This window comes from Emys orbicularis, chromosome 2 (assembly GCF_028017835.1).
Source record: "Emys orbicularis isolate rEmyOrb1 chromosome 2, rEmyOrb1.hap1, whole genome shotgun sequence".
NCBI classification, from domain to species: Eukaryota; Metazoa; Chordata; order Testudines; family Emydidae; genus Emys; species Emys orbicularis.
This window is the reverse complement of record NC_088684.1, coordinates 51,892,086-51,964,174: the sequence shown is the minus strand read 5'-3', so window position 1 is coordinate 51,964,174 and position 72,089 is coordinate 51,892,086. Positions and strand designations below refer to the sequence as shown.

The window sequence follows — 72,089 nt, the reverse complement described above, 5'->3', positions numbered from 1 at the left end:
GAGTATTCTCCATTAACTTGGGCATATCTTACAAGCAGGATTTTAGAAGCATAAGGTTCACTATAGCTGACCCCGCTCTGTGAAACCTCCGTTCTGAACAGTATTTCTTTTAAGAATTCTTTTTTTTTTTTTTAAACTGGGCTTTGACACTTTAATCTGAGTATTTTCAAAAAGGGAAATAATCTTTGTAAAAATAATTAAATGTTAAGTTTGTGCGGTTTGTGTAAATTAAAAAAATAAATATTGTGGTGTCTTAATTGCTCTATAGAAGTTTTTGCTTATCTTATGGTACCTAACCCGTCCTCCCTACACTTTTTAATTCTGTTACCTGGGCTGGGCAAACTTTTGGTGTTTAAGAGTTCCTCCCCTCCCCCCAAGTCTTGTGAACAATTTTGGGAGTGTCTGGGGGGACTCTCAAAACTAGTTTTGAATTCAAAAGTTTTTCCAAAAGCAATTCAGTTAAAATATATATTCTAGTTAAAGTGATGCATGGGCTACATTCCTGGAGATCTTCAGGGACCTTCTACACTGCAGAGAAAATTCTACTGAATTAGAATGAGTTCCTATAAAGACAGATTCTCCTTTCCTGGAGTTTTAAGGAAGACATGCAGAGGTGTTCTCTTGTTTAATTGGGATTTGTGCTCTTTTGGGTTTTTTTTTTATGACTTATAAAGAGAGTCTGAAAGAGATGGACAGATGCAGGTTTTCCCTCTTTCTGAGGTTGCTAGAGATTGTCTCCAAAATATGTATTATTTGCCTTTCAGATCTCACTTGTCAAATCCACAAAGATGACCCTTCTCCAAAATGTTCATTAGACATTGGAGTTAAATAGGGGTCAACACAAACGAGAGAGTTTTAAGCAATCCAATTTAGAATCACATGAGGATATCAAGTTGGGTAGTTTATGATGTGGTGCCTGAAAACACGCTTGGCTGCCTTGGAAGAATTAAAGATTATTCAAAAAATCTTAAATTTGTCATTTCTTGACTTTCTTCACTTTGCAACTCTAATGCTTTTTTTAACATAGCTGTGTTTAATTGCCTGGTGTGTAGGTGTATACTGTGCATATTTTTAATAAGATATTTTTCTCTCTCCTTTCCTCACTTCCCTCCCACCATCTCTCCTAAACAAAGCTCATACTTGCCAATATTTGAGTTGAGCTTTTGAACTCGTGTTACTTGAGTGGGTTCAAAATGAGACAAACCCAAGTCTGACCATTCCTATCTCTCACTGAGTATTGTAATTCTACTGCTGAGGGCAGAGCTTTCTTAAGAGTGGGTCTGCTCAGCTGGAATTTGCTCTCTGTGGCAATCTTCTTTCCCAGCCCTACCCACTTAATGAAATCCTGGATTTCCAGCTCACTCACAAAGCTGCAAGCAGCTGGGGAGCATGGTTAGTCTCTTTCACCAAGAACTTGAATCTCTCAAGCCTTAATACCATAGTGACAGGCACCAAGTAAATGCTTGTGGTAGGAATAATTTACATGGAACATACCTGCTATATGTGAAGAATGCATCAATTAACAACAGGGTTTAGGGCTGGGTAACAGAACAGCCAAGAAAAGTTGCTAGTTTCTAACACTCTTACTGATAGCTGCAACAATGAAAAACAGAAGGTGTCCTGATAACACTATGCTCACAGTCCCTAGGCACCCGGGGTAAAATTTGCAAAAGTGATTTAGGCACCAAAGAGAAAAATCAATGGGACTTAAACTAAGTCACTTTTGGAAATGGAACTTAAGCCCTCTTACAAATTTTATCCCTCCTTTTTAAAAGCCAGGAAATAGTTGGGAGGCTTTTTCTAAAGAGACCTTTAATATCATAAGCCTAATCTTATATGCACACCAAATATTTTCTTAAATCAATTTCAATCGCAGCATGTTGCAACTAACATACTTATATCATTTGTTCACTCAGGTAGTTGTGAGCTGGTGGGAATGAAATTGGTTTAATTTCAGAAGATAATTGGGAGGCTAAAGATTCCAGAGTAATTTTTTATTTGAAAAAACAAACAAACAAAAAACACAACACATCAACGGCCTTGAGAGCAACAAATTATCAGTGCTGCTAGTGCCTTTCCTTACATGAAATCAAAGAAAAACCTAGAATCTGCTCTTCTATCAGGGGGGAAGGCAGTATCATTTGGAAGCCTCATTAAGTCAAATGGGAGTCACCTGAATCCCTACACTCAGTACTATTTCCTGAAAAGATTAAATGGTACATATTTTAGATGGCCTCTAAATCTTCAGATGTATTACATGACTCCCTATGTTGTTGTCTGTGTTAAAACTAACCAAAGGAATATTTTGGCATGAGATCATTAGTTTAATTAATATGTAACTAATCTAGGTCAGCCAGGATTTACTGGATATGGAGTTGGGTTGTTTAAAATGACTGACATATTCTTTGAATTTGCAACATCTCAGTCATCATAAAGCTGCAAAGCAGGTTGGTCTTGTAAGCTGCACTGTATTTGGAGGGAAAGGAGTTTGTTAGCCGGTAGGTGGAGCTCTGTATTCAGCATAGGAATGGTAACCGACTGGGGGACTGAAATCTGTTTAGCAGGCTCCTGCTTTCAGATAGAATTTTATTTCAATCTCACTAATTGATCATCTGGCAAAGAAAAGGGCATTGCATGTAGGAATGTAAATTTTAAAGGGAAGAAAAAGGTTTTCTGGTTCAGAGCTCAAAAATGCCTATAGTTACTGACCTGTTTTGCCTCCATATCCCTGCTTGGTTTCCCATTCTGCACGTTTAACATGTGCAAACAGGAGACACAGCCATGCAAATGTTTGCTGGGGTGCCCTCCTGCAAGCATTTGAGACCTGGCCAAGATTTGGTGAGTTAAATCCTTGACTTTGAGGGTGAATTTTTTAAAAAGCGCCTGTATGACTTGAGAGCCTAGGCTGTGAAGTCACTTTGTGCCTTTGAAATGGTTACATTTAGCTTTCTTTCTCCCAGCCCCAACTTTAATTAGAGCTGGGCAAATGGTTTATTGAATTCCGTAGTGCTAATTTTAATTTGCTTGAAAGACTATTTTGTCACACCTCAGAATTCTTGCAGTATCCCTTTAAAAAAAAAATCCTCATCCAAATGTATTACAGTCCCAGAAATACCTTGTAAAGGATGTAAAATGTTCTCCATGAAGGACGAGAGTGGTCAGGCAGAAGCAGGCTTTAAGGGGACTATACTGTGCCTGGCATCTAATAGAACAGAACAGCCAAATGCAAAACAATACTTAACACTTCACATTCGCAAATCATTATGAGTGTTAATTGATCCTCATAGTCCACCCGGGAGAGAGGGAGGTAAGACCTGTATCCCCTTAGTACAGACACAGAAAGAAATGATCTGATTTACTGAAGGCTACAAATGGTGATGGTGGCAGAGCTTAAAACTTTGTTGAAACGTTTTTTTCTTTGAGCCTCTGCTCTATCTAGTAATCTGCACAGCTTCTCTCAGCCCTCTGTGCAGCCTTCTTAAACATTAGAGCCAAAACTAAATGCCAGCCATGGTTAAAGCTCTATGTAAGCTCGAAAACTTGTCTCTCACCAGCAGAAGTTGGTCCAATGAAAGATGTTACCACACCTACTTGATTTCTCTTGAGTCATGGGAACAACACTGCATACAGCCAGGGCAGGGTTAAGTCACAATGATCCAATGGTTCTTATTTTGTTTCAGATCACTGCTGCTAAAACAAAGTACGTGCGAGAAATTGTGTATGCGAGTGGAATAGATTAAATGGATTGATTGGGTTACTGCTGACCTACATGTGGGCTGCAGAATAAAGTAAAATAGCTTCAGAAGATAATAGCTGAGCATAGGTGGCAGTGATCATCTCTTACTTTTGAGGGTGAAACCTGATTTAAACATTGGGCTCCCAATAGTTTGAAAGCTTTGTCAGCAAAATAATCCTAATTTGCATTAGTTCAGGGTTCGTCTGACCTAGAAAAATCAGCCACGCATCTAGAAACTCCAGATGTGATGAGTCCTAGCAACATTAACTTGGTTGTGAGGCACGTCCTATATATTGTATAATACACTTTTAGTAACACCCTATTGTTTACATTTCACAAAAGAAACATTAATACAAAACATCACAGGGCAGAGCCTTGTTAATGGAGCTATATGGATGTATGTGATTTGAGGCTCTGGCCCACAGTATGTGCTCTGTGGCCTACTGTGAAGGCTGATTCCTCATGCTGGCACTTCGAGTGCAGAAGGTGGGGGCCCGCAAGGATTTTAAAAATTAATACTTGCCACTCCAGGCTTGTATTACACTCCCAAAGTTACAGCTTTTCTCTGACCTTGGTTTGGTAAATGCTGCCACCACCCAAATGCAAAAAAACCCCTTGAACCCAGGAAGGAGCACTTGGTAATTCCTCCCTGTGGGGTACCCTCAAGCCCTTTCACCCCCCATCCAGGGAAGAGCTGAGAAAGAAAACAAAGGAAATTAGCTGTTTTCACCAGCTAATTAAACAACATATGCATAAACCTTTTAGGGACACACAAATTCAATCTTGTTCTTAAAAAAAGGTTAAATTGATTAAAAACAAAAAGAAAGGAAATACATTTGGAATTTAGGCTTTTTGCTAGATCTTAAAAGAAACAATTACAAAAATTAAGCATCAAGATAGCTCTCAAGAGGTTCAGCTTAAAGGTTACAAGCAAAATAAAAGCATCTGGGGTTAGCACAGAGGAGTCCACTAGGCATAAGAAATAAATAGAAATAACCCTAATCATTTCTTTCTAAACATTTCTGATCTACTTACACATTTGGAGTTTCAGATAAGTAGGGTTGAGGTACCATTTGATGCTTTTTCATACCTGGTTTTAAAGCTGCTTACAGCATTGCTGCTCTGTGTCTCCGCTCTTTCCCGGACAGGGCCGGTGCTACCATTTAGGCAAACTAGGCGGTTGCCTAGGGTGCCAAGATTTGGGGGTGCCAAAAAGCGGTGGCCCCAATTTTTTTACAGCGTTCCTACGCCTCCTCCCTGAGCACGCGGTCGCCGCTCCACTTCTCTCGCCTCCCAGGCTTGCAGCGCCAATCAGCTGTTTGGCACCGCAAGCCTGGGAGGGGAGGAGAATTAGAGCGGGGGCGGCGTGCTCGGGGAGCAGGCAGAGCAGAGGTGAGCTGGGGTGGGGAGCTGCCGCAGGGCTCCTCACCCCAGCTCACCTCTGCTATGCCCCCTCCCCGAGCATGCCATCGCTGCTCCACTTCTTCCACCTCCCAGGCTTGCGGTGCCAATCAGCTGTTTGGCGCCACAAGCCTGGGGGCGGGGAGGAGAATTAGAGCGGGGGCGGTGGTGAGCTGAGGTGGGGAGCTGTTGCATGGCTCCCCGGGGGGGGGAGCTGCTACGGGGGGGGGTGTGCCTCAGGATGGGGGGGGGCGGGGAGCTGCCGCAGGGCTGGGGGGGGGCGCAAGGTGGAAGTTTTGCCTAGGGCGCGAAACTTCCTTGCACCGGCCCTGTTCCCAGAGCACCACAACACACAAATGGGGAAGTTTTCCTCCCATTTAAAAAAGTTCTAGCCTTCCCATTGGCTCTTTTGGTCAGGTGCCCACTCCTTTTCCTTTACCTGGGGAACTTTGTTAACCCTTTACAGGTAAAGCAAGCAGAGAACAGACACTGAGAGGGACTTTATAGCTAACTGGCTGACTGGGTGTCCCGCCTTCATTTATCACACCTACCAAACAGCACTAGGGCTTAGAGCCTCAAAGGTATTTAGGCTCCTAATTCCCATTGATTTCAATGGAAGTACAGAGTCTAAATACCTTTGAGGAGTTGGGCCTAGAAACCTTGGTTTGGAGTCTTTCCTGTGCCAAGATCTGCTTCCCCTCAACAATTCCCTGTGCCAGGTGGAGCAGTAGGTACAGAAGTCAACAGCTGAGAACTCCACAGTTCAGGGGAAATAATCTGTCCCCTTAACTTTTGGACTATCCTGACTCTTCTGTGATTGATTTCTCTGCAATGGGAGCCAGGGATGCTCATTTTAAAATCAGGCCACTGATTATGTGCTTAACTTCACACACCCGGGTTTGAAAACATCAGCCTCCGCAAAGACTTTGCTAAATAAAGGATTTAAATATTTCCAGGCTCTACACAGAGAATGTTTATGCCTGGCAGCATCTAGGGGAATTCTTTGCATGTACAGACTCTTTCAAGTGTAAAATCTAAAGTTAATTAGTAACCAACGACAAGCTCAAGTTTTCACTGCTTAATATTCCTTCATTGCACATGAGTTTGTTTATTGATTTGGTCACTCTTAACTGAACCCCAAGAGCTTCTTTTTGCCTGTTTATTTCTTATTAGAATTAGGATCCGATAAGCCAGATCAGACTTGTGGGAGGTGCAGGCCCCCGTAGAATATGGAGCAGCAGCAGCAAGTCCATTATTATGTCAACTTCTCAGTTATAACAGCATTTTGACTCCTTCCAAAATTTCTTTTCTTTTAAACTATATATGAGGAGAATTGGACAAGGCCAGGTCTAGACTGGGACAATAAGTGTATCCAAAACCATTGTGACGGGTTGGATCACAGAAACCCCCTTGGGAGCTGCCACCTAATGTGCAAAGACTACCCCTGCTTCTGTTTTCCCTGCCAGCTCAGGATTCCAGCACCCTGTCTTGCTGAGCCAGACACTCCAGTCTGCTCTAACAAAGACTCAGGGTCTGAATTACTAGTCCCAAAGCTGCAAGTTTACCCGAAACCAGCTCACAGGAGTGTGCTTGTCTTTAGCACTCAGATGCCCAACTCCCAATGGGGTCTAAACCCAGATAAATCCGTTTTACCCTGCATAAAGCTTATGCAGGGCAAACTCATAAATTGTTCGCCCTCTATAACACTGATAGAGAGATATGCACAGTTGTTTGCTCCCCCAGGTATTAATACATACTCTGAGTAAATTACTAAATAAAAAGTGATTTTATTAAATACAGACAGTAGGATTTAAGTGGTTCAAAGTAGTAACAGACAGAACAAAGTAAGTCACAAGCAAAATAAAATAAAATGCGCAAATCTATGCCTAATCAAACTAAATACAGATAATCTCACCCTCAGAGATGCTTCAGTAAGTTTTTCTCAGACTGGACACCTTCCAGGCCTGGGCACAATTCTTTCCCCTGGTACAGCTTTTGTTCCAGCTTAGGTGTTATCTAGGGGATTCTCCATGATGGCTCCTCTCCTTCTCTGTTCTCTTCCACCCCTTTATATATCTTTTGCATAAGGCGGGAACCCTTTGTCCCTCTGGGTTTTTACCCACCCCCACTGGAAAAGCACCAGGTTAAAGATGGATTCCAGTTCAGGTGACATGATCACATGTCACTGCAAGACTTCATTACTCACTTGCCAGCACACACATATATAGGGAGACTCACAGGTAAACAGCCATCTGCAGACAATGGGAGTCATCAAGATTCCAAACCATCATTAATGGCCCACACTTTACATAATTACAATAGGCCCTCAGAGTTACATTTTATATTTCTAGTTTTAGATACAAGAGTGGTGCATTTCTACAAATAGGATGATCACACTCAGTAGCTTATGAGCTTTATAATGATACCTTACAAGAGACCTTTTGCACAAAGCATATCCCATTTGCATTATAGTCACTTATTATCAAATTTTTTATAAAACTATCCCAGTTACATTATATTCACTTATGATCATGTTTTTATAAAACCATGTAGACTGCACAACGTCACAACCATGTTAATACGTTAGCTGCTTGTGCAGGGCCAGCTCTAACTTTTTTGCTGCCCCAAGCAAAAAAAAAAAAAAAAAAAGAGCGCCACCCCACCGAAACAAAACAACCCCCCCGAGTGCCGCCCCACTGAAACAAAAACAACCCCCCCGAGCGCTGCCCCGCCAAACCAAAAAAAAAAAAAAAAATACCCCCGAGTGCCGCCCCGCCAAAACAAAACAAAACAAACAAAAAACCTATGCACCGCCCTGCTACCCCAAGATTGGCCGCCCCTTACAAGGTGCCGCCCCAAGCACGTGCTTGGTCGGCTGGTGCCTGGAGCCGGCCCTGTGCTTGTGGCTAATCCTAAAAAGAACCTAGGTCACTGAGATGCTGCTTGTCTGTCTATATGCCCCCGCACCCCATCACTGTAGTATCTGAGGACTACACCATCTTTAATGTATTTATCCTCACACCATGTCCATGAGGTAGGGCACTGCTGTTATCCCCATTTTACAGATGAGGAACCAAAGCACTTAGGGTTTGTCTACAGAGGTATAAAACCCCCGTGGCTGGCCAGTCAGTTGACTCAGGCTCACGGGGCTCAGGCTTCTGGGCTGAAAAATTGCTTTGTATACGTTTGGGCTGGGGATGAGCAACAATGGAGGGTTCCAGAACTTGGGCTCCAGTTTGAGCCAGAATATCTACACAGCAATTTTTAGCCCACAGCCTAAGCCCCGTGAGCCTGAGTCAACAGACCCCAGCCAGGGCAGGGCAGGGAATCTTTCTCGGTATGTGCATGTAGAACACCTGACATAATAGGGCACCAGTGTTGGTTGGGCCCTCTAAGTACTCCTGTTACATAAATAGTAAGTAAACAAGAAGGAAAAGAAGAGAGCCCTTAAAATCATGAGTTGACTACCACAAAACCTGGCTGGGAGCTTCACTGAGTGTGTTTGGGATTACCTAGACATGAAGGCAGGGAAGGAGCACTAGGATGTTTGAGTCATGAAGCCCTGGAGGGAATTTGCCATAGCTCACCACTGTTTCTTAAACCATTTTTAAAAAGTTTTACATACAACAACAGTAATGCAATGTTAAAACATCAATACATGACCTGTTCCAATTACACACAAGCCAGATGAGCAATGCTTGACAACCTGTATAATTATAAATGGAAACGGAAATAATTAAAGGGTATTTGATCTATAGAGTCATTCTTAACATCACAGAAAAAATATCTGTGCCGCTCTTGTTAGTCTGTAGAACCATCACCAGATGGAGAGGAAAAGGCAAGGGCATTTTAGGTTTAATCTTCTTCTACAAGAGAGTAATAAAATCCAGAACAAACTAATAATTTATGAGCAAGAACATTTAGACATTTAAAATTCAGTCAAGATTTCCCAGGACAATTTTCCTGTACACAGACTACTGTCTCCTCACATCAGCGTGTCATCTAATTTTAACTGCTGTTCAGGCTACAGATTCAGCAGTAGCAGAGTGACATGCTGTGACATTGGGTGAATCACTTAATTTCCCTCTTCCTCAATTACCCCTTCCTTCAAGTGGAGAATAATATAATAAACGAATGTTTGTAAAGCACTTTGAGGTGCTTGGGTGGAAGGCACAATACCAGTGCAGGCTATTATTAACAAACATTTAGATTATGGTAGCACCCATAGCTCCTATGCGCGATGAGACCTCATAGTACTGGGTGCTGTACATAGATAAATCCTTACTCTGGAGAGCTTAAAATGGAAAAGTGACACAGAGAGTTAGGCATGGTGGTTAGTGCACCAACTTCCCCTCGTGCACACAAGGCCAAGTGTCAGCCAGGGATGAATGCACTCCCTGCTGCCCCCACAGACTTGTCGGCTGGAGCATAAGGGTACAATTTGGCCAGAAGTGTCCCTCACCCAGAGGAAGAAGGTGGTCCACGCACAGCTAATAGTGATGGGACTGGAAAAGACAGATTCAAATTTCCCTCTCAAGCAGAGTTTCTCTCATCACAGCACATCAATCTGGCTGGGCCTGAGTATCTTCCCCACTTCTCATGGCTCTCCTTGGGCTTGGCTTTTTGTCTGGCTCATTCTTCCCAAAGACCAGTCTGATTATTTCTACAAAGCCTCAAAGTGCACTAGAATCTTTGCAGTACAAATAACAATGGGACTATCTATTGCTCTGTTTGCCCGGTGTCTAGCCCAACAAATGGTGGGGAGGGGTTGAGGTCACAGATGAGAAAGGTTTAAAAAAGCAAGCATGCTATTACCTGGTCTGTCATGCAATACATACATGTAGCTGCAGGTTTGATATGAGTGCACCCATGCACACAAACAAAAGAGGGATGGGAGAAATGAGAATATTTTGTACTTGGAAGTGAGGTAGAAGAAACAGAAGCCTTGCTGTGGATGGGGATTTAATTACACACCTCCTATACACACTTTGCTGTGCATGAATTTTAATTTTAGGGCCAGCTGTTCTTTAGGACAAGCTAATTTTAAACCAAACCTGCCATTAGATCTCAGAGTGACAATGGGAGCAAAATTTCTTCCCCTTATGCCCTTTAATTCATACTCAATGGGCGCTATTTAGCAGTGCTACAATGCAGGCATACATTGTGATCAACTTGCTCCTCCTCCACAGCTGCCTGAGCCTCCCTTACCACCTTTAAATGACACTTCAAAACACTTCCTTTCAAAAGCCTTTTCTGCTTCAAGCACAGGCAGCCTGCGTAAAACCCCATCTTGTGGTGCTCCTTTGTTTGGTTTCGGAATCAAAGTATATGTTGACACTGTAGATATGACTGTAGTTGCAGTGTTTGTGCCAACTAGTGGAAAAAGTGCTGCTTTATAAATAATGTGTCTTGGGGTATCATTACATATTTCTCTGTATTAACTGTCTCACTTTGGCATTGGGACTCAGAGATGGTTGATTTTAGAAGAGTTTTGAATGTGTTTTAGGAACAGTAGGCAAAATTTAAAGAGACAAATTTTCTTCTCTCTAATTTATAACAAAATTGTCCAAGATTGTTACACCAGTCTTAAATCCAATTAGAAACTAGTTTGTAAGCCAACAAGAGGAACTTGCTGCTAGCAGTACACACTATTTCCCATCAGTGAGATGGTTTGATCAGCTGCAGACTCAAATGAGAAACTTTAAAAGATCACATCATTTCGAGTTTCTTCAGGGTGAGGATTTTGTTTATTAAACTAGAGCTGTACATAAGTACTGGCCTTTTTCAAAAATACCACAAAGCATTGCAGGTAAACTCATAGGACTGGATATCATGCTCATAGAGATAAAAAAGGTAGGTCAATTTTTGGCTTACAAATTCTAAAATATATTAAAAACCCTGGCTTGGGTTATTTTCCTTGAAACAGATACAAGAAAAAAGCCAAATATAGAGCTGTGCCCAGCAAAACAAGGCTGTGACAAAGCAGCACATAATAAAAACAAATGCCCAGAGAGTTAGGGTTTAGAGAGTTAGAGTTAAGGTTTTATAGACAAAGAAACTCCAGGATTTCAGGTATAGGTTTCTGAATGACAAACTATGACATACAGCAGAACCTAATCCCATTGGAATGTAAAAGGCTACATTTAATGGCTAAAGGAAATACCATGGGAAGAGTTTATCATGATTGGCAATCATTTGATCCATCCTCACAGTCTCAGAGGGAAATTGAAGCAGAGCTAGAGAGAGCAGGGGCGGGCAGACAGACAAAAACACTTTCTCCTTTGCTAGAAAGAACAAACATTTGAATCCTGCTAATTTAAAAGGAAAAAAGATAAAAAATCAAAACTGAAAAGAAAACCAGCCAAAAGCTTTGCTCACCTGGATAGAATGTTTCCAATTACTGTTCACCCAGAACAGTACTTGTTATAGGATGTTGTAGGATTTAATTGAACTTACCTGTCTCCATCTACTCTAGATGGTCACATTATTTGGGGTCCAAGACTAAGTAACAGAAATGTGGATGTAATGATACAGGCCAGGATAACTAAGAACTTCTTAAAGTCAAATCTCAAGCTTTATAGTAAAGTACATAACTATGAACATTATGTCCTAAAGCACTGTTCAGAAATCTCAAGGAAATAGCTCCAGGATGGTGCAGGTGAACTAATGATACACAAAGAGAAAAAGGATGAAGGGGCAGGGGAAATAATTCAAAGCAGGACTAGCATTAAAACCAAGGAAAAGCAAACACATTACCCCACATGGAGATTAATGACTACATGGGAGGGTTAGGTGATCTGGCCTTCACACTGGATGGAGCCTGACAATCCCTAAAAACAACAAAAACTCTGGTCCCAGTTGCAGAGATTTCAAGGTGCTGGACTTAATCAGGGATTTCCAGAACTTGCCATGCACTGGTAACTAGGGCTATTTGGAAAATGGTCATGGAGGCAAAAACCCAGGAAAACATTTATGAAGTTTTGAATTGAAAGCTTCATTTACTACCAGTTCTCCTAGATTGCTGGCCATACTGCTACTGGGTTCTGGGCTGAAGTTATGGACTAACTCCAATAAAGAGAAAGTAGAAGCCAAACTGGGAATGGAATTTATTGTTGCTCTAAGCAGTGCACTCATGTAGATTCTCAGAAATTGTCGTTTGAGAGAGCCTACCACCTGAAGTGGCTGCATCTTATTACCCCCTCAGCTCCATTCTATGACTTTGCCACCCAAATGGTGTGGAGTTCCAAACAGATGAGCCACAGGGAAGGTAGCAGGAGCTTGTAAGGAGGATCATGCTGCATGGCTCCACTCGCCTGTAAATTTCAGCCCCGGTTTCACTGTGCATTTGCTCCCCTCCCTTGAGCAGACCCCAAAGGAGTATTTTTGTTCATCGTAATTAATGGTTCATTGTCAAAGTAGGATAGGCACAAAGTGGAGTTGCAGAGGGATCCATTCTTGGTTCAGTACTGTTCAGTGTTTTCATTAATGCGCCTTCTAAAATAAATGAGAGTACACTAATCAAATTAGAGAGATGCAAAACTGGGAGGGATTGCAAATACTTTAGAGGATAGAAATAAAAATCCAACTTGTTATGGATAAAGGTGAGAAATAGTCTGAACTAAAAGCAAGACTCACTAAATAAGCATGAGGTGGTTGAGGTAGGAAAGAGTAGTCAGGCACTAATGCAGAAAGGAAGAATATTAGCTCTGGGAGCAATATGGGCTAGGCAATGTTAATAGAAAACAACCTGCAGGTTGGAGTAGATGATACACTGTATCAACTCTGGCAGAACAGAGACAAGGGCATTATTGGGTTGTAATCCATCTAATTAGTTGACTCTGCTCTGATTTCAATTTGCCTGCTGCATCCATTGTTGAGAGCACAAACAAAAACAATCCACACTTCAGTCCTTATGAATGGAACCACTGCCAGCTGGTTTTTGTTGTATTAGAATCAGAGAGCGTGTTTGAAATAAGGGTATTGAAGGGTATTTGAGCTTGCAAAGAACCTTACCAAAAAAAAAAGTGAATTTTAGAGAAACAAATAGGTATAAAAACTAGCTAATGGTGATGTTCAAGATGACATTGTGTTGCACAACTCGAAAAGGCATTACTTTTGTATTTCCATCAGTGGTGTAACTACATTGAAGTCCCCTACTGTATGCTATTTACATGAGGTGATACTAAGTATTTGCCACACAAAATTGCATTTTTTGTTTAGCCGGGTCTGACTATTACAGGGAAGCCTTAGTCAGTACATTTCAAATGCACTGTATGAATAATTGATTTAAAAACCCACTGTGTCAATCCACATAAGTATCTGAGAGGTACCAACTGGAAGTGTGCTCAAAGGAAATAGAGGCTGCACACAAGATACGGCAATTAAAGCCCAGTTTATAAGAACAGAGGCATATAGTGGAGCCTCAGAGTTACAAACACCTCGGGAATGGAGGTTGTTCATAACTCTGAACAAAACGTTATGGTTGTTCTTTCAAGTTACAACCGAACATTGGCTTAATACAGCTTTGAAACTTTACTAGGCAGAAGAAAAATGCCGCTTTTAACCATCTTAATTTAAATGAAACAAGCACAAACTGTTTCCTTGCCTTGTTAAATCTTTTTTTATAAACTTTCCCTTAATTTTTTTTTAGTAGTTTAAGTTTAACAGTACTGTACTGTAATTGCCTTTTTTTTTTTTTGGTCTCTGCTGCTGCTGAGTACTTCTGATTCCAGATGAGGTGTGTGTGGCTGACTGGTCAGTTCGTAACTCTAGTGTTCTACTGTACCTCAATCTTTACAGAGGGCAGGGCAAAACAAAATCTCCTCCCACAATTCTGGACCCTCCCATTTAACTGCTTTGTAAAATGTTTGTATTTAGGCTTATATTCATTAAATGAGTAAAGGCAGACAGAAAATTAACATAGGTGGAGAATTTTAAAATAGAGTTGTCTAAATGATCAGCGAAATTCTTTCAAGATTTTTTTTAAAACATTTGTAATCCTAAAACCAATACTATTTTAGTACATTTAGTTCAGACCTGTTTTTTAAAACATGTAAGTGATTGCTGGGATTTGATGACAAGTTATCAAAAAAAGATATGTAACTGTAAATTGTACCAGAAGTCAGTAATTGTATTGAATTCTCTGGATGCCTTAAAGGCTATCCCAGGAGGATATTCAAACTGTTAAATCACTTTTTATTTTACCTTCAGTAGAAGTACAGTACGTTTCCTGATATGTTGTGCAGCATTCCTACATTTTCATGCAGACATTAAATTTTGGTACAAAAATGACAGTTTAGACTAGAAGTTGAACAACTGTATGACATAAATGAGACACTGCAGATTTGTCTTTCAAACATATTTTTATACTTTTCTCTCACAAGGTACTGAAAATCTTTCTACCAACAGATAAAGAAAGTTGATGTGATGTCTGTAGTTTTATTTCCTCAGAAGGGTTCATACAGTTCTGCATAAAGATTATATGTACAGCCTGAAATACAAAGTTAGCTTTGAAAACTCCAGCACACAGACACTGCATATTAACAGCATTAAACAAAGGAGTGAGTGATACGGCTGGGGAGAGGGGCATTCTTCCCACTAGAAGAGCAGAAGAAAACAAGGCACTTTCAGTAAATATGTACAGAACCGAAACAAGCTGTATGAAAGATTTCATAAAGCTGACCCACAGTACTATAAGCAAACTTCTGTAGTAATGAACAAGTAAAATACAAAAAGGCACAACATAATCCTCTCCCTCCCTGCAACTCCCCTTTCTCAAAAGAAATTAGCCAATTGAACTTGGCACAAACGAGTCTTAATTATTATAAAGTGCATCACTTGGCTTAATACATTTTGAAAAATAGGTTATAGAATGTTTTGTAGCAATATTCCCATGTGTACAATATATTGAAACAAAAATACATTGCAACTAGATTCAACCTAATTATGAATGTGAAGAAAAAATATGGCTTTTTATTTTTACAAGTCATTCAGTCATCTACATATAATTTAGATTGGTTTTTTAAAAAAACCAAAGTATGTATGCATTAGCAAGAAGGTAAGAGGTAGTGTTCTGGATAAAAGGCAACATCAGTGATTTTATCATTAAGTGGGTGTGACACAAAGGTGTGGGATTTTAAAGATGCATTACTGAACTAAATCAATTATTGCAACATGCTATAATGTGATGAACATACACCATGTGTTGGGTTTCCATGGCTCACTCCTTTCAGCAACGACAACAAGTTTGTTTTATTAAAATGTCCAATGATCATCCCATTTCATAAATCCTTTTCTTTTGTCACTGCAAGTCTTATTTTATTGCATTAAAATTCCAGAGAAATGATTTTCATTTAGAACTTTAAAAACATGGTAACTCCTATAGTCTGATTAAACCCAAGTTGTGTTCATCTTTACGTCAATGAGCATTAATTTATGGCTATATAAGAATTTGGAAAAAAAAAAAAAAAACATCAAACAGATGAACACATTAAATATATCACATTTGTAGCAACATGCAATACGTAACACGTCACATGTGATTGATGACTACATATACGTAGCTTTAGTCACTACCCTAGCAAATCATCATGATCTTCTGTGTTCAGTACTTAAGAATCTAGGCATAGCTGAATTTAGCCCCAATTAGATTGTATAATATATTAAATATATAAAGGCTGGATAAAAACTGAATCAAAGCAGCAATGAGTATATTTCCTATGTGAATAATTTGTAAGGATTTGTTTATGTAAACAATAACTGTGTGCATTCTTGCTCTTTGCTGTAAATTCTTTACAGCTACTGCATGCTTTTACCTACAAATAGTCTGTCCCAAGCATTATGAAACTTTTGAAGGTAATGACAGCTGCTGTTAATTTATTCCTCTTCATCAGCAGTATATGCTACTTCAGCAACTTCAATTTCTGGTACAGAGTTTTCAGCCAATGAGCCACTCCAGCACGTCTCATGATTCTCTTTATCAGAGCTGCAACAACAGATCAATAAGTATGTCATACAGAAACCAGTTTGTTGCTCTGTATTAATTTCATGCCATCTGCAAAACATTTGCAAAATTAGGTAACTATTACTCACTGCAAGTCTACCTCCTCCTCTTCTCCAAGGTCCATATCAAACACGGTGTACAGCTGCTAATCTTGTGCAGTAAACCGTTTTGCGCAAAAAGATGAGTAGTATGTCTATGCAGTCATGTACTTAAAGTATTTTAAGTTAAAAAATAAAGTTGCATTTACCAGCTGTCATCTCCCAAGGCGCCCTGATCTGCTTCTATTGCAGAAGACTCCACCTCGCCACTGCACTCGCTTTCTTCTCCTGACATTCTGCGCGTTTTCCCATTTCCTAAAGACAAATCCCTACAGCAAATTCAAAAGAGACATTTATGTAGAATACAACCAATATATTTATGGCAAAACATTCAGTAGTGAATCAGCACTTGAAGAGCCACTAATGCTTCATTTTAAATGGGACATTTTGTTTAGAAACAACTATCATTCCCTCTACTTACCCCTCTTGTTTCTTTTATTATTAGAAAGTTCCATAGTTTACACAGGATCTTTGTTTTGGAGCAGCTCATCTGCTCCAGCTGCTTATTCCTCACCTGAAGCTAATCCTCCGTCCTTCAAATTGCAAAATGATTCTGATGCCCCAGAGGACTGTGACTTCAGGTAAGAGATTAGTAGCAAATGCAGATGAATGTTAGACAATATTTTTTAAAAAAAACCAGGAGTACTTGTGGCACCTTAGAGACTAACAAATTTATTAGAGCATAAGCTTTCGTGGGCTACAACCCACTTCTTCGGTTGTAGCCCACGAAAGCTTATGCTCTAATAAATTTGTTAGTCTCTAAGGTGCCACAAGTACTCCTGTTATTTTTGCGGATACAGACTAACACGGCTGCTACTCTGAAACCTGTCAATATTTTTTAAAGCTCTCCTTCATTTTTTAAGGCTCTCCAAGGCCAGAAGGGACCATTGTGATCATCTAGTCTGACCTCCCGTACAACACAGGTCATAGAAAATTGCCAATGATAGAAAATAAGTGGAATTGGTTGATATAACAAACACACAGATCTTTTCACAAGTTTGCTTAAGTAGGATAGTGTTTCATTAACAATGAAATATAAAAAGGTAACAGGTCTGTCCTGAAGCATGATGGGACAAAAGTTACTAGGTCAGTGGCAAGTTCCTGTACTACAGATCCTGGCTAAAAATGGATATTTTGCCATGAGACTATGGATTGTCCCCAGAGCATATTCCATCTGGGAAATATATCTGGCACTTAATTGTAACATGAATGAAGTACAAAGCTGTTTGTTTTTTTCAATACTATTCATTAATTCCTTCTCATTCTTGCCTCCATCTCTTCTCTCCAAATCAAATTTATTCTTTTCCTACCCATACAAACATCTCCTCCAATCCCTACCCTACCCTTTAAAAAAAAAAAAAAAAAGGTAAAGCTGTTTTCAAGGTAGAGTGTTATGAAAAGAAGAAACCGCAGTTGGATGGGAAACATTTAAAATTTGTTTGAAAACAATCTTAATACCGTCTATTTTAAGACTGGTTGAAATTTAAGCTATAAAAAGAATAATATTTATATCTTTGTTTATTGTGACTGGTGGCTTGTGAGTTTTCTTAATCTTTTTTGCAATAGCTGCAGTAACATTTCCTCAAACTATTTTCTTATTGTGTTAATGACTAAATTCAAGTCATGCATCCAACACCATATTCATTGTTTTAGTGAACTTGTATAGGCCATAGTACACATCCCTAGAGCTTTTAAAGCTTCTAACATGGCTGTGAGGACTCATTCCTTTCCAAATAAAAATTCCAGAATGATAGATTCAGCAGGTCCTGCAGAACTCTCAATATTCCAACATCATCTCCCCTGGGTCTGCTGCACACTTTAGCAGATATGCACAATAAAATTTTATTATGAAGCTCTGCCACTTTTTCTTTGATTTAAAGAGCTTTGAAACAGCACCACAAAATTGTCTATCTGCTGCAGCACACCAAGCACCTCAGAGCAACAAAGTTAAAACCATAAACACACATGAAATACAAGAGAGAAAACCACAAGAATAGATCAAGCAATCATTTTGCCATGTCAAAGGCTTTCAAATATAGGGGAACTTTATAACTTCTACAGCAAGCCAAATATACCACTGTTCTCACCTTCAGGAAGGCATTCCACACACCAAGAACTGCAGAGGCAAAGTTTAGACTGTACTTAACATTCTTACCTGTTCTCACTGATCTTAGAGGAGGTGGAACAGTACGATTGGCAAAATGATTTAAAAACCAAACACAGAACATTTCCTTAGCTAGCCCCTCAATGTATGAGAAAGCATTATTTAAAACACTGCCTTCTGCGCAGCCACTTGACTGATGTATCTGGATAGCTACTAATATCAGTCTGTGAAATTTTGAAAATACTGAAGCCACAACATACCTAATTCTTGTCTCTATAGTATCTATATGAAGTTGTTTTTCACTTAATAATTTCTTCAATGATTCCACTTCCCTTTGTTTTTCAATAAGTTCTTTTTGGAGACGGTAATTAGTTTCCTCCAAAGTTTCACAAAAAGCCTAAAAGAAAATGTCAAGGTTAGTTGCCTGTCACCACAGTGGACTGAGTTTACGGCTTTTCTTTTAAAAATATACAATAGTTACAGGGTTATAATTGCTTTTCTTTGTATTGATCCCCTGAACAGCTGTCTAATGAGCTTTAAAAGTTGTACTTTTGTCTTTAATAAAAAGATGCAACTTGGCTTTGAACCATTTATTACACCATACCACAACTGAAATACTTTTGCTATGTCACACCACTGACATTTATTTAACAAACTGCAAAATAAATGTACAGGATTGACAAAGTAGGTCCCCATTCTGCAAGGTAATCCTTGCATGTATACCCTACTGAATTTCGCAGTGAACTCGCTCCAGTTTTAATGTGTAAGGCTAAAGTAAACTGCTATATATCCATTTAGTGCAGGATATGGTATAAATCTTGGCATCTAGCCTACTGTTCTATTACTGTTAACAGTAAGTCTGCCACCAGTAATGAGCACTTCTGATTTAATAATGTATGTGTCTTCACTAAATAATGAAACCATCCAACTCAGAGGTGAACTTTTTGGTTTATATTACATGCAGTTAACCATTGATTCACTGGACTTATTAAATGTGAACATTTTGGACAGAGCTATGCCCTATTAAAGTCAAAGGTAATATGGTTCATATTAGTGAAGTTACCTGTATGCTACAGTTAAGATAGTGTCAGCACTTCTATTGTTTTTCAGAGGTCTAAAAGTCACCTGTAAAAATAGGTTTTGGAAAGATACTGTATTTTGCTTCAACAAATCCATCGCTGAATAACAATTAATGAAATTGGTGGTAATATTTACAATTATATAGATTTGAAACAAAACAATGTATCCCTAATTCAGAGACATTTCTATACATTAAAAGATATCTGATTTTATATTACTTCATGGTTTAAAAGTTAATTCATCTTATTGACTATGGTATAGTAAATTCACCTTAATTTACCTAGGCCATTAGAAACAAATTGTCAGTTTAGCATGAGTTTTGTTCATAGCAGGAATAGTCTTCCAGAAAACACACAGCACCCAATGAAACCTTCACAGCGAACATTTTCAGTGAACCCCTAACAATGACTCCAATTAATCAGGCGTTCCATTTCAGGAAGCCATTTATGTGGATTCTGTTGTATTTTGCAGAAGGTCAGAGTATTTAGGGTTTAGAGATTGGTCATTATATATGTACAAATAGTGTAAAACATTTATACAAATTCCTTACAAAAGTGTATGAACAGCTAGATTAATGCACCTAAATGTTTGTCACAAATAGTCCACAAAGAAAGAAATGTACAGACTGAATTAAGATTCCACAAAGCAGCTGTTAATTGTGCTAAATGGGTACTTATTTTTTACAAAAATAACCCTGGAATATGGATTTCCACTAAAGACAGCATACCTGCTGCCCAAAGAAATTATTGAAATCTGCATGGGACTAAACATTAGTAAGTGTACTATGCAAGTTCTTAGGCTGGCAGGGAGATGGATTAGCGCTAACAGAATCTAAGCTTGAGATACCGATCAGGAAAATGTGTGCATGATCATTATCGCTATGAACAGAATGCTTGTTTAATGAGCGTGAACTAGTCATTCAATTAGTTTGCATTATTAAAAATGGTTTGTTTTTACCTCAGAGTTTACAATGAAATGGTTAACACGAAAACTGATTTCACCATCTTCTAAATGAAAGTGTATACTATACAAAATGATACACTGAATCCTTGCAGACGTACACAATAATGTGCCCAGAGAGAGATGGTCAGAAGTTGGGATCCAAGTTTCTTCGGTGGTAAAAATGGGTCCAGCTGAAGGAGCTGCATCTACATTCTAGCTTCCACCAGCATTAATACGAGTTCAGTTGAACCAGTGAGATTCTTTTAAAATTCCCCAATGCAGACATAGCTTTGGACAGCCATGCCTCAATTTGTTTATGGCTTTATAGGTCTCAACCATCACTTCAGACTGCATCCAGAAACAAACTGACAGCATAAATTACAATGCATCAAGGTAATGTGCTCCCTGCAAAAAGCATTGCTGAAGTTTTCACTGAACCGAAATTCAAGCAAGGGAAGACTGCTGCCACAACAGACAGCTCAGTCTGAATCAGAGTTATTTTATCTGCAAAGTAACTCAATGTGAGAAACATGAGATTCTTTTACTAAATGTAAATGGCCTGGATTAACCATCTGTTCACCACCTGGAATATTCCTGCTGGTTGGGACTTTGCTGATGCTACTGTGAAGCCAGAAAACTAACTTGTACAACTATGACATACAATTTCAGTAACTTTATCCTGTAGTTGGTCATACTCTAAACTAGACCTTTGCCACTAACACTCTAGCTATCTTACCCACTTCACGTGTGCCAACAACTAGTATATTGTAGCAACCCCTGGGGACAAAGTACATTTAGGGATCATTTTTCAGAGTAGCAGCCGTGTTAGTCTGTATCCGCAAAAATAACAGGAGTACTTGTGGCACCTTAGAGACTAACAAATTTATTAGAGCATAAGCTTTCGTGGGCTACAACCCACTTCGAAGAAAGCTTCGAAGAAGTGGGTTGTAGCCCACGAAAGCTTATGCTCTAATAAATTTGTTAGTCTCTAAGGTGCCACAAGTACTCCTGTTATTTTTAGGGATCATTGTATCAATAGAAGAGGACAAAAGATTATTAACGGGCCCAGATCATTCAAAAATGGTTGGTCAGTTTTAGAATTAAGCATAAGCATTTACTACTTTCTGATTATGAATGAATGAAAGTCTACCTCAGCTAAACAGGAAAAATGCCATATGGGAAACAAATGTCTTAGTTGTAACATTCTGCTCTATTCCGCCAATATTTTACAATATTCTAAAAACAAACATGATTATTGTTCTATATTTACTATTTGTTCTTGTCACATGATGTTATATAGCACTTACCCTGCTCTCTTCTAGGCTATCAAATGGACCTGGTGGATCATCCAAACAAAGAAACTCTCTCACTGCAAGGCTTCACCAAAAAACAAAAAAATTATATATATTGAGCTGAGGTGTAAAAGAAACATGCAACAACATCTAAAGATGAATACAACTGAAGGGTTTCTGCAAGTGACTAATGATTTTGTTAAAGAAAGGAATCAATGCTTTCATATTATTCCCGCCAATATACGTAGGTGTTTATATACTCTTCTTTTTATGTGAGCCATGCTTGTGTGTTTAGCCAGTAACAGTACTTAGATACTATATGAATTTCTCATAAGCTTTTACATCCATGCGTAAGTTATGAATTAAAAATATATAGGGGAGTTTCTAGTTTAAAATGAGGATTTCTGAGCTTCTTGAGAGAAATTGATCATTTTGATGACAATTGACAAGCTACTTATCAGGCACCTTAAATATTTAACAGTAAAGTTCTCCTGGTTTTTTTATTTATTTATATATAATATTAAAAGGTGGACTAAAATCACTACAGTACTAATTAGTAAGGGCTAGAACCTACACATGGATCCCTCTAGGGATGCTCTTCTTCAGTTACATCAATGGGGCTCTGCACAGATACAGTGGTACACAAAGATGATCTATTTGCAGAATCTTAGTTTAAAATCCCAATCCATTAACCAATACACAGTAAAAAAAAATTACAGGTACCAAGTTTGGTGTTACGTGGATGAATTGCATGTAAGTGGGTTATGTTATGTCATTACTAAAACCTATATTTTATAGATGACATTTGTAACTAATACACATTCATCTTTAGAAGCCAGGCATTTCCTGTCAGAAAACAGAAGCTAGAAGTTGACAGCAATAGATAACAATGTCTGCATTCCTTTGTCTTAGTGTATGTAATTATTAATTTGAGTGCTTATTGCACTGCATAGCTTTTGTACATTTCTTGAAAAAAGAAAAATTTAAAAAATATTAATTAATATTAAATAAGTTAAATACTTTTTTTTACTTTTTTTTTTAAAAACATTTTCTCAAATCTCTCTCCTTCCTTGACTTGCCAAGATCTGACTTCTGGGGTTCTGGTTTACCCTGCTACAGATAGCATCATCTTTAAATTGGATTATAAACAATGTCAAGAATGCAGTTCCTTACACCCTTGAAGTGTCTAAAGCTAAAATTGGTGCAGTAGAAACACAAGTCTGGGCCCCTAATTTCATATTCCCCCCTTCACTCCCTACAGGTAACATGCAGGGAATGCCATTTTCCACTTCTCTCAACCACACCGAAATCTGAAACACAGGAACAGGTGTTCAGTGGAAGAGCACATATAAAACTTAATGGGAACAAGTTTTTTTCACCTACTTATCTAATTAACCAACTTTAATTAAGACTGGCAACCGAAAGAAATGCAGAAATACACTCTCCACCCTATGCTTAACCATTTATTTTGCCATTTTTTCTTCTTTCAGCTTTTCACTCTGCAGTCCACAAGTCTAGTGGAAAGAGACTACTATATTCCGTTTCATTGCTGGATTGTCAAGTATGTTCCTAAATGCTTTCTTCAACTCAGTTTTGAATGACTAATTGATGGTGCTTCCACTTTCCTGTTCAAGAGACCTCTCCCTCTTTGGAAATTATTTTTGCCAATATGTAGTTTAAATTCCCACTTGCCCCAATCGCCCCACTTTTTAAAATCACAGTAGGCAGCAGTACCCCTTATGCCACCGTAAACAATTCCGCTCTGGGAAATCAGTTGGCTGTTATCTAATCAGTTGGAGGTTGGAGACCATGTTAGAGACACAATATTGACTCTGAAGTTAAGACTGCATCCAGACTTCCATTACAGGCCTTAATTTTCAAGCCTCCATCCCACTCAAATTATGACCAGTGTAAACAATTTGTCTGTTTTTTCTGCAATTAAAATAGTTTTTCCTAAGAATTTTGAGTCTTAAATATTCATATAGTACTTGAAATCACTATGTAATCCTATCAATTGTGGCTGGATCTTATCCAACTGCTAATTTTAGATTCGTTCCAGCCATGACTGATTGGATTACAGAGTGATCTATTAATTTTCTAGAAAAAATAAAAATCAATCCAACACTTTTCACATGTAAAAATAGTTATTCAACCTCAGAAAGTTGGGCCATCTTGAAAAACAACCATATTAGAGCTATGTGTCAATTTGTTTAGTTGACTGTTTGAACAGCTGACCCTCTTTTTAACAAGGTTCTATAGTCCATCTTTATCTGGTTGAACCATTCTTTTTATAAGATGTGAGCTGTGTTTAATGAGATTGCATATGGCTAACACGGAAGAATTATTACATAAAAGCACTGCAGCTCACCATTGTCCTCTAATATCTTCACCCTTGATTTCACAAAGTTCAATCCAAATGTATTTTAAAGTATCTAGTTTCAACATTATTTTGGTAGTAATTCTATTACACTATAAAATGTGGGATTAGAATAATGTGACAAATGCTGTAAAGCTCTTATTGTGTGGAAAGAGGATAACCAAAAAGCATAATAATTACGTCTAAGTACTCAGTCTGCTAGATAAATACTTCTATTTACAATAGGTCATATCAATTCCTTGGTGTGTCAGTAGAGTAGCTTGTGGGAAGTCCTGTGATTTTCTACTGTAAATTTTTTGGCAAATTAGAGTCAAGTACAAAAATGTACATTATGCATTTTTGCATTAACAGAAATTAAGAAATTAAAATTTATGTCTATTTACTGTAACTCCCTTGGGAATGCATTTTAATTTGTATTACTATGGTGTTTAACTTTAATTTCACTGCCCCATCCCCACTCCAAACAGGAACTTTATGGAGAAAGGAGCGGGAAATGAGAGCCTCTTCCCCTTTCCTTTATCTCTACCCTTTCAGACCATAATGGGAAAGGGAGTTTCACCTCTCAGATTATGACACAATCATAGGACTGGAAGGAATCGTGAGAGCTCATCTAAGTCCACTCCCCTGCACTCATGGCACGACTAAGTATTATCCTAGACCAGGGGTTCTCAAACTCCATTGCACTGCAACCCCCTTCTGATAACAAAAATTACTACACAACCCCATGATGGGGGACTGAAGCCTGAGCCCGCCCGAGCCCCACCACCCTGGGCTGGGGGAGGGGGCAAAGCCCAACGGCTTTAGCCCCAGACAGGGGGCCTGTAACCTGAGCCCTTCTGCGCAGGGCTGAAGCCCTCCAGCTTCAGCCCCACGTAGTGGAGTTCAGGCTTCAGACCCGGGCCCCAGCAAGTCTAAGCCAGCCCTGGCAACCCCATTAAAATGGGGTTACGACCCACTTTGGGTCTTTACCCACAGTTTGAGAACCACTGATCTAGACCATCCCTGACAGGTGTTTGGAGATTTTTTAAGAGCAGGCTAGACAACGATGGAGAGTTTACAACCTCCCTAGGCAATTTATTCCAGTGCTTAATCACCCTGACAGTTAGGAAGTTTTTCCTAATGTCCAACCTAAACCAGTTGCTGCAATTTAAGCCCACTGTTCTCCTTAACCTCTGAGGATAGGACAAAAAGCAATTTTTCTCCCTCCTCCTTGTAACATCCTTTTATGCACTTGAAAACTGTTACATCCCCTCTCAGTCTTCTCTTCTCCAGACTAAACAAACTCAGTTTTTCAGTCTTCCCTCATAGGTGATGTTTTCTAGACCTTTAATAATTTTTGTTGCTCTTCTCTGGACTTTCTCCAATTTGTCCACATCTTTCCTGAAATGTGGCTTCTAGAACTGGACACAATACTCCAGCTGAGGCCTAATCAGCGTGGAGTAGAGCGGAAGAATTACTTCTTGTGTCTTGCTTATAAAACTCCTGCTAATACATCCCAGAACGAAGTTTGCTTTTTTAGCAATAGTGTTACACTGTTGACTCATATTTAGCTTGTGGTCCCACTATGACCCCCAGATCCCTTTCTGCAGCACTCCATCCTAGGCAGTCATTTCCCATTTTGTATGTGTGCAACTGATTATTCCATTTAGGAAGAAACACTTTTCATTTGTCCTTATTGAATTTCATCCTATTTACTTCAAACCATTTCTTCACTTTTCTCGGATCATTTTGAATTTTAATCCTATCCTCGAAACCACTTGCAACCCCTTTTAGCTTGGTATCATCCACAAACTTTATCAGTGTACGCTCTCTGACATTATCTAAATCATTGATGAAGATGTTGAACAGAACCAGACCCAGAACTGATCCCTGCGGGACCCCACTCAATATGCACCTTTCAGCATGACTGTGAACCACTGATGACTAGTCTGGGAATGGTTTTCCAACCAGTTATGCACCCACCTTATAGTAGCTCCATTTAGGTTGTATTTTCTTAGTTTGTTTATGAGAAGGCCATGCGAGACAGTATCAAAAGCCTTACTAAAGTCAAGATATACCAAATCTACTGCTTCCCCCCATCCACAAGGCTTGTTATGTCAAAGAAAGCCATTAGGTTGGTTTGACACTATTTGTTCTTGACAAATCCACACAGATTGTTTCTTATCACCTTATTATCTTCTAGGTCTCTGCAAACTGATTGCTTAATTATTTGCTCCATTATCTTACTGGGTACTGAAGTTAGGCTGACTAGTCTAATGCCCCGGGTTGTCCTTATTTCCCTTTTTATAGATAGGCACTATATTTGCCCTTTTCCAGTCCTCTGGAATCTCTCCTGTCTTCCATGACTTTTTGAAGATCACTGCTAATGACTCAGCTATCTCCTCAGTCAGCTCCTTGAGTATTCTAGGATGTATTTCATCAGGCCCTAGTGACTTGAAGACATCTAACTTATCTAAGTAATTTTTAAACTTGCTCTTTCACTATTTTAGCCTCTGATCCTACCTCATTTTCACTGGCATTCACTATGTTAGATGCCCAATCGCTACTAACCTTTTTGGTGAAAACAAACAAAAAAACCACCCCTGAAACAATATTTTAAAATATTAATATTATTAATAATTTAGTAAGTTTAGACTTAAGGCTTCTGCCATTTCCACATTTTCTGTTATTGTTCCCCTCCCCCACCCTCATTGAGTAACAGGCCTATCTGGTCCTTGGTCTTCCTCTTGCTTCTAATGTATTTGTAGAATGTTTTCATGTTACACTTTTTGTCTTTAGCTAGCTTATTCTCATACTGGGCCTTGGCCTTTCTAATTTTGTCCCTACATACCTGTAGTATTTGTTTATATTCATCCTTTGTAATTTGACCTACTTTCCATTTTTTGTAGGACTCTGAGTTTCAGATCACTGAAGATTTCCTGGTTAACCCAGGGTGGTCTCTTGCCATACTTCCTATCTTTCCTACACAGTTGGATAGTTTGCTCTTGTGCCCTTAATAATGTCTCTTTGAAAAACTGCCAACTCTCTTTAACTGTTTATCCCCTTAGACTTGCTTCCCATTGGATCTTACCTACCAACTCCCTCATCTACACTAAGAGTTTAGGTCCAATTTAGCAGCGTTACATTGATTTAACCCTGCACCCGTCCACACAACGAAGCCATTTTTGTCGACTTAAAGGGCTCTTAAAATCGATTTCTGTACTTCTCCCTGACGAGGGGATTAGCGTTGAAAATCGACCCTGCTGGGTCTAATTTGGAGTAGTGTGGACGCAATTTGACGGTATTGGCCTCCGGGAGCTATCCCAGAGTGCTCCATTGCGACTGCTCTGGACAGCACTCTCAACTCAGATGCACTGGCCAGGTAGACAGGAAAAACCCCGCGAACTTTTGAATTTCATTTCCTGTTTGGCCAGCGTGGCGAGCTGATCAGCACAGGTGACCATGCAGAGTTGATCAGCACAGGTGACCATGGAGTCCCAGAATCGCAAAAGAGCTCCACGGCATGGACCAAACGGGAGGTACTGGATCGGATCGCTGTATGGGGAGACGAATCCGTGCTATCAGAACTCCGTTCCAAAAGACGAAATGCCGGAATATTTGAAAAAATCTCCAAGGGCATGAAGGACAGAGGCTATAACAGGGACCCGCAGCAGTGCCACGTGAAACTTAAGGAGCTCAGGCAAGCCTACCAAAGAACCAGAGAGGCAAATGGCTGCTCCGGGTCAGAGCCCCAGACATGCCGCTTCTATGATGAGCTGCATGCCATTCTAGGGGGTGCCCCTACAACTACCCCACCCTGTGTGTGGACTCCATCAATGGAATCTCACACAACAGGGATGTGGATTTTGGGGATGAGGAGGATGATGAGCAGGAGGAGGTTGAAGATAGTGCACAGCAAGCAAGCAGAGAAACCATTTTCCCCGACAGCCAGGAACTGTTTTTCACCCTGGATCTAGTAACCTCCCAACCCACCCAAGGTGGGCTCCTGGACCTTGAAGGCGGAGAAGGGACCTCTGGTAAATGTACCTTTGTAAATATAATATATGGTTTAAAAGCAAGCGTGTTTAATGATTACTTTGCCCTGAAGATTTGGGATGCATTGGCGGCCAGTACAGCTACTGGAAAAGTCTGTTAACGAGTATGGGGATGGAGCGGAAATCCTCCAGGGACATCTCAATGAAGCTCTCCTGAATGTACTCCCAGAGTCACCTGGTTGAAATAGGGGAATTTTATTAAGGGGACATTCAGAGGTGGCCGTTCCTGCTGGGCTGTTTGCCTGTGGCTGAACAGAAATCATCCCCGCTGTTAGCCACGCGGTGAGGGGAGGGTGAAGCGATCATCCCAGAGAATTGGGTGTGTGCGTGTGGGGTTTTAGTTGGGTTTGTGCTGCACGTTAACCCGAAAACCGCAGCCCCTCCTTTTAAATGGCCAACCCATTTTAAATGGCCAACCCAATGGGTGCTTGGTATGGGAAATGAGGGCGCTGTTGTCTGAAACCATCCCCACATGTTATGAAGGTTAAAGAAGCCAAAAGACTGTGGCTTACCATGTCTGCCGGCAAGCCAAATTCTGTTGCCTGCCGGCCCTGCGTGTGAGATCTCTCACACCAAACTGGCAGGCCCTCAATGTAAGAGGCAAAATGCGACCTTGTAAAGAAAGCATACGTGCTATGTAATGTTAACAGCTTGGTTCACCGTGAAAGAGTCTACCCATTGTTCTCTAAAATGTGACTTTTTAAATACTACTCTCCCTTTTTTTCCCTCCCGCAGCTGCAAATGTTTTAATGCTCCCCGTATCATCTCCGTCCCAGAGGCTAGCGAAGATTAGAAGGCGAAAAAAACCGCACTCGCGATGAAATGTTCTCTGAGCTCATGCAGTCCTCCCACACTGAAAGAGCCCAGCAGAATGCCTGGAGGCAGACACTGTCAGAGTGCAGGAAAGCACAAAATGAACGTGAGGACAGGTGGCAGGAGCAAGAGGAGAAATGGCGGGATCAAGATGATCGGTGACGTCAGCGTGATGAGAGGAGGCAGGAAGCAATGCTTAGGCTACTGGAAGATCAAACTGATATTCTCCGGCGTATTGTTGAGGTGCAGGAAAGGCAGCAGGAGCACAGACCGCTGCTGCAGCCCTGTGTAACCAACCGCCCTCCTCCCCAAGTTTCATAGCCTCCTCACCCAGACGCCCAAGAACGCGGTGGGGGGGCCTCCGGCCACCCAACCACTCCACCCCAGAGGACTGCCCAAGCAACAGAAAGCTGGCATTCAATAAGTTTTGGAGTGCAGTGTGGCCTTGTCCTTCCCTCCTCCCCCACACCTCCCAGGCTACCTTGGCAGTTATCCCCCCATTTGTGTGACGAATTAATAAAGAATCCATGAATTTGAAACGACTTTATTGCCTCTGCAAGCGGAGATCAAAGGGGGGAGGGGAGGGCGGTTGGCTTACAGAGAAGTAGAGTGAACCAAGGGGGGGGCGGGTTTTCATCAAGGAGAAACAAACAGAACTTTCACACCATAGCCTGGCCAGTGATGAAACTGGTTTTCAAAGCTTCTCTGATGCGCAGCGTGCCCTGCTGTGCTCTTCTAACAGCTTGGTGTCTGGCTGCGCATAAATCAGCGGCCAGGCAATTTGCCTCAACCTCCCACCCTGCCATAAACGTCTCCCCCTTACTCTCACAGATATTGTGGAGCACACAGCAAGCAGTAATAACGATGGGAATACTAGTTTCGCTGAGGTCTAACCAAATCAGTAAACTGCGCCAGCGCACTTTTAAACGTCCAAATGCACATTCTACCACCATTCTGCACTTGCTCAGCCTATAGTTGAACAGCTCCTGACTACTGTCCAGGGTGCCTGTGTACGACTTCATGAGCCATGGCATTAAGGGGTAGGCTGGGTCCCCAAGGATAACTATAGGCATTTCAACATCCCCAACGGTTATTTTCTGGTCTGGAAAGTAAGTCCCTTGCTGCAGCCGTTCACACAGACCAGAGTACCCAAAGATGCGAGCGTCATGTACCTTTCCCGGCCATCCCAAGTTGATGTTGGTGAAACGTCTCTTGTGATCCACCAGTGCTTGCAGCACCATTGAAAAGTACCCCTTTCGGTTTATGTACTGGCTACCTTGGTGGTCCGGTCCCAAGATAGGGATATGCGTTCCGTCTATCGCCCCACCACAGTTAGGGAATCCCATTGCAGCAAAGCCATCCACTATGACCAGCACGTTTCCCAGAATCACTACCCTTGATAGCAGCAGCTCAGTGATCGCGTTGGCTACTTGGATCACAGCAGCTCCCACAGTAGATTTGCCCACTCGAAATTGATTCCCGACTGACCGGTAGCGGTCTGACGTTGCAAGCTTTCAGAGGGCTATCGCCACTCGCTTGTGAACTGTGAGGGCTGCTCTCATCTTGGTATTCTTGCGCTTCAGGGTGGGGGAAAGCAAGTCACAAAGTTCCATGAAAGTGCCCTTACGCATGCGAAAGCGTCGCAGCCACTGGGAAGCATCCCAGACCTGCAACACTATGCCCACCAGGCCCAGAATCACATTCCACGGCATGAACTTGCCCCATTAGCACCATGATGTCCAAATTGCCAGGGCCCGTGCTTTGAGAGAACTCTGTGTCCATGTCCTCATCACTCTCGTCACTACGCTGCCGTTGCCTCCTCGCCTGCTGTTGAAGTTTCCGGTGCTGTATATACTGCAGGATAATGCGGGTGGTGTTTACAGCTCATAACTGCCGCGGTGATCTGAGCGGGCTCCATGCTTGCCGTGGTATGTCGTCTGCGGGAAAAAAGGCGCAAAACTATTGTCTGCCGTTGCTCTCACGGAGGGAGGGGCGAGACACGACATGGCTTACAGGGTTGGCTTACAGGGAATTAAAATCAACAAAGGGGGTGGGTTTGCATCAAGGAGAAACACACACAAAACTGTCACACCGAAGACTGGCCAGTCATGAAACTGGTTTTCAAAGCCTCTGTGATGTGCAGCGCGCCTTGCTGTGCTCTTCTAATCTAATCGCAAACAGCCTAGTCAGCAAACAGCATCAGCGAGCTTTTAAACGTCCAAAGGCACATTCTACACTTGTTCAGATTATAGCTGAACTGCTCCTTACTACTGTCCAGGCTTCATGAGCCATGGGAGCAAGGGGTAGGCTGGGGTAGGTGCGACCACGCGGTGCTGCCGGCTGGGAGAGCAGCCTGAGGCAGAAGCCTCCAACTGGCATGATATTCCAGGCAGGACTGAATCTCCATTAGACGAAACTTTTTGTCTAGGCGCCCCCGACCAACCTCACCGAGGTCGGCCAGGAGCACCCATGTCTGCCCAGGCGCCCCTGACCGACATCACCGAGGTCAGCCAGGAGCAACCAGGAGACGGCGGCAGATGGTGCAGTACAACTGCTAACCGTCTTTGCTAACTTGCGAAGGCAAGGAGCTGCTGCTGTGTAGCAATGCAGTACCGCGTCTGTCAGCAGTGCCCAAGAGACGTATGGTGACGGTGAGCTGAGCGGGCTCCATGCTTGCCGTGGTATGTTGTCTGCACAGGTAACCCAGGAAAAAAGGCGAGAAATGATTTTTTGCTGTTGCTTTCACGGAGGGAGGGAGGGAGGGGGGCCTGACGACATGTACCCAGAACTACCTGCGACAATGTTTTTGCCCCATCAGGCATTGGGAGCTCAACCCAGAATTCCAGTGGGCGGCGGAGACTGCGGGAACTATGGGATAGCTACCCACAGTGCAATGCTCTGAAAGTCGACACTAGCCTCGGTACTGTTGACACACTTCGCCGACTTAATGAGCTTCGTGGACACACACAATCGACTGTATAAAATCGATTTCTAAAAAATCAACTTCTATAAAATCAATCTGAGTTTGCTAAAGTCTACCTTCTTGAAATCCATTATTTTTATTGTGCTGTTTTCCCTCCTACCATTCCTTAGAATCATGAACTCTACCATTTCATGATCACTTTCACCTAAGCTGCCTTCCACTTTCAAATTCTCAACCAGTTCCTCCCTATTTGTCAAAAATCAAATCTAGAACAGCCTCTCCCTTTGTAGCTTTCTTCACCTTCTTAATCCCTCTGGAAGGACCTCTGCTTCTCCTGCCAGCTGTTACAACATGATTCCCTCTCCCTCCAGTCCTATTACCTATCTGTAAGCAGGCAATACAACAGAAATAGGCAGCAGTGCCAAGTGAAAGACGGAGCTGCATTATGCCGTATCTAGTGGGCAGGGGAGGCAGAGGAAGCAAGCACATGTGTAAAGCTATTCTATAAATCTGAACAGCAGGAAACTGAGTGCCTCCCTTTAAGACTCCCCCTAGGGTAGGGTGGATGGACAAGAAAGATGCTGCTGCCTCTGAAGAACAAAGCACAGCTGAGTCCCCTACTTAGCAGGTTAGACTCCTTTCTCCCTATTACATGGATTTGCAGGAGTATGTTAAGTTTTGTAGGTGGAGAGCTCAACCTCCAATATGGGTCATCAGCAGGATGTAAGCCCATGACCTTAAAAGCCACAGCACAAATTTCTTCCATTTCAGTTATGGACAAACCTCTAGAAGACGACATGTCACATAGTTTTCCAGTAGTTACACATCTCTCAGACAATACTGGAATGTTAAGTACCGGATTCCTGGTGTTGGGAGTAGAGTCATACCTCATCATTTGGCATATTCCTTCTGAAAGTCAGCATGGCCAAGTGGATCTGTCATATTTGAGACTGAATTTCTATTCCTGCTCTGCCTGATGTGATCTTGTGCAATTTTTCAGGTATCTTACATGTAAAATGTGTGAATAATAATTACCACCCTTTGATAGGACATAAGATCTTGGTTAATATGGGTTGTGAAGTGTGCTGAAACATTAACAGCAGTTGGTCTCCTGGCTTGTGATACATTCCACTAGGCTACAGGATATCCTGTAATGGAACATGTCTATCTCTAAGATGCATGACAGACCTATTAAATATGAGAGTCATTGTGAGATGTGAGACCCTTGATAGATCTACAGATGCATGGCAGCAGAGTAAGGGCTTATCTACACTAGAAAGTTGTACCGCCGTAACTATACAGATACAGTTTTAGTAGTACAACACCCATAGTGTGGACTGTTATACCAATATACAGGCACTTTATATGGTGTAGCTATTCCTTTAGACCAGTAAAACTTCAGGCACACTAGAGCTTTCCCTGGTGTAATTATTCTGTTTTTGTTTTTTAAAGCCACACTCTTAATTAAAATAGTTACCTCAATAAAACTCTTAAGTGTAGAAAAGGCCTAAGAGACTCTTGCACAGCATAATAACCAGTGCTGCAGTTTTGTGGGACTCAACCAGTTAGAGGCAAGCAAAACTGTAAGGGCAATTCTAAAACACAAGAGATTCACAAAACACACACTGAATTTAAAGACAGATGTACAATTTGACCAAGTAACAGTTGTCAGAGCCATAACTAAATTTCCTGATTTTACTTCATATAAAAACACTTTTAGTAAAGGGTTTTGTATTCAATTTCTTCATGATGGTGGGGTTGAAAAAAAGAATGTGACTGTTTAATTGTGCACGCATACATTCTCAAACAAGTCTCAGAGCATTTTTATAAACATGCACATTCTAAACATAAGATCCAACAGTCAATTCAAATACCATGGATTCTGGACCAAAATGTATCCCAGAATGCACAGCATACTACAGAATGCACAAAATTGGATTGCAGACAAGCTATTTTATTCAGGTTCTTGTAATACAGCCATCATAGTGGCCAATTTAAGTACTTAAATGGTACCCACCGCCTTACAATCTGAATACCACTCAACTATTTAAAAATAGAAATAAGTCTTACTTCCCAGCTTGATGAATAGCTTGATTAGTTTAACACTCCCTCCTCATCAGGATCTATGTAGGAAGAACTTACTGAGGAAAAACTAAGCCAAAAAGGTTTTGCATTTAGTTCTGAAAGTGGTGAGGGCCATGAGCATTCTCTTCTGGGAGCAAGTTCCATAGCTAGATCCAGCTTCTGTGAAAGTGCTGTCTCCTAAACTAACAAGCCTTCTCCTATTGGTCAACAGTTCCATTTTTTTGGAGGAATGCAGCTATCATGCAAATAGTCACGTAGTTAGGACCAATCCCAAAAAAGATTTTGGAACAAGATGCCTTCCAGTCAAACACACAATAAATATTTTTGTACTCTCTGCAAAAAGACATTTATGGTAAGGAGACTTAAGCTTGGTCTACATTAGAAAATTATGTTGGCTTACCTACATTGGTTAGGGATATGAAAAATCCACACCCCTGAGTGGTGTAGGTAAGCCAACCTAACTCCCAGCGCTACGTCAATGGAAGAATTCTTCTGTCATCCTAGCTACCGCCTCTCAGAGAGGTGGATTACCTACACTAACAGGAGAAGCCCTCCCATTGGCACAGGTAGTGTCTACTACACTGAAGTGCTACAGCTTCGTGCTGCTGTAGCATTTCAAGTGTGGACAAGCCTTAAGGGCTAGTCTTCAAAGCTAAAAAAGCTGCCTTTTTCACCTCAGGGTAATTAACATGCCTTACCTATCCCAAGGTAAAAAACACTGTGAAGACAAAGCACTTCAGTTTTAGCATGAGGTAAACTTGCCATGGTTAACTGCTGGCAGGGGCATAGGGCTGTTTACCTCCTGGTAAAACTGAAGTGCCTGGTCTTCACTGCGTTTTTTATCTCAAGATAGCTAAGGCATATTAATTAACCTGAGATAAAAAGGCAGCTTTTTTAGCTATGAAGGGCTGAGGGGAAAAGCACACGATAACATTCATACAGTCTAAGGAAGCAACTTGGTGGTTCCTTTCTAAGTGCAAGCCCTGAGAGGGTGAAAGAGATGGACACCATTTCCCTCTCTTTTAGAGACTCCCCTTGTTTCAATGTAGGCTACTGTGCAGAGGCTCTCTAATCTGTACTTCTCCCTCCCAGCACCCACTTCAATCTCTTCTCCTTCCCCAATTACTCCCTCACGAAATCTTAAAATTTTATTTGTTAGTTACTTTTGCTTCACAAGAAGAGGGTATAATTATCCTCAATTCAAAAGTCTCGTATCAGTGGGACTCTAGAAAATTTTTATTGTATTATGAAAAACCAGAATATAGAAATACTCCTGTTGTTATACCACTGATAAAACTACCTTGCATAGTGATACTAAGTTACATAACTTTAAACATCTCAAATTTATGCACATTGTTGGAAGTGATTGTGGTGTGGTACTGTAGGCCCATAAAACTGTGAAAGCCTAACATCGTCTCATTCCAATATAAATTAAAAGCCATTTATTAATTCTGTATTCAGCACAGAGAAATAATCTCAGAGTAAACATGCCTTGTGATTTGTCTTGCATTTAATTTTTTTTAAATGTGCAGTTTTTAATTAACCATCTAAAATAGAATATACCACAATTTCCTCTTTATAGAGATTAAAAAGATGCAGTAAAATCTATATAATGGTTGACTGCAGAGCATAAGCCATCAAAATGCCAACAAAATTCCATACCTTACTGCTCAAATAGATGGGCTAGTTTGTTAGAGCCTAGCGAGGCCAACTCCAGGTGTTAGAGTACATGGGGGGAAAAAAACAGTCACATACCAGTTAGCAATGTCTTTATGAGCTACTAAATTCTGCAGGAATGCTTGTAGCCCCAACTGTCGATCTTCCAGGAAGTCAGGGTTATAATTATCCTTGAACCAGCGCTTTGGTGGAAGTGCCAATCGAAAGCCTGGAAACATATCTTTTAACTGAAATAGAAACCAAAGACAAATGAAGGAAGACTACAAATAGTGTACCTACTGAAATACTGAATTAGATAAGCCACTAATCAGCTTTTCCCTTAATAATCAGAAATTCCCTTCCATCACCATTAACTCAAGCAACATGAATATTTGGCATACATAAAGTGACTAATCCACACTATAGTGTAAGTTTCTAATCACAGCGTTGCCATTCATTGTTTGGCCCTTGGCAGTCAACTGACCTCTCGATTTTTCCATCTGAAAAATGGAAAGAGTTACCCACCTCACTTTTGTGTTTTGATGCTTTAATTTTGTATACCTTTATGAGTTATAAAGCACTGTGCAAATGCTAAAGTATTACAGCATCAAACATTTCATTGTAAAGCACTTTAGGATTCTTTGGGATGAAAGGTGCTATATAAATAAAATATATAAAAGCCATTACAAACCCAGAGGAATGCAAGTCATCCCTTTTTCGGGCCAGCCAATCAAAATCAATTTTGACACATACATACTTCTGGCACAGAGCATTAACATTTCAAGATACACAGATCCAGCAAAAATCCCAGTGCTAAATATTTTGTGGCATATTCACACAGCAATGAAATGTTTTTGAAGTGTCAGAAATAACTTTTACACTATTTTACCCAAATATAAAAATGAAATATGAAAGTGAACTGACTGTCCAAAATCAAACTTATTAAACCATGCATAATGGTCTTGAACTGAAAATAAATTTGAGCTATCACAAGGGGTCATTTGTTGCTAGGGTTGCCAACTTTCTGACTGCAGAAAACCGAACACCCTGGCCCCACTCTCTGCCCTGCCCTTTTTCTGAGGCTCCGCCCCCGCTCACTCCATCCCCCCTTCCTCAGTCACTTGCTCTCCCCCACCCTCACTCACTCGCTCTTCACTGGGCTGGGGGAGGGGGTTGGAATGCAGGAGGAGGTAAGGGCTCCAGGCTCTGGGGTGCAGGAGGAGGCTCCAGGCTGGCGCGTGGGGTGAGGGATTCGGAGTGTGGGAGGGGGGGCTCCAGGCTGGGGTAGGGGGTTGGTCTGTGGGAGGGTGGGAGGGCTCTGGGGTGGGGCCAGGGATGAGGTTTTTGGGGTTCAGAGTGCGGGAGAGGGATCAGGGTTGGAGCAGGGGGGTAGGGTGCACGCGGGAGGGTGTGGGGGCTCTGGGCAGTGCTTACTTCAGGTGGCTCCCAGAAGCAGATGGCATGTCCCTCTGGCTCCTAGGCGCAGGGGCGGCCAGGGGGCTCTGCACGCTGCTCCTGTCCGCAGGCGCCACCCTCGCAGCTCCCATTGGCTGTGGTTCCTGGCCAATGGGAGCTGTGGAGCGAGTGCTCGGGGCCATGCCTGTGCCACGGGCAGGGGTAGCTACGGAGCTCTCCTGGCTGCATCTGCGCCTAGGAACCGGAGGGGCATGCCAGCTGCTTCTGGGAGCCGCACAGCACTGGCCACTGCAGCCAACCAGACTTTCAGCGGCCCTGTTAGCCATGTTGACCAGAGCTGCCAGGGTCCCTTTTCAACCGGGCGTTCCGGTCGAAAACCAGATGTCTGGCAACCCTATTTGTTGCATGTGCTTTCCAAACAGAGATATAAGCATGAGGTGGGCCCAGAACAAAGGGACATTGGGTATGGTGGATATTATATACACACATTCAAAGTTGTGCAGATTCCTTTATCCAAACCCTGGTGCTCAATATGATTCACCTATGCACTATTGCAGATAGATCTGTCTCTGTGCTTACAGACATATCAATTACTCAGTGCAGTAAGCAGTTAAAAACTATTCCATGATAAAAGCAAAAAATATTGCCTAACAGTCTACTTCTATGATAAATATCACATGTATTTCAAATAGAAACCTTCATTTTTAACTTCAGGGAAATTACAACTATCTCATGAATCTCAGTATCAACCTAGGTCAGAGGTTTTATAAGTGTAATGTTATCTTTATCTTGCTAGAAAACTGAAGGCTACATACACCTGTGACTATCTCTGGTTTCTGCCATCATCCCAATCCACAGCCTAAGCTGATTTGTGTATTGCATCATGTCTTTTGAACCCTGTTGCATGTATAGCCTTTTAGCTCAGATATCCAAAGAGCACAGTACTAGTATTAATACATACTGAGTAAACAACTATAAATATGAGTGGACAGACTTCTTTTTCTCTCTGCTTCTTTTAAGTCTCGTATATCCTTAGAGTACCAATTTAGCTTGCTGTAAAGTACTTTAATCCTAAAACTTTGAGAGGATTCACATATTAAAATTATAAAGAAAAATTCCAAATTACGCCAAAAAAACTTTTGAAAGTACTCATTGGAAAGGTGTGAAATTCTGCAAGTGGAATGAGACAAAAAAAATCCACTACGATAGTTTTCCCTTTAAAACCAACAAAATATCTTTATTATGTTATGATGCTGACAAAAAACTAGGAACTTCAAAGTAAAGGCTTTATATTAATGGCCTTCACTCACACTCATCCAAACAAAACTCGCATGACAATATCATGTGACAGTTTAGTCTTAGTTTCCAACTTTGACAACCTATATCCTAACTAAGTAACATTTTTTTTGTAATGCATCCAAAAAATGCCTTCAGTCCCCCATCTACAAAACAAGATTAAGCTTCTCCACCAAAACAAATCAGTTTTGACCTGGAGAGAAAGAGTGTTGAGTTAAATCTCTATGCTTATCAATTCTTGGCCTTTGTCTTGACAGGACTAACAAAATGTTAATTGTTAGATGGATGACTAGGCTACTAGCAATTGAACTGAAACCACCAACACTACAGCCAAGGAAAGAGAAAATGTGAAGGGAGAGGGTATGATCAGGCTTTAGCTAGTGCCAAAGCAGTGCATAGAATGAGAAAGATGGAGTTGAGGCTCTGAAATTTGTCCAGGAAGACAAACTGATTCATGTACAGTGGTCTTCTAGTTTAAACATTCTATTGTATTTTGACACCTGTCGTTATACAGGTGGCCTAGAGGATAACCAATAACAGACACAAGGACTCCACGGCAACACTGTATATGTGCTATGTGCAAGTTGCTACTTAAGTTGCAAGACAATAACCAAGACATTGTTTATAACCGTTATTGCACCCATGCTTTTTTGGGTCCATGTGCCTAAATAATCTCTTGATTGGTTAGATCAGGAGAAGAAGAACAAAGAGAAAGAACTGAACAAAAATGTAACAAGGATGAAAAGACAAATTACAATGTGTTTAGAAATATAAAAATGAAACATCAATAAACATACTGAAGAAGCAATAGAAATGTCAAATAGTAAGACAAAATGTTAAGCAGATATTCTTGAGAATAAAGAGAAAATATAATTTCTCCTTGTAGACTCCCATTCTCCTAAATTTTCACGTATCCCACTATTTGTGTTCTATAAACACTGAACAAACTTGTCCAGCAGAAACACAAGAAGTTCACTGTAAAAGGATATTATTTCTATAAAGTTCAAAGTTAAGTTGCTGGCCTATACATGCTCTCTCCTGTACTAGCCTTTACTTTTATATCAGCTTCTTGTAATTAAAAAAAATCAATACTTATGGAATCTATTAACTCCCAAGTCTCTGAAGACAAATACAGAAGACTAGCATTTCCCATAAACATATGTAATACTTTTGGAGCTCATATAAATCAGGAGCATCAGATCTAACCGTCGATCAATACAATTCTACTGCATTAGGAGACACTATGAAGATGAGGAGGCTAGATAAATACTCTATCATTCTTGTAAGACAACTAGATAGTCTTACCCCACTTCTATCCAAGTGTTTAATTATTAAGAGTTAAATACCCTGCATTCAGGTACATACAGTGTATTATGAAGCATTAAAACAGTTTCACTTGAAAAATAAATTCCATGAATTTTCTAAAAGTGACAAATCCCAGTGTTTTCCAGTCATTAGTATGAACAAACTAATCCTTTATATGTGCAAAGAAATCAAAAGCAAAAGCAGATGTAGAAAAGTCAACATAAGATAAGCAAAGTTAGAAATAAAGGAAACAAAAGAAATAGATCACACAAAATCATTTGAGATCTTGCCAGTTTAAACTTGTTACTCACCTTGTCATTAAGCCTGGAGAAGTCAGTGTACCTTCTGAAAACCACCCAACTTTCCTCTGGACTTCTCTTTACCAGTATTTTGTAAACCTATTATATAAAAATCAATAGCATGGCTTCAGAAAAGGGTACAAACAGTGCATCCTCCTATTATAGTTCAATGATTGGAAGGCTGAAATAACCACTCTCCTGTTCGAGAAAGTGGAAGGATGATATAAATGAAAAAAGTTTAACCAAAAATATTAGCTAAAGGTATTCTACAGATTTAAATTTAGGGTTTTTTAAAGTTCTCTCATAACATTTAAATGGAAATTAACATGCCTTGACCATGAAGGGGAAACTAAGGAAAGGAAGACTGACTTGGAAAGGGAAGGGGAAAAAAAGGGAAATTCCTTTCTCTCTAAGAACAAAGAGTGACATCCTGGCTCCAATGAAGTCAGTGGTAAACTCTGATTGACTTCAATGGAGCCAGGATTTCCTCCAAAGTATTTTCCACCAAAGTTGAAACTTCTGTTACCAAAGATACATCAATAAAACATGCTATAACTAATTAGGTCTGTTGGAATTAGCCTGTATTCCAGCTTTACTTTTTACTGATCCATGAGACCAATCTCCCTCTTAAACATAACATTGATGCTACCAAGCAGGCTCTGGGGCAGTATTAATTTTGAACTCTGTATCATCTAAAAGATCCAGATCTGCACTGGATAATGGTTTGAAAACTTGGTTGCACATACTCACACATGTAGGTACTGCAGGACAACCCCCCTCCACTACCCCCACCTCCCCAAAAAGACAATCACTGTTTTGGCTTACATTTTTATTCAGCCTGGTAGTTTTTGTCCTCCCAAGTGACTGAACATGACAAACCAGCCAATAATGTACATACTAGTTCAGAGTGACCGAGCTGACAGTATCAAAATTATAGTAATTGATCACTTGACTCAGATGTGGTGTCATTACATCACAACAACCCCACTTGATCAGGACATGCAGGCAAATGAACAATAGGCACAAAGGATGGATTTTAAGCAGCATGCCACAACTTCAACACTAATGTGCCCCTTCCCCATCTCTCAAACACCAGGTATTTAAGTGGGTCCAGTTTGGTGTTCAGGACTTCCAACATACAACCAATAACTTGGGATAGACCCAGGTAGGCCCACCTTTGGGACTCAACGGACTTCTGAATGTCTCTACCTACTCCTGCATGGGAGGCAACAGTTATCAAGGGAGGACCTTAGTCTGAAGATTTCAGGTTTCCCATTTTTCCCCATAGCAAAAAGACCACCAGTGAAAACCTGGGTCTCACTTACCTTTGAAAGCTGGTCCCTTTTAGCCTTATCCACAATGGAAGAAAAGGCTTTTGAAAAGCCCAGGGAAGTCTAAATAGGAGAGTTGGGCTTCCATGAGAACCAGTTGACTAGCTCGTTCCCGCATCCCAACCCAATGGCAAGGCAACAGACCTCAGGGGTGGAAGCCCCTTTCCCACGCATGCATGAACCTTCATGTTCTTCCCATGCACTGTGTACTCCCCCTGCAGGCTACTCAAGATTGTCCCTTCCCTGCAGTCAACAGGGGAGTATTCTTCCACCTTTCATTTGGTTATGGGGGAGAGGAAAGAGGCAGGAAAAAACGTGACAGAGGTAGAGATAATGGTATAGAAAAATGCATGAATACCATGGAGCTAAAGAGGTGCTATAATATAGAAAATATTAAACACTGTCCAAAAGAAAATAAGTTGAGTATCACTGATCTACAATATACAGTAGCTAAGTACATGAAGATCTACAGTGAATCAAGAACTCATGAGTTTATTAGTAAAAACAATGTGAAGATACTTCCAGTACTCCAAGATTACAACCTTGATTTCCCAGTGCAAGGAAAAATAATGAAAAGCTTAGTTAATATTGGGGGTTTTTTTGCACAGTATAGGCTGATACAGCTCCTTGGTTAAATTGACAAGAAGCAAGAAATTTCTGGAATTTTAATTGTAAACAATTCTTCCCCCAGAGATATCCTATACATACTCTGCTTCTTCATACATTTTTCTTAACCATCTTTTCCCCCTTGTATAAGAAATTTTACAGTACTTCAAGTTTTTTATAGCAAATTCTTCATTTACTGGTAAATACAGTTTCCGCTATAGTCTCAGTAGCTAATAACTCTCAATTCTGGGAAATCTATGTGAATCATTCTCAGAGAGTTAGACTACTTTTTGCTCATTTGGTCCTTCATAAAGGTAAAATTGTAGACAGTTGTACTATGGTTTAAAAATAAATACACAGAATGATATGAAAAAGAAAATACAAAAACACATCTATGAACAGGTCTTTATGGATATGTCTACACAGTAAAGAGAAACCCGTGGCTAGACCATGCCAGCTGACTTGGGCTTGTGGGGCTTGGGCTGCGAGGCTGTTTCACTGCTGTGTAGACTTCCAAGCTTGGGCTGGAGCCCGAGCACCCTGGGACCCTCCCACCCTGCAGGGTCCTAAGGCTTGGGCTCAGCCCGAGCTCAGAAGTCTACACTGCAATGAAACAGACCAGCATCTTGTGAGCCCGAGTTGGCTGGCATAGGCCAGCTGTGAGTTTTTCTTTGCTGCACAGACATACCCTATGTTTATTATAGTCACTAATTAGCTTTAAAAAAAACCCCAACTTTCTTAGAGTATAGAACTCTATATGTTGAAGCATTGAGACTGATAGAAATCACTTCTCTGTGTAAGTTGCATTGTACAGTGGTTTAAAAATATAAGATCTTATCTTGTAATTCAGACTAATGATACAAGATCCATTTGTAAAACCAAGACACCGATACAAACTAATTGCTGATGTGATGAAACATAAGGATGGAGAACTGTAGGTTACGAAAGCTAAAATCACTCATCTGTATATACTATAACTGACAATTGGTTTGTGTTTTCAACATGTTCAGAGATTTACACTGCAGTTTATGAAAATGCTCTGCCACCAAGCAATTAAATAAGCATAAAAGAACAAGTCCACAGAGCCATTTAAAAAAGACTGTAGAGTTCTGCAGTCAGAGTTCTGCAAAAAGACAGACCGCTTACGTATATGCAGAAAATAATGACTCTGTCCACGTCTCGAATATTTTCTGGGTCAACATCTTCCAAGATTATCATCATTTAAATCTCCCTTCCCTCAAATCTTCCAAGACTTATGTCGGGTTTTCCAACTGATAATTGGTTTACAACTTTACTTGCATTGCTTTATGTGCTAGACACAAAAGATTTATATTTTTAAAATAATCATTTGGCTTAGCCACCTTACTACATGAAACCAAGTGTTTAACAGTAAAGTATTTCAATAAATTTATACTAAATTTTAGCAGCAAAGTGTTCCATAATAAAAATGAAGTTTAACTTTTCAAAGCAACTCTTGCAGGAGTCATTGAATTCCAAAAACTATAAAAAGAAGAAATTTAAGGCTATTTATATTTTAGGGAATACCATATATTAAAGTATTTGACCACTACTGCAAGGAAGTCTTCCTGGTAACTTTTCAAAAAACTTTTCAAAAAGCTATTTCTATTGAGCTTCCCCTTCCCTCTTCCTCCTCTGTGCCTTATTGGTTTTAAGAAGGTTTCACAGGTCTGATTGCTGATGTGACCTATCAATGATTGATTCAATTATTACTTAATGCTCATAGTTTATACAGGTATAACTCGGTTTTTACTTATTTATTGAAAATATGAAACACAGATGTTGAATAGTTCCCCACTATACATTTTCAAATGCAACAGTTATAGAAAAGAGAAGCAAGGCATTCAGCAAGAGCAACAAACCTGAAAAATTAAGTATCAGTGTAAATATAATACCTGGAGCACATATGATAGGATTCCCAAACTAAAAGATTTATTGTAGTCCAAAGCCAAGCCCCTCTTTTGTTAAGCTCTCCATGTTTGTATTTAAAAAAAAAAAAAAAAAAATTGGCCCCGATCCTGTAAATATTTATATTAATTAAATACGACCTTAAGTGTTACAGAATAGAGGCATTTATTTATATCTTACTTCGTCCTTTTGCATTTGATTTTATCTTTGTATTTTAAAAGAAGCTGAAGTGAACATGGTTGTTCTTATAACAACTTCACTGTTAGCATCTTTTCAGACCAAACTTACTTGTTAGCATAACAGCACCATTCATTCTGTCACCACAGTTTTGAAGCTCGTGTTTATTAGAAACCTAAAAACTAACTTATATGTGACATAATTTTGCTAATGTGTTTTTTGGAATGATAGCGAGGATAATGTTAAAAGTTGAGAAATGTATGAAGTCACTGAAATAAATGTTAACTTCCTTTAAAATACTATAAGTGAAAAAACTTCTTACAAAGAGATTCATAATTTTCATTTTTAAAAATATATTTGTAAGTGTCTGATGGCATTAACTTCCAGTCACTATTAACCTGGAAGAAACTGAAGCTGAATTAGAGATAGAGAAAAAAACTCCATTCACCAATTTCCAGCCCCATCTAATTTGCACCTACTTGCTTTGTGATTAATATTATTTTCCTGACCATTACTAGGAAATTGTACACATTATGTCACATTGGCCTCTTAACCACAAGTGATTTTTTTCACTTAGAAGTCACAATCTTTAGGAATGTGAAGTCTCAATGAAGTGCCTCAACAACATCCATTGAAGTAAATGTCTTCTTCATCTGTTTAGTTCTAAATGGGACGTCAAAGGAATTACAACTGGCAGCTATTCCACACATTCCGTAAATAATTTTCAGAACAGTTAAGTTGGTATTTTGACATGAGATGCCAGACATGATTGTTTGCAGCTTATTGTTCATGCATTCATACTGAAGTGTTTGGAACACAACAGATCTGTTTTAAAGAGGCTAACACTGGCAAAACAAAAAGCTACAAAACATGTAGTTTTGGCATTTTAGCAAATTCTTTAACAGCTATAAAGATAAAAAACATGTCAGTGTTTTAATGCTGGTTTTAAAGAGGATAAATTATCTTTCAGACATTAAAACATGAAGAATCTCTCCCATAGCTACTTATCCTGCACTTAGGACGGAAGAATCCCATGCACTGCTACAGACTAGGGACCAAATGGCTAGGCAGCAGTTCTGCAGAAAAGGACCTAAGGGTTACAGTGGACAAGAAGCTGGATATGAGTCAACAGTGTGCCCTTGTTGCCAAGGCGGCTAATTGCATTTTGGGTTGTATAAGTAGGGGCATTGCTAGCAGATCGAGTGACGTGATCATTCCCCTCTATTCCATATTGGTGAGGCCTCATCTGGAGTACTGTGTCCAGTTTTGGGCCCCACACTACAAGAAGGATGTGGAAAAATTGGAAAGAGTCCAGCAGAGGGCAACAAAAATGATTAGGGGGCTGGAGCACATGACTTATGAGGAGAGGCTGAGGGAACTGGGATTGTTTAGTCTGCAGAAGAGAAGAATGAGAGGGGATTTGATAGCTGCTTTCAACTACCTGAAAGGGGGTTCCAAAGAGGATGGCGCTCTGCTGTTCTCAGTGGTGGCAGATGACAGAACAAGGAGTAATGGTCTCAAGTTGCAGTGGGGGAGGTTTAGATTGGATATTAGGAAAGACTTTTTCACTAGGAGGGTGGTGAAGCACTGGAATGGGTTACTTAGGGAGGTGGTGGAATCTCTTTCCTTAGAGGTTTTTAAGGTCAGGCTTGACAAAGCCCTGGCTGGGATGATTTAGTTGGGGACTGGTCCTGCTTTGAGCAGGGGTTGGACTAGATGACCTCCTGAGGTCCCTTCCAACCCTGATAGCTATGATTCTATCACTTGCTTGGTATTTTTTTCCAAGGAATTTCTGACCTGAAAGGAGGAAAGATGGTCTTATGGTAATAGAGTAGCTGATACAGGACCTGAATAGGAATACAAAGAGGGTATTATAATTAATTTAAATCAACAAGGGTTTAATGAAAAATAGATCCTGTCCAACTAACTTGGGATCTTTTTTGATGAATTTACAAGTTTGGGTATATTTAGACTTCTGTAAGGTATCTGACTTGGTACCACACATTGTGAGTAAAAACTAGAATGATATAAAATCAACATGGCAAACATTCAATGTGTTAAAAACTGGCAGGTCTCAAAATATAATTGTACATGGGAAAGAATCAACGAGTGGGTGTGTTTCCAGGTCTGTCCCGCAAGGATAGGTTCTTGGCCCTACACTATTTAACATTTTTATCAATGACCTGGAAGAAAACAAAATCATCACTGATAAAGTTGGCAAATGACACCAAAAAATGGGGTAGTGGTAAATAATGAAAAGGACAGGTTACTGACTCAGAGCAATCTAGATTGCTTGGTAAACTGGGCACAAGCAAACATTATGCCTTTTAATAGATTAAATGTAAATATATACATCTACAGACAAAGAATGCAGGCCACATTTCCCTGGTTGGGGGACTATCCTGAGAAGCAGTGACTCTGAAAAATATTTGGGGGTCACAGTGGATAATCAGCAGAACATAAACTCCCAATTTATTTTTGTGGGCAGAGGAGCTAATGCAATCCTGGGATGTATAAATAGGGGAATCTCGAATAGGAGTAGAGAGGTTATTTTATATCTATATTTGGCACTGGTGTGACTGCTGCAGGAATACTGTGGCCAGTTCTGGTGACCACGATCAAAAAGGATGTTGATAAATTGGAAGAGAGTTCAGAAAGAGCCACGAGAATGATTAAAGAATCAGAATACATGCCTTACAGTGAGATTCAAAGAGCTTAGTCTATTTATCTTAATAAAGAGAAAGTTACGGTGTGATTTGATTGCAGTCTTAAGTATCTACCTAGGGAACAAATATTTCGTAACGGGCTCTTCAGTGTAGCAGAGAAAGGTATAAGATGATCCAATGGCTAGAAGTTGAAGCTAAACAAATTCAAACTGGAAAAAAAGGTGTAAAGTTTTAACAGTTAGTAATTTAATTAACCATTGGAATAATTTACCAAGGCTCGTGATGGATTCTCCATCCCTGACAATTTTTAAATCAATACTGGATGTTTTTCTAAAAGATATGCTCTAGGCATTATTTTTGGTGAGTTCAATGGGCCTGTGTTATACAGAAGGTCAGACTAGATCATCACAGTGGTTTGTTCTGACCTTGGAATCTATAAGGCAATGAACTGGGTTCCATTGCAGAGTGTCTGAGACTTTGGGAAAGAAAACCTACGTGCCTCAGTTTCCCCATCTGTACAATGGGGAAACTACTCTGACACCTCACAGCAGTATTTTGAAGCTAAATTAAAGTTTGTAACACACTCAGATCCTTGAATGGAAGGTTTAATTATTTAAATGAAAAGCATTATGAAATAGAATTCATGATCCCATTATCTTTACAGGAGGAACTGCTCTTCACTGAAACAAACTTACAGTGAATTTTGCCCTTTCTTCCATCACCTCATACCCCAGTATGGTAGGTGTAGAAGGTCGATCTTCCCAACTCCCAGAGTCTGTATTTTGCTCAATATCTTCCATAGGCTGAGTACAGTATTCAATAGATGTGTCCACACCTGTAAATTTAGTCCTAACAAGTGGGCTACTACATATAGATGACGTGGAGCCAATCTGTTCAGGCACACTCATCTTTTTAAAACTACCAATGGTAGAGTCCTCCAGCTGCCCTTTTGAAGAATTTGAATTTGTTGAGATGCTCCCAAAGGAAGAACTTCTTTGGTTTCTGTTTGTTGTAAAGTTGGAAGAGGAACTTCCTATAGGCATAGGAACAGGAACGTAGGGGGTTGCCATTCTTCATTAGAAAACTTCAGCAAATCTACACTTTGTGGTCCAAGAATTTAAGGTTCATTCTCTTCTTTTCAAGAATACAATATCTGGAAACAAAAAAAAACAAAACAAAAAAACACACACTTTGAAATGACTATCTTTCTTAATATTTCTACAATGAATATAATATTAAAATACTGTATTTGGAGGAGTCCACAGTTACATTAAGATAACAGTTAAAACACCGTTACATGGAATTTGCTATCATGTTAAGTGCCCCCTCAAAAGTTAATCTTTAATTTTTAAAAGGTGCATTGTCAGAGAGGTCCTCTACCTCTCAGAGCCATTAAAACCTGAATGGATAGTTAAGGTATGACTTGCATCCCATTACACAAACCCAAAGAAAAAGATTGTATTTAAATACTGTTGCATCATGGGTGATGCATAATTGAGGCTGGGGGAGGCGGCCAGGAAAGGGGAACAGTGGTGGATTTGGGACACTCGGAAAAATCTCCCCCGCCATTGCCCCGGGGCTGGAGGAACTCTCACTCCCTGCTGTGGCCCTGGGGCCCTGGCGGGGGCACAGAGCTTTTCCGGTTTCAGGGCTGCAGCAGGGTGGGGGAGGAGAAGGAGCGGGGGGCCTTGGAGGGAAGAGGTGGAGTGGGGGCAGAGCCACGGGGGAAGAGGCAGAACGGGGTTGGACCTTGAGCAGATGGAAGGGGCAGAATAGGGGAGAGGCTCAGGGCTTCAGCTAGGGTCAAGAGCTCTGCCGGTCCCGGCCAAGAACTTGACCCCGGCTGAGCTCAGGTCCCCCACCCACTCATGGCCCCGACCTAGCTCTCAGCACGGTGGGGCGGGGGCTGAGAGCAGCAAGTGGGACGTGGCCTTGGCCAGAAGAGGCAGGGCAGGGGACTAGCCTCTCCAAGGGGAAGCTTCCCCCGCCGCCAAGTGTTGCATCACTAGTGGAAAAATTACAACTTTTTGGTTACATGGATAGATACTTAAAACAAACGGCAACTTTTAAAAAATTTGTAATTACTAATATTTAGCATAAACAAATTGAAGCTTCCCTCCTGAAGTGTTATCATTATAAGTTTTTGTAAGGCTTAAGAAGCACACAACATAAACCAAATCCATAATAATAAATAATAATAATAATAATAATAATGATTTACATATCATGAATCAAAAGGAAACACACAGTAACCTACAGGTGTGGGTGGAATGGAAGATACATTTGTGTATATTTCATACGTACTAAAATATGGCACGTATCCTTGCAAAGGAAATTATGAGTTTGAAAAAATGCTTAAGTGTAGAGCATACAATATTACAGGCATTTATAGGGCGTTCATAACCATGTTATCTGGGCACATTTTACATGGTTTGAGCTGGAAGCATTAAGTATTGGAAGCATTTGCAGAACAAAAGGAGAGTTGAGCTTTTTATTTTTATAGCCTCTATAATAATGGGGGATTTCAACTATCCCCATATTGACTGGTACATGTCACCTCAGGATGGGATGCAGAGGTAAAGTTTCGTAACACCTTAAACGACTGCTTCTTGGAGCAGCTAGTCCTGGCACCGACAAGAGGAGAGGCAATTTTTGATTTAGTCCAAAGTGAAGCGCAGGATCTGGTCCAAGACGTGAATATAGCTGGACGGCTTGGTAATAGTGACCATAATATAATTAAATTTAACATCTCTGTGGCGGGGGAAACACCACAGAAGCCCAACACAGTAGCATTTAATTTCAGAATAGGGAACTACACAAAAATGAGGAAGTTAGTTAAACAGATATTAAAAGGTACATTGCCAAAAGTGAAATCCCTGCAAGCTGCATGGAAACTTTTTAAATACACCATAATAGAGACTCAACTTAAATGTATACCCCAAATTAAAAAACACAGTAAGAGAACCAAAAAAGTGTGAAAAAAACAACAAAGTAAAAGAAGCAGTGAGAGGCAAAAAGGCATTCTTTAAAAAGTGGAAGTTAAATCCTAGTGAGGAAAATAGAAAGGAGCATGAACTCTGGCAAGTGAAGTGTAAAATATAATTAGGAAGGCCAAAAAAGAATTTGAAGAACAGCTAGCCAAAGACTCAAAAAGTAATAGCAAAAAAAATTAAGTACATCAGAAGCAGGAAGCCTGCTAAACAACCCGTGGGGCCACTGGATGATCGAGATGCTAAAGGAGCACTCAAAAACGATATGGCCATTGTGGAAAAACTAAATGAATTCTTTGCATCAGTCTTCACGGCTGAGGATGCGAGGGAGATTTCCAAACTTGAGCCATTCTTCTTAGGTGACAAATCTGAGGAACTGTTCCAGATTGAGGTGTCATTAGAAGAGGTTTTGGAACAAATTGATAAATTAAACAGTAATAAGTCACCAGGACCAGATGGTATCACCCAAGAGTCCTGAAGAAACTCAAATGTGAAATTGCAGAACTACTAACTGTGGTGTGTAACCTATCATTTAAATCTGCTTCAGTACCAAATGATTGGAGGATAGCTAATGTGACGCCCATTTTTTAAAAGGGCTCCAGAGGTGATCCCGGCAATTACAAGTCTGTAAGTCTGACTTCAGTACCGGGCAAACTGGTTGAAACTATAGTAAAGAACAAAATTGTCAGACATATAGATGAACATAATTTGTTGGGGAAGAGTCAACATGGTTTTTGTAAAGGGAACTCATGCCTCACCAATCTACTAGAATTCTTTGAGGGGGTCAACAAGCATGTGGACAGGGGGATCCAGTGGATATAGTGTACTTAGATTTTCAGAAAGCCTCTGACAAGGTCCCTCACCAAAGGCTCTTAAGCAAAGTAAGCTGCCATGGGATAAGAGGGAAGGTCCTCTCATGGATTGATAACTGATTAAAAGATAGGAAACAAAGAGTACGAATAAATGGTCAGTTTTCAGAATGGAGAGAGAAAAATAGTGGTGTCCCACAGGGGTCTGTACTGGGACCAGTACTATTCAACATATTCATAAATGATCTGGAAAAAGGGGTAAACAGTGAGGTGGCAAAATTTGCAGATGATACAAAACTACTCAAGATAGTTAAGTCTATAGTTAAGATAGATAGTCAAAGCAGACAGCGAAAAGTTACAAAGGGATGTCACAAAACTAGGTGACTGGGCAACAAAATGGCAGATGAAATTCAATGTTGATAAATGCAAAATAATGCACATTGGAAAACATAATCCCAACTATACATATAAAATGATGGGGTCTAAATTAGTTGTTACCACTCAAGAGAGATCTTCGAGTCATTGTGGATAATTCTTTGAAAACATCCACTCAATGTGCAGCGGCAGTCAAAAAAGCGAACAGAATGTTGAGAATCATTAGGAAAGGGATAGGTAATACGGAAGAAAATATCATATTGCCTCTATATAAATCCGTGGTACACCCGCATCTTGAATACTGATTGCAGATGTGGTCGCCCCATCTCAAAATAGATATATTGGAATTGGAAAAGGTTCAGAAAAGGGCGACAAAAATGACCAGGAGTATGGAACAACTTCCGTATGAGGAGAGATTAATAAGATTGGGACTTTTCAGCTTGGAAAAGAAACGACTAAAGGGGGGATATGATAGAAGTCTATAAAATCATGACTGGTGTGGAGAAAATAAACAAGGAAGTGTAATTTACTCCTTCTCATAACATAAGAACTAGGGGTCACCAAATGAAATTAATAGGCAGCAGGTTTAAAACAAAGAATAGGAAGTATTTCTTCACACAACGCACAGTTAACCCGTGGAACTCTTTGCCAGAGGATGTTGTGAAGGCCAAGATTACAAGACGGTTCAAAGAAGAACTAGATACATTCATGGAGAACAGAGCCATCAATGGCTATTAGCCAAAATGGGCAGGGATGGTGTCCCTAGCCTCTGTTTGCCAGAAGCTGGGAATGGACGACAGGGAATGGATCACTTGATGATTACCTGTTCTGTTCATTCCCTCTGGGGCACCTGACATTGGCCACTGTCGGAAGACAGGATACTGGGCTAGATGGACCTTTGTTCTGACCCAGTACGGCCGTTCTTATGTTCTTAACTCCTTCAGGTGCCCTGACTTTAAAGACACATATAATGTGCAAGAACACACTACTTCATACTTGGAGATCATGTTACACAGTTTTAAATTCTCAACAACAAAAACCTTTTGATCTGTCATGATTTGCTAATGGCAGAGTTCAAAAATACAATAAAAAACTAGAATCTTTATATGGAAGCCAAATAATCAGCAAAAGAAAACAATGCAAATGTGACAGCCCAAAATCTCAACCGAACTTAAAGTAATCGCTCCTACACATTTACTTGGATTGACACAACACATGAAAAGGAAGAAGAAAAAACAGACAAAAAACTGTTTTGCTACTTGCTTAAAAGTATTTTGACAGATAAGAGGCTCACACTGATGCAGTGAGGATGACCGGTTAAGGATAATTTTAAATGAGCTACCCATCTAATGTATTAAAGTTTAATACTACTCTCATATTTCATTACAATAAAGCAGTGGAATCATTACACCCTAGCTACTTCACGGATGCATACAGCAAACATTCAGCACACACTAACGCTATAACAAAGTAAACAACTTTTCTCCATCTTATCCAGAGACCCCTGGATTTTCCCTGTTCTTCAGCAGAGATTTGTTCCTCTCCCAAACCTCTGTTTGGGATTGTTCAACCCCAACAGCAAAGCAAGAATTAAATAGAAAGAAAAGAGCAGTCACCTTTGAAGTTGCTGTCTGAAAGTGATTAACTGCTAAATAAACACCATCAAAGAACTGGATTCCAGAATCTCTGCATCATCACATGCTTCAAAACAAAGATGCCAATCTCTCCTGCCTCCATGTTTACAACACCTAACTCTTCTCTCCTTGAAGTGAACCATCTAAACTCAACACACCATAAAGAAATAATTTGTCTGTATTTAAACGTGTTGGATACTGCTAACAGTTTAAAAATCAGCATGTTTTTCCACTAAAGCCACACACAAAAAAGTTAAAAACCACAAAACTTAAAATCATATATTGTAAACAAAATTTTATTTAGAACTTTAGATTGAATTTTTTTTTTTAATTTACTTGTCACTATTTATGCTCTGTTTAATTTTAGTGCTTCTCTGTTTGGACAATAGAGTCAGTTTTGTTTTAGTCAATTTCACTTCTAGAGTTCTGGTTTCAAACACTTGATTTTTGTTAACATTTAGGAACATCTCTATTGGTCTTAGGTTCTATAAAAGCTTGTTTTTACAAAAATTAAATTTTGGGCTAAATTTAAATGGATACTGTCCATTTAGCCATTTATTAGTTTACTGAGATATTGCTCAGAGACTCAGTGAAGCTCAGGCCAGTTGTGCAAAGTGTTGTAAAAAACATACAGGAGCTTATTAATCAACAAGACAAAGGCGTCAGCAATAAAAAAGTGTGCTCACATAGGCTAGCTATGTCCATGTCTTAATGGTTCTGAATAATTTACGTTTTTAAAACTAAATAACAATCGCCACTAGCCCTTTATCCAGTCATCGGTTGACATCTGCTCATTAGTTTGTATTACTTAAAAACTGTTAGAACACATTCCAAAAATGTGGCAAATATCAAGCAAATGAACATTTGGCACTGTGATACAACCCCGATTTTATTACATCATCAGAGTGCAAACTGCTCTTTTTTAACATAACATTTTCCAAATCTATTAGATAAATAGGCATATCAGGTGCATCTAATTATACAGTACAAGAAGATACATGGAAAACTTCCTCTACCTCCCTTCCCTCTGGAACCTGGTAATTTGAACGTTTTCTTCTTACATAATTTATACCATATAGGCCAGTGCTTTTCAACCTTTTTTCATTTGCGGACTCCTAAACAATTTCAAAAGGAGATGCAGACTCCTTTGGAAACCTTGGGCATAGTCTGGGGACTCCTAGGGGTCCACGAACCACAGGTTGAAAACTGCTGATATAGGCAATTTGAGTATTTTATAATGCATATAACTTTTATGAATAAGAAACAGTATCTTGCATTTACAGTATCTGCACTATCTTCAGATTTAGGCCTTCATACCTGGTGTATGTTGTCAGAACCGTTTTTTCTAACCCATTGACTTAATGGCAAAACCTCAGTGGGAGCAGAATCAGGCTCCAGTGGCAGGCCCCTTGAACCAGACCGCAGGTTCTTTACGTACTATACAGGTCCACAAGCGATTCCTACTTTTAAGGCTTCCAAAAAACTTGAACACCCGCCCGCTACAAGGCAGGTCGATATACCAGCCCAGACGCAAAATACACTCACCCACCTGACGATGAAATATAGGATTTATTTTATTCCCGAATGAGTTTCATTCGCCCATCACTAACATGCAGCCACCTCTGGGGGGGGGGCGGGAGACCGGCCAGGCAGCGTGGGCAGAGCAGGGGCGCGCTTGCCGAGCCCCTGGGGCGAGCCCTGCCAGGCTCGGAGCACCCAGCAGAGAGGAGCCGCTGAGCACCGCGCGCCATGGCTGCGGCGGGGGCTCCCCTCACCCCAGCGCTCGAGGGCCCTACGTGGGCGGGGGGAGGACAGGGGCTGCCCGCGAGCAGGGTCTCAGTGACTAGCCGGCCCGGCAGGGGGTCACGGTACCCCGCACCTCCCCCCTCAGCGCGCGGGGGCTGCCCATGTTCCACCGCCCACGGGCCGCCAATACCCCGCCTCTCGGGGGGCTCGGCTCCCTCCCTGCGCACAGACTCCGCCCCCCACCCCACCCGCGTGCCCCAAGGGCCGCGGGGACCCCGACGCCTCCTCACCTGCTCCCCGTCGCGCTCCCTCGCTCAGCCACCGCCGCCGCCACACCAGCTGCCCCTCCCCCTCCTCGCGCAAAGGGAGGCGGGGCTAGGCCCAGGTTCGCGAGGGAAGGGGCGGGGTAACGGTCAGTACCTGTGGGGTTCGGCCCTACAGCGGGTACTGGGACGGGCGGGCCTAAGCCCGCCCCGCTAACTGTTGGCAGCGAGTTTAAAAAGCATTAAGACTACACGTCCCAGCAGGCAATGGGGCCACAAATAGACGGCCGCTCCCGGCAGACACCGCGGCAAAAACTACAGCGCATGCTGGGACCTGCAGGCTCTACTCACGGCATTGCGTGTTAGGTCACGTATGCCCCATGCGTCGCATTGTATGCTGGGATTTGTAGTCATATGGGTTGCTACTAGTGCTGCTTGCTATGCAGACTATATTGCTGATACTTGTGCTATCTTGAAGCAGAATCCGACGTCCAGTGTGTACCAGCACAGCCAGGTGTAGCAGCACTGAGGCAGTGCAGTCAATAGACAGTTTGCCCTTAGGGAAGGAAGTTTAACCTTTTAGAGCCCTGAGCCATGTCAAATGACTGGAGCTAAGAAATAAAAAAGGTTAAGCTCTCACCTGCTCTTCTGTGTGTCGCTTCTTTTCCACAGGGTGCTGGAGAAATAACCCCGACTCCAGTACACAGCTGTAGTTGCACATAGACAAGGGATTTGGGTTTGTAGGTTGGAGAAACTGAAAATAACTGAAAACTAACATTCTTTTAGTTTTTGAAAATCAAACGTTTTTCAGTTTTTAAAAACAAACAACTATTGGGGTTTCCTTTTGGGGGAAACCCTGCTCCCTGCCTTCCCTGAACAATCTCGATGAAAATATTAGTTTTTTGTTTAAAACCCTTTAAAATGTTTTTGTGGAAACTATTTACTATTTTCCAAGTATCATTAGTCCCATTTTACAGATGGATAAACTGAGGCACAAAGCAGTGAAATGACTTGTCCAAGGTCATGCAGCAAGCCAGTGGTGGAACCCAGCTCTCCTGAGACCCAGTCCATTGTTCTATCAACTAGGCCATACAACATCCTTTTCCAGTTTCCAAACAGCAATAGCTGAGAACCAGTGGCTAAAGCAGAGACAACCTGTGCCTGCTGATAGTGTTGGGGGAAGAGTGAGGGCAGCCAGCTTCAGCAGTGTTACTGAGCATGCTCAGTACAAACCAAGCAGCAAATCGGGGGAGCACATTACCCCACATGCTGCCTCCACCCCCATGCGTCATCTCTGGACTAAAGAAATTAAGGACCCTTTCTGGATGAACTAAAGTTGCGAACTTTCTGATTGCAGAAAACTGAACACCCTTGCCCTCGTCCCTGTCCCACCCCCTCCCCAAGGCTCCTGCCCCTCCCCGAGGCTCCTGCCCCACCCCTTCTCTGAGCCCCCTGTCGCTCATTCTCCCCCACCGTTGCTCACTCGCTCATTTTCACTGGGGCAGGGGTGCGGGAGGAAATGAGGGCTCTGGCTGGGGGTGCAGACTCTGGGAGGGGGGCCTGGGATGCGGGGTTTGGGGTGCAGGAGAGGACTCTGGGCTGGGGTGTGTGGTCAAGGGCCTTGGAGTGTGGGAGGGGGATCGGGGCTGGGGCAGGGGGTTGGATGCAGAAGGAGGTGAGGGCTCTGGCTGGGGGTGCGGGCTCTGGGGTGGGACCAGAAATGAGGGGTTCAGAGTGTAGGAGGGGGCTCTGGGTTGGGGCGGGGCTTGGGGTGTGGGGTGCAGGCTCTGGGAGGGAGTTTGGGTGCGGGAGGGGGTTCTGATCTGGGGCAGTAGGTTGGGGTGCGGGAGGGGGTTCAGGGTGCGGGCTCTGGGCAGCACTTACCCTGGGTGGCTCCCAGAAGCAGCCAGCATGTCTGGCTCCTGGGCAGAGGCACGGCAAGGTGGCTCCGGCGCTGCTCCCCTCACCCTGCAGGCACCACCCTATTGGCTGCAGTTCCCGACCAATGGGAGCTGTAGAGCCGGCGCTTGGGGCGGGGGCAGCACACAGAGCCTCCCTGCGCCTAGGGACTGGAGGGACATGCCGGCCGCTTCTGGGAGCCGCACAGAGCCAGAGTGGGCCAGGCTTTTAACGGTTAGTGGTGCTGACCAGAGCAGCCAGGGTCCTTTTTTGACCAGGCATTCCTATGAACTCCTAGTGCTTGCTGAACTTAGTGAGAAGTTTATAGAGGGAAGACCCCCGCACAGAACAAAAAGGATGAAAGAAAACACTTTTTAAAGCAAACAGAAAATGAAACAATGTATCAATCTGTCAACACATTCCACATCCCTGGTCAGCCATTTCCCATGTCTCTGACTCATGTTTAACTAAGAGTTCTGAGAGTTCTCCTTTTCTTTGGGCCCAGTGCTGGTAGATGGGTACGACTGGAAGGTGCAGTTAATAGATGAGTAACAATCTTAAAGAAATACAAGAATTCAAAATAAGCAGGGATTCAGGCCACTGCATTTACCCCATTTTTGTCAAAGATTAAATTTTCTTCTGGCACCATGTAATGAAAGTGTGACTCACAGTGTTGCTGGCAAGACACTGGTCTTTATTTCCTGGGCCATCATATAGGATATGTGTACAAAAAGTTATTTGCATGACAGGAGTCAGTATTTACTGGCTCCAGGGACCAGTGTTATAACGGGATAATGTTCTTCCATTAACATTATGGGTGTAGAAACTGTAGGATTTGATTTTCATTTTGGGTTAGTTTCTTAGATTAGGACATTAGGCTGTTTTGGAGCCAGTTCTGGGCTGTTCCATTTTATGGAAGTGTCTTCTTTCAGCAATTCCCCCTAACTTGGCAAGGCATACAGTGCCAAGTTATGAGTACAGTCTAATAAATTTTTAAAGGCATTTTTGAATGACTGCTACAGTGGTTAGTTTTCAGTTAAAAGTATTTCTTTTCAATCTGATATTCTTTCCACTTCATTTTTTGAATATTTCTTTTCTAGTCATACAGATTTAGATTGGATTATTACATTAGATTTTCTTATTTATTTTATGTTATACTACTAGATTTAAATAATGATTTACCTTTAAAAAAAAAAATTGCACCGCTGAACCAAATCTGCTAGAAGGTTATCAGAAATGTGCTTCACTTTATGTTTCATTGTTGTAGGTGATAAAATCCTCTAACAAATATTTAGTGGTACAGGTAAGCTCCTAAAGGAAAGAAAGTGGTGTTGTAGCCATGTTGGTCCCAGGATATTAGAGAGACAAGGTGGGCGAGGTGATATCTTTTATTGGACCAACTTCTGTTGGTGAGAGAGACAAGCTTTTGAGCTTACATAGAGGTCTTCCTTAGGTCTGGGAAACGGACTCAGAATGTGTATATACTTTTATTTAGCTCCCGCTGATGTAACTGCCCCACTACACCAATTTAAAAACACCACCTCCCTGAGTGGTGTAGAGTCAAGGCCAATGTAGTTAGGTCAATGCAGTGTCAGACACTGCATTATTTACATCAGCTATTACTGGCCTCTAGGAGCTGTCCCACAATGCCCCATAGTGACTGTTCTAGTTACCATTGTGAACTCTGCTGCCCAGGGACCAGGTGGACAGGAAGCTGGCCCTCCCCTTTAAAGACCTGCACATTTTTGAAATTCCTTTTCCTGGTTGCCTGGCTTGGGGACCACACCTAGCAGCTCTCCATAGTTGTGTGCAACTGGCCAGCTGACTATGATGGTGGCTACATGCTGCAGACACACTCCTGCCTGGAGTACACAGGAGGCATTGGATCTCCTGGGTCTGTAAGGAGAAGAGACTGTGCAGGCACAGCTCTGATCTACCCATAGAAATGTGGACATCTATGAGCAGATTGCTCAGGGCATGCGGGAGAAGGGCTACAACAGGGACCAGCAGCAGTGAAAGCCAAGGACCTGCAGCAAGCATATCAGAAGGCAAGGAGGCCAACAATCGATCTGGTGTAGAGCCACAGACCTGTTGCTTTTACAAAGAGCTGCATGCCATCCTCATCAGAGACCTCACTCCCCCGCCTCCCCAGTGCCCTATGAATACTTTGGAGGAGCCCAAGTCACAGGCCCCTGCCATTAACAGCAAAAAGGAGGAGGTGGATAAGCAAGAGGAGGAGGAGTATGGGGGACAGGCAATAAGGATCAAGCTGACAGTGAGCCAGGACCTCTTTTTGAATCCAGCGTAGTCCAGCCAGTCCTGACAGTCAAGCACGGGTGAGCCAGATGCAGGGGAAGGAACCTCTGGTAAGTATGCAGTTTGCATTGAAATCCTAAAGATGGAACCTGTGAAGTAGCAGGATACATTGTTGATTACCTTTTCTACCTCCTGTAAAAAAGAGTATATCGAACAACCAAGAGAGGTAGAGTTGCTATCTGCTTTTCGTTCCCCTCTAGAGTTGGGCAGAGGGAGCCAAGCGGAGCAGTTTATTCATGTGTACCAGAAATCCTGTGAATCCTCCATAGAGAGCTCAACGAAACTTTCATGGAGGTACTCTGCAATCCTCTGCTGAAGGTTTCTGGGGAGGGCTGCTTTATTTCTTCCACAGCTGTAGGACACTTTCTAATACCACTCAGTGATTACTTCAGCAAGTACCATTGCAATATACAAGCTAGCAGCATATGTGCCCGTGTGGCATTGGGACGCCAGCAGCAGCTATGCTCTCTCTGCTTCTGTTACCCTCAAGAGTGAAATATCACCTAATATGCAGTCCCATTGCCCTATACACATATACTCATGGTTGTGAACTATCCCCTCCTCATTTCCTCAAGCCCCCAGTCTCCCTGATGGCCATACTCACCATGGCTGGTGCTGTGACTGGTGTGCTGTATCAATCCCAATGAGACGTGAGAATGTTGTACTTACAACTTGTGGGGATCAAGGGGAGTAAGTTCAGTATATCTGTCATGAATACACTGACAAAAGGTACCTTTGTGTGTTGTATCTGCAGATGCTGCTATTGTGGCCTTCAGGGTCTCCCCCTTCACACCCGCAGAACGCCTGAGCCAGATAAAGAAGACAACGAATGTTATGCTTATAAGAAGCACACGTTTTTTTTTTTTGTTTTTTTTGTTTTTTTTTTTTTAGGGGAAAAGGCAATACGCCGTGTTTATTGAAGATACAACAATTAGCATATGCATTTAATTACATTACATATACACACTGTTTTATTAGTTGATGTTATAGTTACTAGTTTAGAGTTTGGATCAACCTAGTGGCTAGCAAGGTTGATCACTGGTAGGGAGGAGTCGGGTTCCATTGGTCGTGACACGATGCTTCGGGGAAGTCTTGGCAGGATGAACCCAAAGTTTTATGGCAAGGCACTTTGTTTATATAGTGATTTTTTTTTATTGGGACCAATGAGTTTTGCACTGTTATGCTGTAATTAATTGTTGTTTGACAAGTGTTTGTTTTTTTAAATTGTTTTTTATTATAGCAATTTTGTTTTTATTGATAGATGTTTGTTTTATTTTTAGAGTTCTTAATTTGCATTTTTTATATATTTTAATAGGGGCGTGTTGCAGCCTTTTGGTGCTTTTGCATTTTTTTTGTATATTTGTCTTAATGATGGCTTTTATATTTATTTTTTTATATATATTATTTACATACAAAACAAAATTAATTTACACAGAACATTTTGAACAGGAACATTAAATTGCAATGCAAAAGAAAAGCAATTATTGCATTTTTTAATTTATTTTAAAATGCTAAACCTAAAACAAATTGGTGACCCTTTAAGGTTTGTTATTGCTTTGAAATTAGCACAAACACAGATTTTGGCTGATGCATTTTTATCAAATGGCCCATTAGGCCATTCCTTTTCGCTATTCAAAAAGGGTAGCTGGCAGGATATGATTAAATTATACACCAATATATTTAATGTATGCTATATTATTTTATTATTTTTTATTTTAAATTATATAAAATACAAACATAAAATTTTATTACATATTTTTGACCCCTCAAGAACAATTCTTGAGTGGGTCATATTTTATATAATTATTTTATAGCAATATACTGAAAGACAATTTGAGCTTGTGGTTGTAATTTAGCAAACTTTTTTTTTTTGTTTAATAGCACATACAACACATTTTTAGCAAGCAAACACAGGACAATATTAACACAACTAGTAATGGGTGAAACATAATAGATATGCTTTTAGAGGTCGGGGACCAGTTTGTAAAAATGTTGTACCAATGATAGGCTGTTAGGTTTTTTTTAGATTTAGCAGTTTTTAGTATTTTATTATTGGCATGTAATTAACCGGTAAGTCTAACGTCAGTACTGGGCAAATTAGTTGAAACAATAGCAAAGAATAAAGTTGTCAGACAAATAGAAGAACATAAATTGTTGGGCAAAAGTCAACATGCTTTCTGTAAAGGGAAATCATGTCTTACTAATTTATTAGAGTTCTTTGAAGGGGTCAAACAAACATGTGGACAAGGGGGATCCAGTGGACAGAGTATACTTAGATTTCCAGAAAGCCTTTGACAAGGTCCCTCACCAAAGGCTCTTATGTAAATTAAGTTGTCATGGGATAAGAGGGAAGATCCTTTCATAGATTGAGAACTGGTTAAAAGACAGGGAACAAAGGGTAGGAATAAATGGTAAATTTTCAGAATGGAGAGGGGTAACTAGTGGTGTTCCCCAAGGGTCAGTCTTAGGACCAATCCTATTCAACTTATTCATAAATGATCTGGAGAAAGTGGTAAACAGTGAGGTGGCAAAGTTTGCAGACGATACTAAACTGCTCAAGATAGTTAAGACCAAAGCAGACTGTGAAGAACTTCAAAAAGATCTCACAAAACTAAGTGATTGGGCAACAAAATGGCAAATGAAATGTAATGTGGATAAATGTAAAGTAATGCACATTGGAAAAAAATAACCCCACCTTTATATACAATATGATGGGGGCTAATTTAGCTACAACTAATCAGGAAAGAGATCTTGGAGTCATGATGGATAGTTCTTTGAAGACGTCCATGCAGTGTGCAGCGGCAGTCAAAAAAGCAAACAGGATGTTAGGAATCATTAAAAAAGGGATAGAGAAGAGAATAAGACAGAGAATGTCTTATTGCCCTTATATAAATCCATGGTACACCCACATCTTGAATACTGCGTACAGATGTGGTCTCCTCATCTCAAAAAAGATATACTGGCATTAGAAAAGGTTCAGAGAAGGGCAACTAAAATGATTAGAGGTTTGGAACGAGTCCCATATGAGGAGAGATTAAAGAGGCTTGGAAAAGAGGAGACTAAGGGGGGATATGATAGAGGTATATAAAATCATGAGTGGTGTGGAGAAAGTGAATAAGGAAAAAAGTTATTTACTTGTTCCCATAATATAAGAACTAGCGGCCACCAAATGAAATTAATGGGCAGCAGGTTTAACACAAATAAAAGGAAGTTCTTCACACCACACAGTCAACGTGTGGAACTCCTTGCCTGAGGAGGTTGTGAAGGCTCAGACTATAACAGGGTTTAAAAGAGAACTAGATAAATTCATGGAGATTAAGGCCATTAATGGCTATTAGCCAGGATGGGTAAGGAATGGTGTCCCTAGCCTCTGTCTGTCAGAGGGTGGAGATGGATGGCAGGAGAGAGATCACTTGATCATTACTTGTTAGGTTCACTCCCTCTGGGACACCTGGCATTGGTCACTGTCAGCAGACAGGATACTGGGCTGGATGGACCTTTGGTCTGATCCAGTATGGCCATTCTTATGTTCTTATGAGATATTTCAATGACACGCTTTTTAAATATTTTTTTGTATTTGTTGTAAAAACTGAGTTACCTTTTTTACTTTGTTTTATATGTATGTTTTTAATTATGTGTTTTTGCTGTATGGTTTTGTGGTGACAGGAAGGGATAAGCACACCCATTTTTGAGGGCCTTATTTTGTATATTTAATATATATATTTTTTTAGCCTATTGACCCATAACCTGGGGTAGCCAAAAGGATTTTATGGTCAATTTTGGGAGTGGGCTTATTTTTTATATTTTTGTTTTTATAGATTGTTGGTGAGCAATTTTAATAATAATTTTACCTAATAACAAATCGGGCTTACCTATGCTGGAAACATATTGCAAATGTTTATATTTGTAGGTGTCAAACAAGGACTTTTTTTTATTGTTTTAAAAGATGCGTTAATACCCAAACATTTCCAGATATTATTTAAAAACAAAACCAATTCATTTTAAACTTACAAACCAGGAGTGTTGGTTTAGGTCCTGAACACTCCACATATATACACAATATATTTATACACATGTTTTTTTGCTTAACATTCCTTACACTGCTTTAATTTTTACACAGCTGTACATAGATTACATTTGTATACATTTGGGGGCAGTTAAGTTCCAATTGAAACCCCTTATGTTCTTTTAGCGAATTTGACTAAATTGTTTATAGTCAAAGGATTTAAATCAGATTGTTTTTTTGCCTGGATTATTTACAGACATTCCTTTGGGAAAAGGGCCCATTTTCCCTTCAGAATGGCTGCAAAGAAACCAAGAATTCTCTTTCTATAACACTTTTCCTTTTAACATTTTCACTACATTCAACTGCTTAATTCCCTCCAGCCTCTGCAGAGTTAACTTCTCACTCTTTCCTTAAATTACTTGCTTATTTCCCAAAATGACACCTTCATCAACTCAGATTTTACCATTCCAAGTATTGTTCCAGGGATCTGAATTCCCCATGCCTGTACTTACTTTTTTTTTTTTTTTTTTTGGCCACTATGCCCTCAGGGCTTCCAACCTGTTTCCAATTTTTTTTATTTGTTGCCTGCCTGCTTGTCTGAGGCTGAACCTGCTTTCCTCGCTGAACCATCCCTTTTTATGTACACAGGTTTTGTTCCATTACCAATTTAGCAAGGAGAGTGGGCTCCTCAACTAGCCCCCACCCCTCCTGGTCACTTTCCTTAAACATTTCTTTCAAAATTGTGAAATTACCACAATATCACTCACAAAAAAATACTACACTGCCCAAACTCCTATATCCTTCAGAGTTTGGTTTAATAGAGCAAGATCTGTTTAAAAGGAATAATTTCTTGAACAAAGTATCATCTTTGGATTGCTTCCTTTTAAACATTTTTACACAGGTGCTACCACTATTGGCTCACACACCTATATCCTTCAGAGTTGGGTCTTACATAGAAAATACCGCCTGAACATATTTCTTTATGAATTTTTTATTTTTATAACTCTTCCATGCCCACGCTCATGCGGGGACTTACAAAACACAAAAGTCTATACCCACTAAAAAGAACTCTGCCTGACAGAGCAGGAGGGGGAAATGCTAAGCCCCCTACCTTTTGGGCTAAATCCTGCTACGACCAAGGGTATATTCCCCTATGCAATTTCCCCCCGACAGATGGGTAGGAGCGAGGACTCTAACCCTCCCCCTTATGGCCCAGCACCTCTACGACCGGGGGTGTATATACCTAGACAGTTTGTATATATCTTATCTGTATAGTTTTCCCCGACAGATGGGTCGGAGCGAGGACTCTAATCCTCCCCCTATTGCCCAGCACTTCTACGACCGGGGGTGTGCACACCTGAATGATCGATCACTTTATACTGTGATGGGGCAAGGCCAGATGGCTACAGTAAAGTAGTGAGGAACAGGTATGTTAGCCCCAGGCTAAACAAATCCCTGGTACCATGGTAACCAAATGGCAGTTGCTCCAGGTTAATCAAGACACCTGGGGTCAATTAAGATCCTTCTAGAAGGCAGTGGAGATAGCTAGATTGATTGGGACACCTGAAGCCAATCAAGGACTGGCTGGAACTAGTTAAAAGCCTCCCAGTTAGTCAGTGAGGTGTGGGTGTCAGGAGCTATGCTGTTGGAGGAATGAAGCAGTACAAATCTATATCAGGTGCAAGGAAGGAGGCCCTGAGGTAATTGTGAAGAAGATATTGAGTGGGGGCTGCTATGGGGAAGTGGCCCAGGGAATTGTACATGTCCTATTTCCAAAAAGTCAGCTTCTATAGCTGCTAATTTTAGGATCCCTGGGCTGGAGCCCGGAGTAGAGGGTGGGCCCGGGCTCCCCTCTCCCCACCCTGATTAATCACTGATACTGGGAGATAACAGAGACTGTGCGAGGGAGGGTTGCTTCTCCTCACCTCCCATGCTGGTTTACGATGAAAATGGCTCAGTAGACTGTGATCCTTGCCTCTAGAGAGAGAAGAGCTATGCAGAGGGTCACAGTGAGCCTCTGAGGCTAGCAAAATCCATCAGGAAACGCAGGACCCACAGAGTCAAGGACAGAACTTCATCACAATACGTATGGTATACCTTATAGCAATATCTAGCAGTATTTTCAAGAATCACAGTGCATGTCTTCCCCCTTTCGCAATTCTCCACCAAAAATGTTATGCTTATAAGAAGCACACGGGATTTTATATATTTTTTTATTTACATACAAAACAATTAATTTACACAAAACATTTTAAACAAAAACATTAAATTACAATGCAAAAAACCCCCAATTATTGCCTTTTCCCCTAAAAAAAAATCCTGTGTGCTTCTTATAAGCATAACACAAAGAGGACTCGGGATGACATATTTCAGGAGATGCTGCAAGCCAAAAGGAGAGGGAGATGCAGCAGGACATAATGGGGCTTCTCAGGCAGCAAAGAGAGATGCTGAGGACTCTGGTAGACCTGCAGGTCCAAGAATCCTGTGCTTGCTTCCTTCTGCAGCCCTGCCATGGGTTGCAACACTCACCACTGGACTGGTGCCTCCTCCTGGTTGCTATGGGGATTAGCTCAAGGATGACGCCCTCCTGTCCACAGTTTGCACCCATCACTCTGTCTCTGCTTCTCATGGCAGTCTCTCCAGGAGCTGATCTGTCCTCTTCATGACTCGGTCCTCTGGCTGTGTCACCATCTGTGTTTCCCCCTTCTGGGGGTCAGTACCTCGCAGTCCATTTGTCCAGCCACTTCCCTCAGTGGTGAATGGGGAGGGGACCCAGACCAGTCCACTACTCCAGGTCCTGACCCAGGGACCTTGTAGTTGGCAGACACATGCTGCGTCCCTTGCAACTGTTCAGTACATTTACCTGGGTCACTTCTCCGTGGCCCCAGCTCCTTCTTCACCCTTACTTCAGGGCTTCTGTTACTCATTCCCCGCAGCCAACTAGGAGCTCCCTCTTGCTGGTCCGTGCCAGCAACAGCCCTGTCCATGGTGCTAGCACCTCTTTTACCTGCTAGGAACACAGTCCTTACTCCTGGAGCCTCAGGCTATGACTGCCTGATTCTAGCCCTGTATCTCCTTTTATATGAGCCCTGCTGAGTCCAGATTGGTTGCTCCCTACAACCCCTCTCTGATTGGTTGCGGCCTGCGCAGCTGCTCTAAGCCACTCAGAGGACTTACCTGCACTGCTCCCTCCTGGGATTAACCCCTTCCATGCCGGTGTGGGGTAGATATTCCATCACAAGCCCATAGACAACTCAATGTCAGGACCTCCCCATAACACTCCACATGCCATCAGGGGCCGCTGCACTACCCCTAACACTCCACACTATGGGACATTAATGACAATCACAGCTGCATGTACACTGATCTGTGAAAGACATAGTTGGTGTATGTGTAACTGAAATGGAAATAACTGTTCTTTCCCCTTCATAAGTTGTGTTCCCTTTATTTATTAAGTTCCTAAAGTTCTAAGCTTTTTTTATTTGGTTCATGTTACAGAATAAAATTCTATTTTTTGGAACGTAATTCATCTTTATTAGTTCACAACATATGCTGGCTGGTACTGAGCAGGTCTGACACCCACCAATTTCCTATTACTTATTTAGTCACAGAACCCATCACATCATTCTCAGACAATATTAGTAGGTGCATTGGTAATGTTATATTCCTACACACACAGCACTCACTGCAAGATTCATACTGTGCTGCAAAAGAACAAGGCCAGGTAGAGCACACTACAGAAACACACAGACTTTGGCTCACTATTAAAATGGTCTTTCAAAGCCTCCCTGAGCTATATAGCTCAGCATTGAGATTTTCTTATAGCCCTTCTAACTGGCTGTACAAATTCAGCAGACAGCCGCTCCACCTCCGTCCTCTAACCCCGAGGAAACTTTTCCCCCTTTGCTTCACAGATACGATGCAGTACACAACAGGCAGCTATAATATTTTTTTCACTGAGGTCCAATCTTGTAAGTCAGGGATAGTCAATTATTTTTTGTCAAGGTCCAAATTTATTGGTCAAGGCATAGTCCAGGTCCAGACTCCAGAGAAAATAATTTAAAAAATAATGATAATAATAATAAGTAAATAAAAAGATTTCGGGGTCCATTCAAAAGTGTCTGGCGGTCCAGATTTGGCCTGCGGTCCATCTATTGACTACCCCTGTTGTAAGTAGACAATGACAGCGACCCTTCAAATGGCCAAAGGCTCATTCAACTGTCATTCTGCACCTGCTGAGCCTGTAGGTGAAGCACTCCTTGGTGCTGTCAAGGTGGCCGGTGACAGCTTCATGAGCCATGGGAGCAAGGGGTATGCTGGGTCTCCCAGGATCACTATTCCCAGTGGTAATTCACCGGTTGGGAAAAAAAGTCCCTGTTTGCAGTTTTCCGAACAGTCCTGTGCTCTTAACGATGCACGTGTCATGCACCTTCCCTGACCAGCTCACACTGATGTTGGTAAAGCATCCCCGGTGATCCACCAATGCTTGCATTACCATAGAAAAGTAGTCCTTTCTGTTGACGTACTCTGGCAAGGTGGTCTGGCGCTAAAATAGGGATATGTGTGCCATCTATCACTCCTCCCCACCCTAGTTTGGGAACTTCATTGCTGCAAAACCATCCACTATGTCCTGCACATTGCCCAGAATCACAGTCCTGTGTAGCATGGCCCTGCATACTTGTTTGACAACAGCCCCTGTGGTGGATTTCCAGACTCCAAATTGATTCCTGACTGACTGGTAGCAATCTGGCATTGCAAGTTTCCACAGTGCAATAGCCACTCACCTCTCCACTCTCAGTGTGGCTCCCATTTTGGTGTCCTTGCACTGTAGGGCTCGGGTGAGTTCTGCACACAGATCCAGGAATGTGGCCTTGCACATCTGAAGGTTCTGCATCTACTGCTTGTCATCCCAAACCTGCACGACAGTGTGATCCCACCAGTCAGTGCTTGTTTCTCAGGCCCAGAACCGGTGCTCCAGCTGTCTCCAGCTGCTCCACAAATGCCTCCAAGAACCTTGAATTGTTTCTTTCTATGTCCCACAGCAATCTAGCCTCCAAGGAATTGTCATGTTCCCTGCGGCTCCTCTTGCAGCTCTATTTGAAAACACATGACAGTTTTCAACTCTTGAGACATTTGATGGTGCATATCTAAATGAAGTCATTTTTCAGCCTAGTATTTTGCATAACGTTAATCCTAGAGGCCTAATATGACATCGCTTTTTGTCTAGTCATCTATAAAGCAGCACTTTAAACATTTTTAGTGTACCAAAGAACTCTGATTTAGGTCAGAGTTTGTGAACAGCAATAATAAGGAAGATATGCTCGAGGGGCCTGATCCAAAGTCCACTGAAATCAGTTGAGGCCTTTCCATAAACTCGAATAGGCATTAAAACAGCCTCAGGAGCTTGATTATGCATTCCTTTTACATTAAAAAATTCCACAGGAGTCAGTGGTATTTTTGGTTGCTAAGGAATGCAGGATCAGGGCTGATGTCATAGGGCTCTCTCCTGCACCCCAATAAAGTCAATGGGAGTTTTGCCTTTGACTCCCCTAGATTTAGAATCAGGCCTAAAGTGCAGGGCCTTGGAGAATCAGGCCCCGCTTGTGTTCCTGTTCTGGTTTTCACTTACAGTGAGTGTTCTCTGTAAAGCAGATTCAGCCTGCAAACCAATCACTGTAGTCTTTGAAACTGTTTTGTTTCGAGCTGTTTATGAAAAACAGAAGGAACACAATGTGTTTCAATGGGAGACTAGACTGAGCCATCTTGTGGCAATAGAATGCATTTCAGTTACTGAATGAATTATGAATGACAAAACCAATTATGAAACTTACAAGTGATTGTTTGGAAGATATTTGTCCACTCTTGAATGTTTTGTTGTGCACTTGGGTACCAGATCCCACCCATGTTAGGCCTCATCCCATCAGAAATGTTGGAGACTACAAAAAATGGTATCTTTATGTAACCCTTCTGCCAGTTGGAGTCGGCAGCAACAAGGTCTGGGTTCAATATCTAGGGGGTCCTTTTCAACAGTACAACACAGAACCATCTCAAACCTCCACCCAATAACCTGGGACAAATGCACACCACTCCTTGAGCACCTCTAAGAGGTAATACTTTCCCTTTGGCAAGCACAGAGTCTGAGTGTAGAAAATAAACTTTTAATAAAGGGGAAAAGTAACCTGGCATTAACTTGGGAAAATGCCACACGCAGGATTCATAAACAAAACCATGAGCAAAACCCACACCCCAAAGCATGTTGAGCTGTGCCCTTTTCCCTCAGGTTCTTAAGTCCGAAGACCAGAAGTTCCTTTAACATGCACCTGCCTTCTCTCTCCACTGCACCCCACTCACAGTTGTTGTCCTCGGTCAGTGAAGACCCAGAGTTCAGAGGTGCGTCTGTGTGAGTTCCCCTCCCACTCTGGTTACGGTGGGGGGGGGAAGGCATCTTGCTTATTCTGTTGTCCAGGCGCTCGCTCTGGCATCAGCTGCTCTGCCCTCCGGCTGCTAGCCACTCCACTAGCCACCCTCCCACCACTCCACTCCCTCTGGGATGTCATGAGGTCCCACCACTTAACACAGCGCTCAGTGATTTCAGCTCAGTGATTTCAGTTGTTCGTGAGGGATCCTCATTGCCAAGGGCGCTGGAGCCTTCCCAAAAGTGGAAGGGGGTGGGTGGTCCTGCCCTGCCCCTCGAGGCCCCACTCCTCCTCTCCTCTTCCCCTGGAAGCCCCACCCCTGGCCAAATTGGAAGCCAGAGTGGAGCTGTGGAGCCTGCCCCCCCCGACCCAGCATGAGGATGAGGCAAAAGCAGCCCCCTGCCCATGTCCCTGCCCCCTGATCCCATCGCCCAGGGCAGGTGGAGGAACCCAGGATCCCCACAGCTGCCTGCATGGCTCTCCCTGACCTGGCTGTTTGGAGCCGCAGCCTGGCCATGATAAGAGCCATGTGGGAAGCTGTGGGGAACCGCGGTGGACCCTCCACCAGCTTGCAGTGCGGGGGGCCCATCAAGAGCAGCCCCCTGCCCATGTCCCTGCTCCCCGGGCACCATGCCCAGGGCAGGTGGAGGGTCCATGGCTCCCCACAGCTGCCCATGCAGCGCTTATCATGGCTGGGCTGCAGCTCTGAGACACTCCCCCAGCAGGAGCTGGGTCAGGAAGAGCCACGCAGGCAGCTGCAGGGAGTCAGCATGAAGTCGTGGACCCTCCATCTCCACCTGCCCACAGGCAGGTGAAGGGTTCGCATGGCTCCCATAACTTTCCCGGGCTCCCCGTCCGGGCTCCATGCTGGCCTGGCTGAGAGGTGGAGTCTTGGGGGTGGGGGGAGAGGAGGGGAAGGGGGCAGGGTCCACCCCAGCGAAAAGTGGATGGGCCAGGCCCGTACATTTTCAAAAAGTGGGAGGGCCCTGGCACCCGGCCCCTCTAGTTCTAGCACCACTGCTCACTGCTAGTGCAGACTAGGCAGTCTTTTGCATCAGAGACACTGTCCCAAAGCACATCTAATGCTTAGACCTGGTTATTAGTGATTTCAGCTCTATTGGCCTGCAACAAAAGACTCTCAGTTGAGTCTTAATCAAAGTTGTTATTACACACTGGAGCGAGGAAGGGTCAAATGATGTCTAGGATGCTTAGGCAGGGCCAACGCCACCAGATACAAGTACCTGTCTTCACCCTCTCTCAACTCCACTGGGCTTTGGCACCCCTGTCCCCTGCCTAGTGAGTGCAGTTTAGTTGAGCGTGAACCCCTCAATCAGGGCATGCAAGCACAGTTCTGACCCCCTTGATTCACACAACAAAGATAACAACTCTTTATTACCCCTGCCCCAATAATAAAGTGACTTGTGATCCAACAGCAGCCAAAAGTGATCATTTGGGCAAAGCAGCCCCATCATGCTTAGTACCCAGGCAGGGTGAGTGTGTCCATGCAAATAAGGTTGGCCCCTGAAGTCCTCTTCCTCAGCTCAACACTAGATGTCAGGGGAGAGCTCATTCAGACCCTGCTTACATCTACCATGGGCATGTTCAAAAGTAGATTGGACAGTGTCACGTTTTGTGGAGTGGTTCATGACCATGAGTGTCAACCTCAGGGCAGACTGTCAAGAAGCCAGTAAGGAGCCCAAACTGGTCGTGTGTTCTATAATTAGATTTCACCAACCCAGTAACAAATATGAACTCCTAAAGCACTATAACAGTCTTACCACAGAGTCACAGACATTCCAGTCTATCTTGCCACCCAGACAAACTGGACTTAGTGATAGTTGGTTGCTATACACCAAAGATCACAAAATATTCAGGTTGCTCCTAGTCCCAAGAGAGAGAGTTATTACAAGGTTAAAGTAGGCAGACATATATACACAAATGAGTTACGGTCTATGCTTTTAAAAGGTGACAGAGTTGTAGTAGTCTGTCATCTCTGAATGTGTTTTAGAGCTAACCTATGTTGCCCCTGGGGATCTGATCTGTTTTGTAGCTCCGGCCCTGTGAGATCCAAACAGTGAAGAGATGAAAAAATTTCTAGTCAACTATTTTTATTTCCTTCTTCCAGAATTCAAGCTGATGGGACCAGACCTTTTGCATGTAGCCTTTTTATTAGTGTGATGGGGCAATTAACAAAGTCTTTACATTATGATATCCCACAATGGCCCATTTCATTTTGGTAGCCTTCTTGATGAGCAGGAGATGATCCCAGGTTCACAGTTTCAGAGCAAACATTTTTTACAGTTATAAAGCAAAAACTTAAATAGTACTTTATAACATGTAATAAAGATCTTATAAGTGAGAGTAATGCATCCAGGAATTTTCAAGCATTTCATAAAGTCTAAAAACTAAACACATTGTTATAAATTCAATGCCCATTTCATAGAATCTAAAAACTAAACACATTGTTATAAATTCAATGTCAATAACCATACTAACACAGAGGTGAAACAGACTGGTTTCTAGCAATGAATTTGTCAGTGCTCGGCTGAGGCCGATAGCCTTGGCAAGAGATGGTGCTCGGTTTGCCAGCATCACAAACAGTATAATCCAACATGCAGGAGGCAACTTTCTGCAAATACTAAGTGCTTTGGAGGCATTTGTATCTAGTATAAGATTAACCTGGCTCAGGAGACTGGTCTTGCAGAGTCAAAGCAGCCCTAGGACCAAGAGAGTGCAAAGGAGAGCATTATGCACCTTGTACACAACACAAATAGGGCTTGTCTTCACATGGTGCTACGCAGCACCGGTGCAGCTGTGCTGCTTGAGTGCTTTAGTGAAGACGCTACTACACTGATGGCAGAGCTTCTCCCATTGGTGTAGTTAATCCACATCCTCAAGAGATGGTAGCTATGTTGATGGGAGGTGCACTGTCTACACCGGGGATTAGGTCGGTATAACTACGTTACTCACGCGTGTGGATTTTTCACACCCCTGAGTGACGTAGTTATAACCAATATAAGTTTGTAGTGTAGACCTGGCCATACTCATCTGTGCTCTATGCAAATAGGAA

General features: G+C 41.6%; 1 protein-coding gene across 1 annotated transcript; it reads right to left on the bottom strand.

Annotated features, from left to right (window-relative positions):
- Positions 1-15,894: 15,894 nt before the first annotated feature.
- On the bottom strand, positions 15,895-47,715 carry SNX16 (sorting nexin 16). The gene is made up of 7 exons (XM_065399186.1): positions 47,261-47,715; positions 39,872-39,958; positions 35,643-35,791; positions 21,671-21,740; positions 18,602-18,738; positions 16,387-16,506; positions 15,895-16,121 (listed from the first exon to the last, which is right to left on the bottom strand). Exons 1-7 carry the CDS (start codon positions 47,633-47,635, stop codon positions 16,013-16,015), a joined length of 1,047 nt encoding a protein of 348 aa, XP_065255258.1. The 5' UTR covers positions 47,636-47,715; the 3' UTR covers positions 15,895-16,012.
- Between the last annotated feature and the right edge of the window lie 24,374 nt (positions 47,716-72,089).

What these genes read in the sequence shown, in the direction of transcription:
- SNX16 (XM_065399186.1), bottom strand. Translation starts at nt 47,635, where the DNA reads ATGGCAACCCCCTACGTTCCTGTTCCTATGCCTATAGGAAGTTCCTCT. An exon ending in ACTATAGAGACAAGAATTAG is followed by an intron (nt 16,507 to 18,601) that starts GTATGTTGTGGC and finishes AATTTGCTGTAG; the next exon opens with GGATTTGTCTTTAGGAAATG. An exon ending in GCCTTGGGAGATGACAGCTG is followed by an intron (nt 16,122 to 16,386) that starts GTAAATGCAACT and finishes CTGTTGTTGCAG; the next exon opens with CTCTGATAAAGAGAATCATG.